This window comes from Lissotriton vulgaris, chromosome 6 (assembly GCF_964263255.1).
Source record: "Lissotriton vulgaris chromosome 6, aLisVul1.2, whole genome shotgun sequence".
Taxonomy (NCBI): domain Eukaryota; kingdom Metazoa; phylum Chordata; class Amphibia; order Caudata; family Salamandridae; genus Lissotriton; species Lissotriton vulgaris.
The window spans coordinates 314,813,829-314,885,917 of NC_141694.1; the positions used below are offsets into that span (position 1 = coordinate 314,813,829).

Sequence of the window (72,089 nt, forward strand, 5' to 3'; positions counted from 1 at the left end):
GGCCTATTGGGAAAATAGGAACTACACTACATGGCGCCCAACGTTTGGTAAGGCGATAAAACTAACGCAAGACGTTAGAGTAACTCAGTCGTGCATTTTTCACACAGATCCCTTTCTCCCGTAAATACTCCAATAGAAGTCTGGAGTGGGTGAAAGGTTAAAATCCGCCCGAACTCAGTAGGAAGAGATTCCTATGTAAAGCTCTGGTTTATTCAAAGTTGAAGGATACAGTGTTCCAAAATATTGTGCACCTAATCTTTCTCTCCTTGGAGACCTCCTCTGCAAACCTTGCATTTATACAATGCCAGGAGAGAACGGAACCGCTGCACCCTCAGTAAATGCGACTGAGCAGGGTCCCGACGGTACTAACGAACCGGGTGCGATAATCATCCAGGTCAACATAAGAAAATCTATAACGTCAAAACTTATAGAAAATGGACTGACCACACAAGGTGGCACAGTCGTCTTCGTGATAGAGGCACACGAATATCGGCAGACAGAGGTATTCTATTCATGGATAAAATTTCCAGCGGCAAACACTGCAACACACGAGTTCCACTATTTCAAAATAGGGGATCCACCGGGAGAGTACGCTCCTTTCGAGGAGATTGAAATCCCACTAAAATTCCAAGAGCATTTGCTCTGGTTTAAAGGCGCCTTACAACATAATGATCATATTACCAGGCTCGGTCCACTAGGTAGACCAGGAGCAACGTGGCCGGTTCTAGCCAGCTACACACCACATCCGGAAATTGCAAAAATGTCAAAAGAAGAGCTGTTAGTACAGCTAAAAACATTAATTAAAATACATAGACAATTAGTCTAATATGTAATGCGGACTGCAACAGTCCAAACAGCTGTTAATGTACCACAGTTGACCCCTCATCAGGGGAACACCAATAAAATTACACCACAGAACATACATTCATGTCTTGGTAAAACACCCATAAAACGGGAACAAATTCGTTTCTGGTTAGCGCAGAAAATTACTCAAATAGAGGCAGTATTTCCGAATACTACCCCTATTGAGAAACACAGAATTCTGACCATCTGCCTTCCAATGGGGGTCGCACCACACGTGGAGGACTGTGACACTTGGGGTACAGTCTTTGCTTCCATTTACACAAAAACACATGGTGTTCCGTCAATGGCGGTAATACCAGAGGTGCTAAAACAGATTCAGAATGAATACGGTCCAGAACATGCTTTAACTCTTGGTATGAAATTACTGAAAGACTTCAAACAGGTCTTGGCTATACTACTAGCCAATATAAAAGGAGAAGCAGCATCAGTGGTGATCCGCCAGATGTTGAATGAAACAGATATGACAGATCAACCAATTGAGCTTGCCAGAATTATAGAAAAATGTTATGAAGAATTAGGTAGAGACAGCTTGGGTGGAAAACCAGTAAAGCCCCAACTGCTCGAAAATCCTGAAAAATTATTTATTAAAAATAATTCAAATACTCCTAAAAAGAGCTGGGATGGAAATAAACAATCCACTCCCAAAGAAAAAGTTTTCCAGTCCAGAGGAAGGTCTCCTCTACGAGGGGAAGAACTCCGACTCGAGAACACCAGTCTCCCCAGAGGGAGCCCTCTGAGAAAAGATATAACCTTAGAAATAGGGATAATTTGAAGAAGCCTGATAGATATCTAAGTATTGATACACTTCCCTCTCGACTTTTTCGCAGAAATCAGAAAGAAGAGGACGGTCAGACCCAGGAGAGTACACCAAGTCCAAAGACAAGGAACCTGCTCAAAGTAAAAAATCTCAATTTCCAAGAAAGAAGGTAGCCAGAATTAGAGTAATCGAACATGCCGAGAATACTGAGGACACCGTTGAAAAACGGGGAGTGGGCACAGACAATGCTAGACAGTGCAGCAGAAATCACCATAGCTCGCAAGATCCTGATGAGTCATCTGGAGACAGTGGACACGAATGAATACATTCAAGTAGAAACTGCCGACACCAGAGTTAGCGAGCCACATAAGATATACGAATATGGCCGGGATGCCCGCCACCCCCTCCCAACACCAATTCCCAATGGAAGAAGACAGACACAGGTTTGAACTTTTGGAAGGCGGGGGGGAGTTACCCCCCGGCCGTATTTATTAAAATATGAAACAAAATTTAAAACATTAAATAAAAGTTTCATGAATTATGTACAATTTTACTTTTATTACATTTTGATGAAGACATGTTCTTTGGCTAACCTTAACAGATCTCTAATACAAAGGTTTCCTAGCCGAGTCTAGCATCCTGAAAATGCATACATTCTAAATTAAAATTGTACATCCTAGCATTAAGGGCCAACGGCAAGGTCTTAACCGGTGTCAGATCCCTACTACCAAAATCCCGCCCTCACGGTGTGAGTGGCGCATGCGCAGAGGACTTTACCCTCATTGCCAACTGTAACTTCCCTTGTCGTGGGGGCCCCCTTTCACTCGACGCCATCTTAAAGGTCGTCCGAGTTCCCGTGTGAGGTATCTGTTGGAAGGACAGCGTGGACTCCCCCCCATCCCCACACTCTCTTCCGTCGGAGCGGATATCCGGCCCCCGGGAAATTCGTAGGAGGGGCATCTAGCCACCTCCCCCCTGGGAGGGGCCTATGGCTGTCTCCCCCTAGGTGTTCCATCCTTAGTGGGTGCCGCCTCCCCATGGAAGGGGCCAATGGCCGCCTCCCCTCGGGCGCTCCCATCCATTCTGGGTGGCGCCCCCCTCTAGGGACCTTGAAATTACTGCTCATCGATCATGACCTTACCGCCACAGGCCGGATAGTTGACCGACTATCCGGACCCCCCACTCCTCCTAAAGGTCATGCTTACTCAAACCCCTTAACCATGCTATGAAGTCTCCTATGAGTAAATCATTCCCCTCCCTGGACAGGTGAACCCCATCATTCAGATACATGTGATCACCCCGAATACACCCGTGAGGAATGCTATGCAACTGCGCGGAGCGAAACAATTTCCCAATTTTATTGTTGACCCTCTTCACTGAGTGGTTCAACGCTGACACTGAAAGACCCCCCCGCCAAATCTTCCTGGGGATCATGTGGGACCAGGCAATCGTGCACCCCGGGAGTTTCTTAGCCAACCAGCTAACTGCCGACAGGATGTGTTCTAATAACACTCGTCTTCACAGCTTCACTAAGTCATTGCCCCCAGGTGTACTATGACTACAGATGGCGGTGACCTTTGCTGCCCTAAAAGACCCTCCAAAAACGATTGAAATTGGTCAAAACAGAGGCCGCCCTTCCCATGGAAGGTCACTCTGTACCCGTATTCCCCAGATGTGTGAGTCGCGTCACCTGACTTGAATACGTCCCCGGCGCGCCTCACATATGAGTGGCCCACGACCCATACCACTCTCTCTCCAGTCGGTGATCCTTGACCGCTGGTCTCCTGATGTTGGGTCGACTTCCAATTCCGCCCCACGTGACAGGCTTGTGAAACTGTAATTCAAACAAAAGACAAGAAGCGTGAGTGCATGTCAATTGATTTTTACAACATGTGCAATCGCACATACCTTTTGAAGCAATTCGAGGACCAACGGCCTAGCTGTTTCACTTCCTCCGCACTCTGACCCCGGGCCGTAGCCTCAGTAGCAGCCCCTATCCTAAATGAGTGGGTCCCAAAATCGCACGGGTCCATGCCCGCGGCAGCGATTGACAGTGCGAGCACCCTCTGAAACTGAAATCTCGTCAGTGGGGTGCCATCATTGTGCCTAAGCAGGCTCCCCCCCCCATGTAGCCGTCCTCTGTGCCAAGTATTCCTCTAAACACTTTATCGGACAAGTGGGGGACCCTCGTGCGCGCTGCACAACACTATCTCCCATAGCTTCCTGGTCTGTCTTGGACCTGGCTATCGAGATTACCATCGAATCACCCCTTATTTGTACGTGATCCCTGCACAAGCCTCCCTCCATATCCTTCTTGTTCCTTGCCACGAGTTTGCTTACCTGCATAGCCCCATGGAATGCCAAGGCGAAAGCTGCCCGGAACAGAACTGCTTTGAAAGGGGAGGAGCACGTCTCATCCAGCTTTGCTAAAAGCAGAGACAATCTGTCTAAGCCAATCGGGCGCCTCGTATCCTGCTTGCGACCCTCGAGGCGTTGCCAGCCGCGGAGTGCCTTCCTAACCAAAAAGGAACCCGTCGGGTCACTTATGCCGTGCAGCTGTGCCATGAACGAAATGGCTGCCCTATGTCTATTGGCCGTTGCCGCTGATTGGCCTCCTCTGTGCAGCGCTACCAGGAACCCCAGGAAGGATTCCTCCTGACCCCAGCTCTGTCTCCCTGTCGGACCCAAAAATGTGCAGTAGGAACGAAACGCTCCTTCGTAAGCCTTCCTTGTCCTGGGAGCTAAGCTGGCTGCCATGAGGTCCGGGGCACCGATTAGCCATAGCGCTTCGGGGAACGGTGCCGCCACTAGGTCCGCTGTGGGTAGATAGCCCCTGAAAGCCTGCATGTGTGAACGAGAGAGTGCATCAGCTGCATAATTTAGTACACCTGGCACATGTTTTGCCCTGAACTGTACATTCAATTTCATGCAACGTAAAACAATTTCTTTTAACAATCTCAAGATCCACTTGCAGCGGGCTGCCTGCTGATTAATGCACTCAACCATAGTCATATTGTCAGACCAAAACACCACCGAGCGGTCCCTAAAGTCGTCTGGCCATGCCATCAGAGCAACCCAAATGGGAAATAGCTCCAAGAACCCAATGTTACCTGTCAGACCGCTGGAGTGCCACCACGTCGGCCATACTTACGCCGACCATCGGTTACCAAAGATGGCGCCAAATCCCACGCTCCAGCTGAATCGGTCCACAAACCTAGTTCATCCGATGATGCTGGTGGTTTGTTCCACACAACTCGACCGTTGAAGTCCGCCAGAAATGCCAACCAAATGCGCATATCCTGGCGAACCTCTGCCGACAGTCTCGTACGGTGGTGTCCCTCCTTGAGGCCAACCATAGCTTGTGCAATAGAGCGTGAGAAGGGGCGGGCCATTGGTATCACCCTTAAGGCAAAGTTAGGCTGACCCACTGTTTGCTGTAACTGGTGCAGGGTCACTTTCTCCTTGCCCAGGCATTGCGTCAAGGAAGCCCTAAACTTGGCCACCTTTTCCATTGGTAAACAGAAACATCCTTCCACAGAATCGAGCTCAATTCCCAGAAACTCCAGTGAAGTAGATGGTCCAACCGTCTTACCTGGTGCCAATGGGACTCCGAACTCCCGCATGAGGATGCAGAAGTCCTGCAGCGCCTGCGCACATTTCGTATTGCCGGCCGCTCCCAAGAACAGGAAGTCATCTAGATAGTGCATAACGTGCCTATGCCCTGTGGTCTCGGTGAATGCCCACTCTAAAAAACAGCTGAACATTTCAAAATAGGCACAAGAAATGGAGCAACCCATAGGCATGCATTTATCCATGTAATAACTCCCTTGAAACGCAAAACCTAGCAAGCGCTGGTCCCGCGGGTGTACCGGGAGCAACCTGAATGCCGATTCGATGTCCGATTTCGCCATCAGCGCTCCGGGGCCCAGATGATTTAATATGGCAACGGCATCGTCGAACGATGCGTACCGAACCGAACAAATATCCGGGTTAATGGCTTCGTTCACCGAGGAACCCCTTGGGGCAGACATGTTGTGAATGAGTCTAAACTCCCCTGGGTCTTTCTTTGGAACCACTCCTAGCGGTGAACACACGAAATCCGCCACCGGCGGGCATTGAAAAGGCCCCGCCACCCGCCCCAAGCTGACTTCTTTGGAAATTTTCTTTGCTGCTACGCTTGGGTTATGTTGGACAGATAACTGATTTTTACAAAAGGAGTCCCCCCGAAAATCCCCCGCCGGGATGTTGAAGCCATATAGGAATCCATTCCTCAAAACCCCAGCGGATACATGATCAGGGTATTTGTTTAACCAAGGAGTCAGAGCCATGATATCGACAGGTGTGGGCAATCGGTTCCCAAGCATCACCTCACTCTTGCTTAGACCCCCCTTTTCCTCCCGTTCCGCTGTTCTTTGATCTACAGCTACTCTCCGGGTGTGAGGAGTTCCCACAGCCCGCACACGCATGCCTGAACCTACATGTTCCCTGGGGCCTGTTACAGTTGCCTCTATTGAAGCCCCAACAAACCCCCCGCTTTCCGCCATTTCCGCCGGTCTTGGGCTGAAATTCCCCACCGGCGCCTGCTCGAAAGGACACCGCAGGCTTTTGGCGAACTGACCCCGGCCCGCTCCCGCCCGGCGAGGACGTACCCGCCGCACCAGGCAAGAGCTGCTTGGGCCATGACACCGAGTCAAGGCAGTCCCAGGTCAAAGTTGCATCAAACTCTTTCGCTTTTCGGAATTTCATGTCATATCCTTTCCACTCGTCCCCCCCATACATGGTATAAAAATCCATAATCCTATTCTGGTAACAGGACAACTCGGTCATCACTTCCGGCTTTCGTTCACCTATGACTGCTGTAAATATCGAAAAGGCCTTTACCCAGTTTGCTACAGTCTCATCGACCCTAAATTCCGCCATCTTGGCCCGCCATACACTGGGGTGCCATAAATCTTTCTGGGATTTTGCATATTCCATCTCACGATGGTCAGTCAACAATGAAAACATATTCACATATTTTTCCCCCCATATCATTTCCTTTGTGGCCGCAGGGATGTGCTGGGCCACCCTTTCGCGCCTTGAAGGTAATGAACCTTCCCCTGCCATTGGCAATGGGTGCTTACCGGGTTCAACCGTTGTGTCTGCTGTCTTTTCCCGGCTAACCGTAGGTACTCCTGGCGCCACCTTGCCGTCCCGGCTTCTCTCGACTGCCGTAACTGCTCGATTATTAGTCTAGCCTCCTCGGCCGGGTCCCCCGCGGCCACTGCCCCCCCGCTTTCTTCTTGAGCCAGGGTAACACTGCCGCTAACTGGATGGCCAGTTCTGGGGGCATCTCATCATCATTAACAGGGGTAATTACAACCGGGATTGGTAGACCTATATCTGGACTTGGTACCGGGCTGTCCTCCGGTGTGATGGGGGCACCTCAGGAACCGGATCCTCCCCGGAAACCGCCCTCCTCCTAATACGCTTCCCCCTACCCTCAGGGACGACTCCCGGCAAGGCCGGGCCTATTACCTTCTTAGGACGGCCTGAGGGGTTGTTCTGGGCCGCTGACTGCTTTTTAACTTCGGCCAAACCTCCACCGATCGAATCAACTTTACTGAGTTTTCGGTCCATGATCGCCATTCAGTTCGAGAAGGTGCGCAGTACCTTCTCCAACTCGGAGCTCTTTCCCGCTTTTTTGCCGGCCATAGCTCGTTTACTCCGCTCTAGTCGATCAACGAGGTCCCAGATCCTTCGCACTCCAAATAACTGAAAGAGAAACAACAAGATTACAAGTTCTCAAAATTGCCGCTTGTTCCGTCGAGGGCTCACGAGCAACGAGTGGTGCAGCCTTCAGAGCACAGGAACAAGAGGACGCTTCTTTGGATTCCCGCTCTCTTTATCCGTCTGCGGGAGGGCGGGGACCCTCCTCAGGTACGCCTACTGGGCGCGGTCTTCCGTGCGGGTGTCTAGGACAACCCCTCCTGGGCGGGATAGGGCACTTTGGGCATACCAGCCGAGCCACGCCTCCCGCCCAAAATGGTTTCCCGGGGGGATCAGGGCACCCATCCATACGTTCGGGGGGACCGAGTGTTCGCCCCTTTCCAATAACACTGCGTTTAGAGAGTAATAAGACTAGGAAAATAAGGGGTCTATTTTGGGATAAACTCTCAAAAGGCCATGACATTCTGTTAGCTGAAAAGGATTGGCCCCCAGAGTTTGTCAGGGAGTGCCCTCGTGGCGAAGAAATGATTATGCCTGCCTTCTTGAATCACATTCCGATTCACACTAAATATGTATATGCGAGGAAATGGGCAGTAGCCCAGGCACCAGCACTATATAAAAATCATGTAGGATGGGATGAGGACTCTCCTCCTCACAAAATCCAATTAAAAAATCAACCGACTGCCCAAAGGCAGTATCCCATTAAGCAAGAAGCTAAAAAACAAGTCAGGGAGATTTTAGATCAACTTGAATACCAGGGGGTGATTGAAACATGCACCTCTCAAATGATCAATCCTTTGTTTCCTGTCTCCAAACCAGACAATTCATATGGTCTAGTTTTGGACTACAGACACCTTAACACATGTTGTAAAACATTAGCAGTACAGAATTCGCATAGTGCTGCACTAATGAATAACATAGTTAGGAAAAAATATAAAACGACATTAGACCTATCTAATGGTTTCTTTTGTCAAAACATTGCACCAGAAAGCAGATACTTGACCGCTTTCTCAGTAATGGGGTCTCAGACAAATTCAACTTTAAAAAGTCTCGAATTGCCCATCTGACAGTATTATTTTTAGGATACGAATTATCAAGTGAAGGAAATAGCCTAGCGGACAACTTCTTAGAGAAGTGCGCTGTGCTCCAAGCACCAAAAACGCTGAAGAACTTACAATCGATTCTAGGTTTTCTGAATTTCGGAAGAACTTACATATTAAATTATGCGGAAAGGGTTAAACCTCTCTATGAACTAATTAAACCTGAATTTAAACCAATCACTTGGACTCAAAAACACACAGAAATTTTGAGATCACTGCAAACAGATATGTTAGCAAAAACAAAATTAGATACACGTGACAACACACGCAATCTTGTAATCCGAGTCATCCCAGGAAGATGCGGATTCACGTACCTGACCTCTAATGAGGGAGAAAAGGTACCAATTGCTTACAAATCACACTTGTACCTACAAGCAGAAAAAACATTCAGTCACAGAAAATACTGTGAAAGCAGTACAAACTGCACTGGCTGACGAAAGGGAACTAGCACACGGCAAAAGGATTAATATCCTCACAGCGGAATCCGCCTTCGAGGCGCTATTCAGCCCAGTAAACCTGCCTACAGTGTCACTGGATCCGAAATGGATACAGTGTGTAGATTCTCTTGGAGTGGAAGATGTGAAATACTATTTCGCCCCGCAATTCGAAAAACTGAATGATTTGACTTATGAAGAAGAATATTCTCTGCCAATCGAACCTCTGCCTCTCCCACAGTACGCCTGTATAATCTATACAGACAGATTCGTACAGCATTTCAACATAGAGAACAAATCCTACGATGCAGCCTGCGCAATTGTTAAAGGTCGCTGGCTGTGCAGTAAATTCAGACCGAAAATAACAAAAACTGAATCAGTTAGAAACTGTTCGGCTCAGAGAGCTGAAATCAGATCTTTAAAGATGGCGCTTGAAAATGCAGAACGTGAATTCCCGACACTAATCGTGTGCGATTCGCATTTTTGCTTCAACTCTTACAATAATAAGTTGCAGAGCTGGATTCAAAATGATTACAAAGATGACACAGGTGCCACAATCAAGCATAAAATGCTTTGGAAACAGGTAGTTCTTTTACAGAAGGAACTACAAAAGACTCACGTGATACACACTCTAAGTCATCAGCGTGATGGCGTTCACGTTGCAGGGAATTCATTGGCTAATACAGCCACAGCGGAAGCAACTAAACCGGCTTCCTTAGCCACAAAAAAGCGTTCAGAAAAATACATAGACGGGGAAACCATGCTGGCAGTAAAAACGTCCGTAAAAGGCGACTGTGCAGCACTACCTGTGAACTATCCACTCAATTATGCATACGTAATTGAAGCAAACTCCGTTCCTTTTGCTCGAATCCCTGGAGTGGGGTATAGGGTAATTCTAAACAGGAACCGGAGAGGTTTCCTTACACAGGAAGCACATATGGGGTTGGGTCTGAGACACCAAACAATCAGGGACTCTCTGAAAGAATTACAGGAAGAGTACTGGTGGCCGGGAATGAGCATAGATATTCATGATTTTGCAAAAAAATTGTGAAGACTGCATCAGAGATCGCAGTGGAGAACCGGCCAGCGTAGTGTCAGGAACCCTAATAGAAAGCATAAGGCGTTCTATTCGCGCAATCAAAGAAGAGAAACGCGTCCCATTGTACATCATTAAGACTAAATCCACTTAAAAAATGTGGCCCCAGCGCTCGGCTGACGCCAGAACGGTTATAAAAGATCTGCGAGTCTTTATCGGCACATACGCAATTGCCATGTTCCATTCTGACCAGGGTCCTGCTTTCAGCTCTCGAGCTTATAAGGAGGCCATAGCCAGCATGGGCGTTGGCTTGCGGTATTCTTGTCCGTCACACCCCGAAGGGAACAGTGTGGTAGAAAGAAAAAACCGGGAAATAAAGCAATCTATAACAGCGAAGGTATTAGGTTCGGGTGATGGGTGGGTCAAACATTTAATAAGTGTCCAGATCAGTCTTAACAATTTGCCAAGAAATTATCTAAAAGGTCTCAGCCCATATGAACTATTGTTCGGAACTAGAATGTACATTCAGGACTTAGATAGTCAGGTATCAGTGGTAGAATATAAGAATAAAGACTTTGACATCAAAGACTGTGTGGCTGTTTTACAGGACTTGACTGAAACTAGAAAATCCTTAAGCAACATAAAGTTAAAGCAACAGCCAACTACCACTGATGAGGCACCACCAGCCCCAGCAAGGCCTGTCTGGATTCCAAAGATTGGGGATCTAGTCAGAGAAAAAATAGCAGTAAAGAAGGAATGTGGGCCTTCTTACAGAAAAGCAGTACCTGTCTTAGCAATCAACGGAACAAGATCAGTAGTACTACCGCCCCTTGCTGATAAAAAGGAGAACAGAGTTGTATCAATCGACCAGGTAAAACCATAAGCAGGTGGCCTATAATCAACAGTAGGCCCAGTGGACTCCCGAGAAACAACAGAATACCTAAACTTGCAACAATCCAAGAGGTTCAAACTGAAAGACTAATCACATTCGATAAGCCTGCAGTGCACAGAGAGGGACTATGCAATAATGCCATGGAACTTGTGCCACTTGAAACACAGATTGAAACAGTTCGTCAAGAAACACCAGTCTACAATGATGTGGCATCAGAATTAGCTACCGAAAGACAAATTGAGAGAACAATCCCAACAATTGACAGAACTGCCTCTGGCTTCTTCATCAATTTCGATAACTTTTCTGAAGATCAAAACGACGCCGAAGTGATGCTAGAAACAAAGACTTTTGAAGATAAAGCAACGGAACTCTTTCATCAACTCAAGGAAATTTACCTTATTTCTCCATGGTTAGAGTTCTGGTTTGGTCTAGGTGTATTTTTCCTCCTGCTTTGGCTCATCATGATACTTTGTTTGGGAAAATTCATTGAGGGAAAATGCAGTTCAATGGACACAGCAAGTCAGAACATCAACTTAGTCCTCAAACCACACAGATCATCCCACGTGAAGAAAAGAGAACTGTCAACAGTAAATGCCACAGCCATTCCAATACCCGGGGAGGGGTAGTATGGGACAAAACTGACTATGAAATCTATGGTCCGGTCGAAATCCTGAAATATCCTCATCAGTTCAAGGTTTCCTTAAGTGACTTTGTAAAACCAAGTACATTTTCTGATGATTGGAATTTTGAGAGTATTAATAATATGATGTCTGATTTAGTGTTGTCAGCAAGATTTACAGAACATGATTATTTACAAGGTTCGTCTAGTTATGAACAGATGTACTGCTTCTCACACTATGGTGACCATTACTTGCATAAATCTGCACAACCTAGAAATGTTTTTAAATATAACCAATGGGAACATTGTGCTACTCCACCTAAAAGCAGTTCAAAAACATTCTATGAGAAATTTCAGTACTTCTCAGGGTTTAACACCAGTGATGCAGAAAAGTTTTATTATAAGCTGTTAGATAAAACAGGGTTGAAAACAATGCTGACAAATACTAAATTGATATATTCAGAAGCATTTTATGAAAAAATTATGACATAAACCCCCACATGCATCATTGTTTCATTTTGCACTTCCTAATTTGCGATTTTTAGGGAATCGCAAATTAGGAAATGCAAAAGAGGATGCATGTACATTTTTGCAAAATATTTGAGAATCGGTAAAAATCACAATTTTTACCGATTCTCAAATATTATGCGAATTCCAAAGTGCGAATTCGCACTACCCATTGTTTCCTAAGGGCCAAAAGGCCCATAGGGATCAATGGGAAGGCTTTAACAAATTGCGATTTTCATTTTGAAAATCGCAATTTGTTAATGCATTTCATGGGTGCTGAAATGTATTTTTCGCATCATGTTACACACACACATGTCCTATGGACATGTGTGTCCGTAACATGACTGCCTAAAAAAAGCATTTTTAAGCATTTTAACACCTTTTTCCAAATTTACCGAGTGGTTCAACCACTCGGTAAATTTAACCCCCTAATTGCGAATTCGCAATTTGAAAAATATTCATGCATTGCTTTTAAGAAATCGCATATTTGCGATTTCTTAAAAGCAAATGCAATTTTAGAAATCGCAAAAATGATGCAAATTCTAAAATTGAATGATGCATTCCAAAAAGCTATTTTGAAATCGCAAACGGCCGATTTTAAGGAATCGCACCGTTTGCGATTCCAAAATACTTTGATGCATGTGGGGGTTGGTTTTGATTATTGGAGAAATAACATTGAAACAAAAACCATCTGGGGTACAAAAGAGTGGCAGGTACAAGGCCTAGAAGCATTATTTCGAGCCTGCATGATCCCAGAACAAATAATGTTTTTAAGTGACACAATTCACCAAACAACTTGTCTTGGCCTAGCTAAGATTAAAGACAAACCGTCTATTCCAAAGCCAATACCTGATAATGAAACAACAGATATTGAGATAGACGTATCTAAAATTTTACATCTAAACAGAACACATCCTATTTGGAAAAAGTGGTTAATCTGGCCTAATGACACAAACAACTGTCAAGATAGATTCCTGAATAAAACACAGGGGTTACCAATGACCAGACAAGACCCTAGATACTCCCAGAGACAACATCCAGTGATAGTAACAACATACAGTGTAGGGAAGCTGTGCCTTGAATGGCTAGAATCATCCACACTGGCAGAAATTAAGCAACACTTATCTTTACTTAATGATGGTGCTGATTTGCGCAATTTCATTCTGGGACCTCGCAAACAGCGTCAAAAACGTTTCATAGCCACCAGTATATATGCGGCTTACAACGAGGCTTGGAAAGTCACACAAATTGAAACAGCTGGAAAAATATGAGAAATTGATCGTATTAATTTGGAAAAATCACTTTCTGTTGTGGACAATGGGTTAATGACTCTGTCTTCCAGAATATATTCACTGGACAGTATTGTATCATCTGCCATAGATATAATAGACAAAGACTTGCTAATGTTACAGCATGGCCAGTCGCAATTGCGTTCTATTGTACAGTTAGGCTGGACGCTGCAAAATCTTCGTTCAGGCTATGTGCCATGGCGTTTAATCAACACAACGTCATTGTTTTCCATCTTTAACCTTACTGATAAACAAATCAGCTTGACACAGAAAGGAGCAGACTATACAATCCTGAGCATCGAAAAACTTGAGAGATTACCTTTGACAATGTCAGAAAGTCCTGTCATTGAATGGATAATACACGGGATTATCACAATTCCGATAACAACTTTCCGATTTAAAAATTGCCTTGAATACATACCTACTGGCCAGTATGAACGATTGGGTAAAGGATACATTAAGTCAGCGTGGAAATTACCATACACACACACATGCTATAGTGACAGCAACAAAAATGTATTTCTTAGTGGTGAAAACTGCAAACATTCACTAAGCGGTATACTTTAATTTACACGGAGCCTGTGAAGGAAATTCTAACAACCTTTCATGCCACCAACATGTCACACCTGCAACGCAGATAGAGCCTTTCTTTATGCAACTCTCGAATGGGAGTTACATTCTAATAACGGATCACAGCTGTTGTGGCCTTTTGCCAGGGAAAGCATATCTCGTAAGCGTAACTTCCATGGTCAAATGCTGTATGCAAGCATTGTTTCCAAACGGCCCAGGAGACACAGAGACTCCCATTTGGCCTCGTTTGAATTTCTCTTCTATACGAATTGATACTTTAAGCAGAATGAAGTCTGTGCTTTTGCAGACAACAGTGCCCATCACGTCATCAAAAGAGACGTATGATCTCCTAGTTGCAAGGACAACATCATAGATTCATGACCTTTTATCAACAAATTGCCCCGTGCATTTCACAGAAATGCTTAGCCAAATCCTTAACATGTCTAGTGCCATAGGCATCCCAGGCGTATTTAAGACCATTTTTATGGGACTGTTAACACCATTCAAAGCAATTCTAGGAATCATTCCTAATTTTGTCCATTCAGTCTTTGGCGGCATACCCCTGATTTTGGGACTTGTAGCAGGTATTTTATTTTTGACCCTCCTGCTCTGATATGGCAAGCCAAAACTCAGACATGACTCCGACAGGAATGGAAGAAACGATCCTAGCAGTACGCCACCGGGACCGCATAACTAGAGTCCTTGGATTGGTCAGGCTGAGAGATCTGAACATGACCTGGTTTCTTTCATTCAGACCCACATCTTACCTGTGCTTCGATGTATGCTATGCGGAGATGAGTGCGTGTTGGACATCTGTCTTGCACTTCCATCAGCAGTACCAATGGATATGGATACTTTGCTAAGTCCAGTAACGGCTCACGCATTGTGTTGTCCCCAGCGGCTACCAATCCTGATGACGGCATTCGTTGAGACTCCTGTGCGACGACCAGGTGGTGACAGTGGAGCAAGAAATAAAAGCAACATCACCCAGGTACGACCCTCTGTGAGCATTGCTGATCCAGACTTTGATGATAGCAATCATTCTCACACCTGCCAAGTTACAGCGTTATCGAACTTGGTCGAACTGTCACCTGATTTTGTAGACCAATTTTTTGAGAGCCTGTCTGATATGATGTTCTCCCCCGAACAGAAACAATAATTTTTGAAAAGCATTCCGACACACAGCGTTCCCATGAACTCTGAATTCGGCCTTCAGTTTTGATCAACAAAAACTGGTGGAAAGCGTTGGAACTCTATTCCCCCGTTCAACAAGAATTTTTTTTTGTTTGGATTGAACACTTTTTCAAAATATTTACTTTTTTGGCACAAAAATTCTTTGCTTAAAGTAGACCTATTCATAAAGAACAGAAGCTTCTATTTTTAGGTAAATCTAGAGACATAATAACTTTACATCAGCCTCTAGCACATATTACAGCTAATGCATTTCTATGTGATGAAATTATCTCGCCATTCTTTTCTGTATAAAGAGATATTTCATGTGTAATTTTTTCGCAAAATCGTTCACTGATTACATATGCTATAATTTTGAATGATTTCTATGCTTAAAGACGTACAGTACAAATAATTCCATGTATTTCAAATACGCCATTTCAAATGCAAATATGTATTTTAGGGTGGGTAGTGTTACACATGCATCTTATTGATATAGTTTTTAGTAATTTGATGGACATAAATTCGTGGAGTGGGTGTCGTGTTCTAATCTAGGACCCCGATCAATACTGTGACCTTATGCCCCTATACAGCTGTAATCCACTTGTACCCCTATAATGGCATAAACGATCAAGAGCAATATTTCAGAAACTCATCTCTGGCCTAACACGATCAGAGCCACATTTCAGAATCGCTTCCTCTGCAGCTCATTAGAGCAAATGACACAGCAGAAGCCACTATCTAAGATTCCTAGATTACACTCCGAGTTCTTCAACAAGATAAAAACTCAGCCACCTGGGAAAGCCCCGCTTGCTATGTTTTGATTAGTAATAGAACTCTAATGAGCACTGAGAGACGATCACTTCCTAGTGACATCTTTATTGACGTCTTATGTCCAAAAACTTACGTCAAACAAGGCACCTTTCAGGTATAAATATTACCAACGTTGCCTTAAGCAAACGCTGCCTCAACGACATCGATGATAGCGATGGTGTGGTGAACATAGGAGCAGATCAGCTGTCCCCTGCAGAGCCCAGCAGATGCAAGCTGCCCACAGACGCTGCCCCTCCTCCTCCTCGACGCGCTGAGAGAGACGCTGTCTTTTCTCCTGACGAGAAAATCCAGCTCCGGCGTTTCCAGCCTACTCTTGCGCGTAACTGGGATATCGAGTCCTGGAAGGAGATACAAGACCTCCAACATTCTATATTCAGAGGTATGGTGTTGACTAAACCCTTAAAGAGAATTCTTGAAGCAAACCTTGGCAAAACCAACTTAACTGAAACTGCTACTTACTTACTCCCTCCCAAGTATTAGGCTTAGGTCAGGTACACTGGGGTAGGCGTAGTTAGAAGCACCAGTTGAGTACGTTAGCTGAATGTATATATGAATGTATATATTTTATTCATTTTAAACCATTGTATGGCTAAGAAACCATATCAATGCTTTTACAGTATTATTTCGCAATCCTCATTTTACTGTACGCACTTTTTATAATAACAAGTCTTGCAATTGTGGCAATTGATTTCTCTTGCACAAGAAGAAAGACTGTTCAATAAATAATACCTTTTATTGAAAACGCCCGCCTCTCTATTTCTCTGCATCTTGGTGAAAGTAATCTGCACAACTGACTGAGTAAAATAACTGTCTATTGTTTCACACGACTCTAGAGATTGACTCTTATTCTAAGGAGCAAAGTTGTCATGTTTATGCGGTTGTTGGAAAACTGAATCCCTTCTTGTCTGTGCCAGGGAAGCTGATCACTTCCTATTCAGTCAAGAAAGTGTCCAGTGACCTGTGAGCTAGTTGGTAACAAACCCAATTAAGTTTAGCATAGTCAGTAGAGACCTGGAAGACCCGCACTTCTACGTCCATACTATTGTTTATGTTATTCCAATGCGCAGGGCCTATTGGGAAAATAGGAACTACACTACAAAAATAGGAACTACACTACAGAGGATTTTTTCTTCCATGATTTGCCAATGCTTATTCTTAAAAAGGATAACAATGCCATCATGTTTGTTCGCACCTCCGGACCAAGCTGAGGGTCCGTAAGGCCAATAGCGCTGAAAAGAAAAATATTTTAGCTGATGAGGGATATAACATTCTTGCAAACAAATATTATCATGAGTGGTATGACCAAAATAATCTAAAACCATCCGTCCACTTAAGTCCCTCCCCATACCCCGCACATTGCAAGAGGCAAGGGAAAGAGCCATGATATACAGAAGTAAGACCCTTGCCATAATGATCCACAGTTCAAGATGCCTCTCCTGAAACATCCTCTTCACTCAAGGGCTGAGCCTCAGAACCCTGTATAGTGGATGCCGAGAACAAAGCCTCCAAATCCGGTGTACCATCTAGGTCCAGAGCCGGACTATCAGTGATGTCCAGCACCTGGGCTACCGCCTGAAAAACCTCCTCTGAGTCAGAGAGGCAAAGTAGGGTGTCATACCGTCCCCTCTCTGAAAAACGATCCAAAGAGGAAAAACGCTTTTGCTTGGAGCGCGTGGAAGGAGAGGGATCTGTTGCTTGCGGTGAAGCACGGGATTTCCGCTTATTTGTGCTCCATCCACTATGCTCCATTGGTGTAGTCGTTTCCTTGGCCACAACCTGTGGGGTCACTTTCAACTCAGGGTGTGTAACTGTCTGCTTCACTAATTTCACCATCCGCTGCGGTTTAGGAGGCGGGGTACAGTGGGAGGAATAACGGAAGGAACAGTTTCAGGCACTTCTGTAAGGGAAGCCGTAGACATTGAAGGCTCCTGTACAACGTCACTTTGAACAACCACCACCACAGGCTCTGACTGGGACAAACCTGCACGCAGTGCCTTCCTATCTAAAGCGTGCCATTTAAGACGCAAGGTTTCTGTACGTTCATTCTCCGCATCCTCATCCTGCAGAGACTGGATGTCCAAATCTGTTGCGGAAGGATCAATACCATCAGTCTCCTCCTCCCCCTCCTTTTCTTCTCCTTCACCCTCCTGAGAGGGACCACATCTCCTAATTTCTATTCCGTCTATCACCCCTAAAATGGCGGAGTCAGTAATGTCCAAAACTGGAACTGCAATGGACGCCGCATCTGGCGTGGCAGGTTTGGCAGGAGGTGGATGACCCTGCGCACTAGCAGCAGAAGCATACAAAAATTTACTTTTAGGACAGGTTTTGAACAAATGATCCACACCACCACAGAGGTTGCATTTTTTTGGGACTTCACAGTTCTGTGCCCTGTGATCAAGTCCCCCACAATTTCGACATGCCATACCTTAACATTGCTCTTTGGCGTGACCAAATTGTTGACAAAGCCTGCAAAACATGGGCTGCCCGAAATAGACCAGAAACCCCTTATTTGCCCCTAGTGTGAAGGTCTGTGGTGGATGTGCCAGACCCCCAACACCCGCAGGATCCTCTTTGAAAGTCACAACATATTTCCTTTTCCCATTCCATATCCCACAGATATTGTGAACTTTTTGACCTCCCCTAATAGTATCACAATAACGATTTAAATATACCTCAATCAACCGGTGGCCAGCATAAGGGTTGTACATATGAACTACCAGGGTCACTTCCTTTGGGGCCAACATAGATGTAACAGTGAGACCCCGAAAGGGTTTGGTGTCCCGACGATGTGCCGCACACTGCAAAAAATCTTTACAAATACTCTCACTGGAAAAGGTCACATCAAAAATGCCCCGGTTAGAGAAATCCTGTATACAGTCTATAGCACGTTCCACAATTTTACATTCTTTCTTAATGATATCCTCAACTACAAACAGTAAATTTTTCTCTTTTCTGTAAGCCTCAGTAACCTCGACACGCAAAGTGTTAGGTATAAAATCAAAACCTCGTGCATTCCCCATGCGTGAATAAGCCATGCTTAGACCCGCACAGTCAGGGGGAGGAGCCCCCAACAATGAAAAAAGGAAAAAGCGCCAAGCTCAGTGGAGAGGGAAAGGAGCAAGGATTAAAATCTGATAGCAAGAAAAAGCACAAATGAAAGCAGAAAGAAAGGATATACGAGGTGGCAGCCGCCACTGCTTGCAATGTAAAATGTTACCAAAGTCCACACAAAATATCAATAGGCTCGTAAGGGGTTACTGTAGCAAGCTTTGCAACAAGATTGCAGCTCAAAGGGGCGGGGAAATCAAGGACAACATTCCAATGAAAAAGAAACTGACGAGCAGGCAGCCGCTACTGCTCGTGATACACTGTATTCTCATAGTAGTTCCATCGGTACGCCTCTGCCCACAACCTCCCAAAACCAAATGACACACAGACAAGCATGTTGGGATGAAGAAGTTGCAGGTTTATTTGTAGTAAACAGAACAGAATGGGTTAACTGACAGGCGACCCCCTACACCCCGCAACCCCTTGTTGCAGGGCGCCTGGAGTTGAGCCAAAGAAGCGGACACCAGCGGCCATAGCCCGGTGTGGTACCTGGGAGGAAATCCTCCCACCGGCAGACCTATTGTCCACCCACCCCAGCCTCCGGACAAGGGAGAGTTAACTCTAAGGCCCATAGATAAGGCTTGGCCGTTCGTGGCCGGGCGGGGCGGGTGGGCAGAGAAGGAAAAGGACTCTGGGGCATATTACCAAGCAATAGCGATAATTATTGCTATTGCTTGGTTAGAGACAAAAATTTACCGCTGAGCTGCGGCGATTTTTACCGCAAATAAACCTTGGTATTACCAAGGTTTATCGCAAATGCGATAAAAATCGCCGCAAAGCATGAATATCGCTGAAAAGTCAGCAATATTCATGTATTAACAAGCTAGTGCTCTTAGCCATGTTATCCACCTCCCATTGGATAACTTGGCTAAGAACTGCTCAGGGCAGGTGTTAGCTTTTGGAGATATTCGCGCTTAGCGCGAATATCTCCAAAAGTTGGTAATAGGAGATAGTGATGTTAGCGACTGTTTTCAGTCGCTAACATCTTGGCACGCCCACTTTGCATGTCATTAGTGATAAATATCACTGACATGCAAAGTGGGGCCCAATATGGTGGCTATCTCCTACTAGCTGTCGCTAACTGGTGTTAGCGACAGCTAGGTAATAGGGAGATAATTTTATCTCTGCTTTCTTGGCTTTTAAAGCCAAAAAAGCGGAGATAAACCCCCTTGATAATATGCCCCTCTGTATTCTTCTTCTTGCTCAGAGAAGCCAAGGGCAGTGTCCACTTTGCTGCTGCCTGCCTGCCTGCCTGCCTCCCTCCCTCCATCCATCCTACTGACTTGCTGGGAACCTTCCTCCATTCGTTCCCCAGTGAAATGGATCCACAAACCAATGAAACTCTGCTGCTGGAAAAACAGTCTTTTTCCCACGTGTGTCTCTTTTCAAAGTGCAGCGTCTGGGTGGAGAAGAGAAAAAAAGAGAAAAAAAGTTTTAAAAAACACGAAAATCAAATAAATAAATAACGCACTGCCCGGTGGCCTCAAAGTGGCAAATAAATAAAATAAGGCAAGACACGGTGGCTTTTATTCACACGCAAACACACTAGCGCCACTTTACAGGGTTTGGTAGTGAAGCACAGCTTTGGTTTTCTTGTCTATTTTTCAACAGCATTGTTTTCCCCGGGTGGGGAAGTGCACCATTGCTGGAGGTACTGCAATACAAGGTTGATGCGTGGAGTAGACTGAGGTAATATGAATTTTTATGGTCAATTGTGTCCCCTAACGTAGACCCCAACGGCTCCATGTATGTGCTTCAAGTACATGTATGTTCCCTCCACTTCCAGCTATGAAGACGCAAATACATTTGCGTCCAACGTTAACATGTCCTCTTTCAGATCCACCATGAATGGGTCGAATATTCGGTTCCTAAGTATGCCTTGCCACCGTCTTTACATGGTGCACTTTCACGTTTTCCTGGCTCTGGCGAGTTAGGCCCTGATTTCTGCCATCGAGCTTTTTCTGCCTTCTTCCTCTGGAAGCTGCAGCCTGGACCTGCATCCGTATCCCTGACCTTTGTCTTACTCCCTGCGCGGCTAGCGGTGCCCGGCTCGACCTGCTTGCCTGCCAAAACAGTATTCAGCCTTCAAGTTATCTGCTCCGCTCCTCGAAAATACATTCCTGTCTAGTAGTTTAGGTAAACATCCTTCCCAGCTGCAGAGCAAAGGGCCCGGCCTTTCTGTCTCCATGCAAGTAATTCATAGCTCCCGTTACCATGGTAGGCCCATGGCCCCTTCCTTTACACTTAGACACGTAGTCGCATATGCACGCACTAGCAGTCAGTATAGAATAGCCTCTGCCTGAGAGACCTTTCCTTCTAGATAATACAGTTCCTCAAACACAAGATACCAGATATGATTTGGGATTAGGTTGTTCTGACACGCCAGACTTCTGTCTCCCCGTATAGTGCAAATGTCAAGTCCCCTTCACCCTCCAGTTCCACGTCACTCACACGTCATGCTGTTGCGCGCGCATCTCTGCCATGTACTTCTGCTGACTCTGCAGGATTCTTCTATGGATCCACCCACCTGTGACACTTTCATATGACGTTGTCTAGCACACACCTCCGTGTACGCCCTCATGCACGCCTTCTGTTACGCACATGTGTTCTTATCTCTTTTCTCTCAGCTGTTACGCCTTCTGCATTCATCACCACTATCTGCATTGACTATATATATGATATTCTGTTAATAAAACATTGTACATGTTCATGTCTATCCCTTCCTGAACCCTCGTGGTGATGGAACATGATACCTGGTTCGAACCAATTCCTTTTTGAGGAATAAAACCCTTATAAACTCAGATGCCACGGACTCTGCCTCTCATTTTTGACTGAGTTATTCTTATTGAACTTTACCGCATAGAAATTAAGTATAGGTAATTTAAATTTACCACATAATTGGTGCCCGAACAGGACCCCTCCCCCACCTTACGTGCCGGCGGTGCGTTGCAGGCCTGGTCCCCTGCCACAGCCGTGACGGACAACCACGCGTACCCGCAGGATTTCCTGTATCTCCCTCAGGCCAACGGAGGTGACTGAGGCTGCGATCGACACCCAGACGAGGTGGTGAGGAGTGCGGAGGATCCCGACCAGAGCCCAGCTGAGAGAGCAAGGTCCGAGGTGTTCAGAGGCCCACCAGTTCCGAAGTTCCGAAGTACCTACGTCACGAGTCGAGTCCAGTCCGGTCCAGTCCAGTGTCGAGTTTCCGAGGCCTTCCGTTCCGTGCTTCCCGGTGAGTACCGTTGCTGGGGACGCATCTAGACGGGTGCATTAATTTGTGTCCGGTCAAGACGGGTTTGGGTACACAGATCCGGTCTGCACTGTTTAGCAGTGTATCTGTACTGTTTAGCAGTATATCCAGTATTCCGCTATCAAGTTATTGTTCGTTTCCCGAAATGTTTTAATGTGTTTTTAATGTCGTGGTATGAGTGATTGTTTGATTTTCATTACTGTGTTTATTGTATTAGTGGTGTCCAAATACGAGTAAGTATCAAGTACCAAGTATTACGGCTAAAAATGCCGCTGTTTTCGAAACTGAAACAGATAGGAACTAGAAAAGGGATACTCGAGGAAGCTGTTCCCATACCACCCAGGGACACTCCCGGATATTTTATGTACCACAAACACGGCTTAGATGCTGTATTATATCTCGACTTGTGGGTGGACTACACCAAAGATTTAGCAGAGAATCAGAGATGGCCCGTTACAGGGACATGGGATGCCGAGTGCATCTTGAGAGTAGAAGAAGCATTATGGAAAAAGAAAGCCAGACAGTCACAGAAAGATGCCATTGAATTATGGCGTAAAGAATCGCACAGACGGACAGAGAAAGCACTCAGAAAAGCAGAGAGAAGTAAAGAGGATTCCGAAAAAGCCAAAGAAAAAGAACTACTAGAAGAAGGAGAACGAGTTAGGATAGAACAACACGATAGACGTAGTAATGCTATTATGACAGGATTGTATCCAGTCCTGGCCGAGGGCCTGCCCAAGGCAACCCCGGAAGTACCGAAAGATCAGCCCCCTCCATTGGTTCTGACTAAATTACGTCACAAGACCGCAGCAGAGATTTTCCTTTCTTCTTATTTAGACGATGTAGCACCCGCATACACCAATGTTCCACCTATACCACACACTAATAACCTTCCCCAACGACAGGCCACTCCTCCACCACTTCCTGCACCCCCCATTAACCCTATTAATCCGCTTAATCCTTTCGGGCCTGTCACGACCCTACAGACAGATCATGCTCAAGCCTCCGTCTCAGGAGGTGCAACAGGGGGTTACCATACCCCGCCACCAGTACGCCGATTAACTGTTAGAGAACTAGCGATGGAACGCACCCCGAAACCAGCCACAATGGAAAAACTTAAAGAGCTTCTTACGGGCTGTAGATATGACCCATTTCCAGGCAAAGACGATTGCATGATATTAGCCTCAATACGTATAAGACGTGCTGCAAACTTTTTGGTTTTATTTCCAGGAATGCAAGATTACCTAGACAGGATATATCATTTTGTTCAGACAGGGGAGGGTCAGGAATAAATTCGCGAGGCTATGGCACATCAGAAAGTAGACCTTCAAGGTGTACTATTAAGATTCCTCATAAACTGTTTCATAAGAGAACGAGACCGGCCTGGTGTAAATAAAGAAGAGATGGAGGTACTAACTACGTGGGGTCAGAATATTTCAGAGGGAAAACATAATAGAAAGTCATGTATAGCGGCCATGTACAGGAAAATTCGTAAAGAAATAGTAGTATTTCATGCAAAAGAGAAAGCTGAAAGGGAAGCAGAATCAGACGAATCAGACACGAATAAATCCTCAGGGGAGGAAGAGCCAGAAGATAGAGGAATGATAGCATATGTAGGAAAGGGTAGATCCTTTAATCAACCGATACGCCCAGAAAGCAAGAGACTTTTTCACTCCGCTATGTCAAATCCGAAGACTCCTGAACATCTTTTTCAGGCTACCGATAAAATACTTCAAGAACGAATGGGGTACCATGTACTCGATTCCATGGATGAACAAGAATTAGCCAGGTCAGCAGTACAATGGGCTGACAATTCTGATAAATATAGTGATGACGCATTAGCACAGACCTTTTTGAATCTTTCCCCAGACGAACAGCGACTAGCTAGTATGTATATGATACAACACCTCCTTATATTGTATAAGAGTCAACATTCTGATCCAGGTCCCTTACCTGATGTATTACTAGAGTTACTCATGAATAAATGGAGGGGCCTGGGTACCGATTTAATTAAGGTAATTCTAGAACATCAACACAGATATAGTGCTTTCCTGAATCCACAGTTTGTTTCAGCTCCACCCCCAGAAAGAAAGATGTTTTACATAGACAGACAAAATCCCTTGCGAGAAGTGCATCCAGTCAGGAATGCTGATAATACCTTTAGACGTGTGTTTGTGTACACGCCCATAACTAAAATGGAATTATTGGAAATGAAGAAACTAGTGCCCAGTCACGATAAAGACCCTGCAGGTTTCCACCGTGAAATAAAAGACATGTTACTCATGGGTGATTATACCTATCCCGACATCATGAAAATACTGAAAGTATTATTGCCTGCCGGTATTTACGAGAAACTCAAAGAAAAAGAATGGGAGGTGGGAGAGCAAAAGATTGATTGGGCTGCATTAGAGAACGAAGAAAATACTCGTACCCCAGGCCTAGGGCTTGGGGATAAAACTAAAGCATTACCAGGATTGTAATGTTAGTACAAGTATTGCCACGTTTATTAGCAACGAAAAAGGAGGACTGGGATGCAATCTCAGCCTGCAAACAGAAACCCGATGAAGACACTAGTGATTTTTATTCCCGATTTGAGAAATGTTTTATTATTAATAGTGGCCTGAAAGCAAGTAGCGAGTCATATCCACACCTTTTTGTATCCAAATTGGTCGAGAATTCCCTGCCCCAAGTTAAGAATCGTGTACTGAAAGTCGAGAGCACCTGGCAAGCAAACACACCTTCCCAAATGTTACAAATGTTACAGTACCACCAGAACAGAATTAGAGAAGAACATGATCACGAACAAAGACGTATGAAGGACACGAAAATGAAAATGTTAGTTGCTCAGTCAGTTCCAGCTGACGGTCAGAAAAAGGGCATGACACAGTCCAATAATTCAGAAGCTCCTGTTAAAGGGACATGCAACTATTGTAAACAGCCAGGTCACTATATAAACGATTGTGCAGTTCTGAAACACAATATAGCTACAGGTAAAACTAAAGAAAGACCGCGTCAACCTAGACAGGACCAGGTCCAACAACAAGTACCACAGAATATCCAGCCTATGCAAGCTCCACAACAGACAGTACAGACCGTAGCGGTACCACAGCCACAACCGATTGCCGCAACACAACATGCAACGCAACAGATGTACCAGTATGCCCAAACTGATTATCCCGATTATCAGCGATACACATGAAACAGCCTAGAGAGGGAAGTTGGCTTGCCTCTTATTGAGGTTCCTGTAGATCAAGAGGGTCCTTACGTACATAGCCAAGTGTTAGGAAAAGATAGAAAGTTTTTGATTGATACAGGGGCAAGCAGGACGACAATAAGTCACGACGAGGTTCCAGGGGCACCCCTCTCAGGCTCCCAGAATGTTTCCCTTGGATTTTCAGGCAAACCTATTGTAAATGAAGTATCGAAACCAGTACCTCTTTTAGTTGGTCCATTGTCTCGCACTACAGATTTGTTATTAACGAAATCATGTCCAGAAAACTTGTTAGGTATCAAGACACTGAAAGCTCTAGGAGCTGTGATTTGCTGTTCTCCGGAAGGAGTAAGACTGTTTTTACGTGACTTCAAGGGTCACTATGTGTTGAGAGATATTGATCCCAGATTACAGAATGTTCCTGCACATTTATGGGCACAAGGCCCCACTGATGTAGGTTGTATGCACATTACTCCATACCGTGTCACACTCAAGCCAGGAGTAGTACTACCACGAATCCGACAATACAAGTTACCCCCAGATGCTGTAGTGGCTTTACTGAAAATCATTGACAAGCTCATTACACAAGGAGTGGTTGTAGAAACCGACTCGAATTTATGTAACTCCCCTATCATTCCAATTCTTAAACGTACTGACCCAAATGCACCCCCAGTTTATCGATTAGTGATCGATTTGCGAGAACTGAATAAATGCATTGTACCACAGTATCCCGTGGTCCCAGACATCTCGTCTCTATTGACTGCCATTGATTCCGAAGCAACGTTCTTTACTGTAATTGATCTGAAGAACGCTTTCTTTAGTGTCCCAATCGATCCGGAAAGCCAATATCTCTTCGGATTCTGTTTAAGTGGTCGAAGCTTCAAATTTGCACGCGCACCTCAAGGATTCACAGAAAGCCCTAGCATCTATAGCCAAGCACTGAAAAGACAACTTGACAGTATACACATGCCTGACAACACTGCCCTGCTACAGTATGTCGATGATCTATTGATCACCGCCCGCAGCGAACCTGAATGTGAGCAAGCATCACTGACGGTTTTGCATTTCTTGGCTGACAAGGGGCACAAGGTGTCCCCTTCAAAGCTGCAATTCTGTGTTCAGCAAGTGGTTTACCTTGGGCACTTGCTGTCCAAAGGGGGGAGACAGCTAACACCTGACCGTATCCAGTTAATTGTAAACATGTCACAACCCAAGACACAAAAGGAGGTACGAGCTTTTATAGGCCTCACTTCTTACTGTAGACAATGGATCCCTCAGTATGCATTTCTAGCGAAACCACTCATACAGTTGACAACCCAGGAGGCAGCGACATCGACTGTCCTCCCTTGGACTCAGGAACATACACAAGCTTTTGACGAATTAAAGAAAGCCTTATGTCAAGCACCTGTTTTAGCGACACCATGTTACAGCAAGCCTTTTACACTTTTTGTCACAGAACGAGAAGGTACTGCATTGTCAGTACTCACTCAGGATCAAGCAGGTTCACACAAACCATGTGCCTATTTTTCTAGTACATTGGATCCAGTAGCCCAGGCTCTGCCTGCGTGCTTGAAATCAGTAGCAGCAACAGCTCTAGCAATCAGACAAAGCGATTCCATAGTGTTAGGACATCAATTGACAGTACAAGTTCCACACTCCGTGGAAGTTCTTTTAAACCGAACACAGACTCAACACTTGACTATAGCACGACTGACAGGCTATGAATTGACATTGTTTCAGCCACACATAGAAATCAGACGTTGTAATACATTGAATCCTGCTACACTTCTGCCATTAAGTGAGACAGATCCATTGGCACATGATTGTATTGAAGTCATTACCATCACGACGAAACCCAGACAAGACTTGACAAATACCGCATTACCAGATCCAGACCTGACACTTTATGTGGATGGTTCATGCATGAGAACAAGCACAGGAGAATTAGTGGCCGCCTACGCAGTCACGACAGAAACTGAAGTCATAGAAACGAATTGTATTGACACCCTGTCAGCTCAAGCAGCAGAGCTCATCGATCTGATTCAAGCCTGTATTCGAGCAAAGAACAAGAGAGTTAACATATACACAGATTCACGTTATGCTTTCGGAGTCGTACACGACTTCGGAGTACTCTGGCGAGAGAGAGGTTTTTTGACTTCTCACGGTGCCAAGATCCAGCACGGTCCCCTCATTCAAGCTCTGTTAGACGCAATACATCTGCCTACAGCGATATCCATCATGAAGTGCAAGGCACATACGAAAGTCACAGATACAATTTCCCAGGGTAACGACCTGGCAGACCGAACAGCCAAGCATACAGCTCAGACTCAGACTCACCCAACTGATCTGACAAAGACAATAGTCCCGACACCGACACATTGTATGACAGTTAAGGATCCCGCCCTAGATGTAATTGACATACAGATACATGCTACACCAGACGAAATAAAGAAATGGACTGAACTAGGAGGGATCCAGACAGAACAGGGATGGATGACGAAGGGAAAATCTACATGGTTTCTCCCCGACTCTATGGTTCAAGTTATCATTAACACAGTACACAGTCCTGCACATTTAGGAGAAAAAGCCATGTTAGACAGTATTCAAAACCTCTGGTTCAATAAACATTTACGAGCAGCAGCCAAACAGAAAGTGCGTACTTGCATGATCTGTTGCCAGTTCAACCCAGGTAAAAGCATTCCCGTAGAGCAAGGTGGATTTCATCCTCCTGATCACCCTTTTGAAGTTCTCCAGATGGATTATATCCAGATGGAACGTTGTTGAGGATTCAAATATGTCCTCGTAGTTGTACGTGCACTCTCCCGTTGGACAGAAGCATATCCAGTCCCAGATTACACTGCTCCGACCACTGCCAAGCAGCTGGTTCGTGAATTCTTCCCAAGGTATGGCTTGCCCCGTATCGTATACTCAGATAACGGTCAGCCATTCTCGTCCGAGCTTATGAAGCAGGTATCACTCCTGCTCGGCTATCAATGGAAATTCCACTGTGTCCGACATCCCGAGGCAGCAGGTCTCGTGGAACGTCATAATCAGACTCTGAAAATCCGTCTTGCCAAGATCTGTAGAGAAAAAGGCGTCGACTGGATAGTAGCTTTACCAGTTGCACTCTTTTATATGAGAATGGTCGCACACTCTAGAACAGGGCTATCCCCGTACGAGGTGGTCTTTGGTAGGCCACCGAATATGTGGGGGACGCCTCTACCGAGAAAAATTACAGATGTTGACTGTAACATGCTGACAGATTACCTTGCTTCCTTGATGTCTGCACTACAATCATGTCGTTCACAGGTTGCTGCAGCCTTTCCCGACAACACCGAGGTGAAGCCACATGAGGTTGTTCCGGGGGACCTGGTGTTCGTGAGGAACTTCGACAGGAGAAGTCCGCTGGAGCCCCGTTGGCAGGCGCCGAAGCTCGTGTTATTGACTACAAGGACTGCGATTAAGGTGGAGGGCCGTAAGGGCTGGCTTCACTCGAGTCATGTTAAAAAATGCCATGGACTGCCGCCAGACTTAGATTCCCAGCCCTGCCCTCCTCCAGAGACTGACTCAAAACTCCCCCTGGTAGAGAAAACTTCTTCTCAGGAGTATAAATTAAAGTTGAGGTCTAGCAAGTCAGACAGTTTAATTGTTTAAGTCCTCCCCTAGGTGAATCGGTTAGACAAGTTTCTGACATGTATCCCCTAGACCCCAATAGAGAGAGAGATAGACAGAAACAGCTCAAGAAACGTGAATATTGTAAATCACTTCGTAGTCACTGTATTGTGACATTATTGATTATGTTTTTCTGAGTCTTTTGATTATTGCTGCAAGTATACTGTTGCACATATATTATCCTATTTTCAAGCGTGCACATTCTTCCTTAAATGTCACTGCCGAGCACACTTTCAGTGAACTGCCCCACCATGAGTTATCTTACCGTCTTGCGCTGCGCAACAATACATTCATTAGTATGTTACATCATTCCCATCAGACCAGCAATGCTACTAATTGTTGGATATGTGGCCGACTCCCTCCCTATCAGAAATACAAGGGAGTTCTGCCCCTCTTTCCGTACCCGTTCACACACAATGGTTCCTGTGGTGCATGGTTTAGTTTGATTAATTCTTTAGACTCCAATTCCGTAGTTTACCAGGGCAATTGGGTATGGGGAAATTTGAACACCGTTCTGCATAAAGTATGTTTCCCTGACAAGGAGGGTCTTCCCAAAAGGACAGGGACTGATCTAGAAAACGAAGTATATGGATTAGGTAACTTTACACTTAACCTCATGATTCTGAATGTTGAATCCGAAACCGAACCAGTCTTGCCCGCTATGTCCGTATTACCAGTCAAAGGTGAATTATGTGTCAGAAAGAATGGTTCCGTACACCTGGGTCATAGTAGATGTACTACTGTGATCGAATTCAGTGATAAAGGCAAGTCTACATTTAAAGCTTCCCGTCATTCCTATTTCGTTTGTGGTCATACAGCATATATACGCTTACCTCTAGATTGGGTTGGTACCTATTACATTGCATTCCTTCTGCCACCTGTTTTCCTAGCCCCTCCTGATTATCATAGGGACTCCCATCTAGTACACGTTAGACCCAAGAGAGATCTCCCGATTGTCGACTACACTGAAACGGCATGGGAGCAGTATACAGATTTCAATAAAGGTTTCTTTCCTTACTTAGGTGCTGTCTTTAATAGTAAACTGATACGTAAATTAACTAGAACCCTCGAAGCAGTAGTGAATGAAACTACTTCCGCCCTGGGCAACTTAACGGAGGAGCAGTCTGCTATGCGGATTGTTGTTCTTCAAAATGGTCTCGTCCTTGACGTCATCCTGGCCGATAGGGGCGGAGCCTGTAGAGTCATCGGATCGAGCTGCTGTGTTTTCATTCCAGAAAACGCGCCATCAGTATATAGAGCCATAACCCGTCTTCACAAGATTGCAAGTCAGATACACCAGAATCCAGGCACCTGGACTTGGTCCGGTTGGTTCTGGAGCGTGTTATCAGCCTGGGGATGGAAAGTCCTATCCTTCCTAGGAATAGCCCTTCTCATAGTATTCAGTTGTTGCCTATGTCTGCAATGTGGGCCAGCGATTTGCGGCTTGTGCGCCACGACATGTATTCCTAATTCAAGTCCACGTTCAAAACACCGTAAGAAGAAAGAAGAGCAAATGATGTTACATGAACAGATTGATAGATTAATGAGGATTGATACCTCATGAAGGGTCCGTAGGGGACAAGGAGGGAATGAGGTAATATGAATTTTTATGGTCAATTGTGTCCCCTAACATAGACCCCAACGGCTCCATGTATGTGCTTCAAGTACATGTATGTTCCCTCCACTTCCAGCTATGAAGACGCAAATACATTTGCGTCCAACGTTAACATGTCCTCTTTCAGATCCACCATGAATGGGTCGAATATTCAGTTCCTAAGTATGCCTTGCCACTGTCTTTACATGGTGCACTTTCACGTTTTCCTGGCTCTGGCGAGTTAGGCCCTGATTTCTGCCATCGAGCTTTTTCTGCCTTCTTCCTCTGGAAGCTGCAGCCTGGACCTGCATCCGTATCCCTGACCTTTGTCTTACTCCCTGCGCGTCTAGCGGTGCCCGGCTCGGCCTGATTGCCTGCCAAAACAGTATTCAGCCTTCAAGTTATCTGCTCCGCTCCTCGAAAATACATTCCTGTCTAGTAGTTTAGGTAAACATCCTTCCCAGCTGCAGAGCAAAGGGCCCGGCCTTTCTGTCTCCATGCAAGTAATTCATAGCTCCCGTTACCATGGTAGGCCCATGGCCCCTTCCTTTACACTTAGACACGTAGTCGCATATGCACGCACTAGCAGTCAGTATAGAATAGCCTCTGCCCGAGAGACCTTTCCTTCTAGATAATACAGTTCCTCAAACACAAGATACCAGATATGATTTGGGATTAGGTTGTTCTGACACGCCAGACTTCTGTCTCCCCGTATAGTGCAAATGTCAAGTCCCCTTCACCCTCCAGTTCCACGTCACTCACACGTCATGCTGCTGCGCGCGCATCTCTGCCATGTACTTCTGCTGACTCTGCAGGATTCTTCTATGGATCCACCCACCTGTTACACTTTCATATGACGTTGTCTAGCACACACCTCCGTGTACGCCTTCATGCACGCCTTCTGTTACGCACATGTGTTCTTATCTCTTTTCTCTCAGCTGTTACGCCTTCTGCATTCATCACCACTATCTGCATTGACTATATATATGATATTCTGTTAATAAAACATTGTACATGTTCATGTCTATCCCTTCCTGAACCCTCGTGGTGATGGAACATGATACCTGGTTCGAACCAATTCCTTTTTGAGGAATAAAACCCTTATAAACTCAGATGCCACGGACTCTGCCTCTCATTTTTGACTGAGTTATTCTTATTGAACTTTACCGCATAGAAATTAAGTATAGGTAATTTAAATTTACCACAAGACAGAGCAAGCTCCTATTCCATCTCCCTGTTCCAAAAATCAATTTAATATATGGTCCCAGATAGAGGACGTATCAGATATTAAACTGATAAGAACAGATTTTTTTATATTTTAATTTTTTTCCTACGTGTCAGGGCGTCATTTCCGGTTCAGATACATCAATCGTCACCTTCCACAACACCCTATTTATTCGTAAGTCGTTGGTAACAAACTTGGCAACAAGTGCGCAAGCTATCCAATTGACCTTTTAACTGTGAAGGAAAAAGGTCACGTTAATAAAATACATACAGTAAATTATTAGTACATTTACTCCACCTGTCTTCATCCTTTTTCTCCTCTCTCCGGTCGCCTAACAGGTTCCTGGATTGAAGGAAAAAAAATAAGAAGAAGTAGGTTAGTGGTCCCTCCGGGCCCCCTTGCGTGTACAAGCTGGCCTCCATTGGGATTGCCTTCGTTCCCTGAGTCTTTCTGGGGCCCCCGCCTGAACAGGCCGCCCCTTGGGTACTCAGGTTTTGTCTTTGCTGTCTCCATCTGATCCGTCCAGTGCTGCGTAGTCGCACAGGAGGCTGTGGATCATCTTACGGCATCCCAGGGTTGATGTCTCCTTTTCCCCTACTACCAGGCGGTTTCTGGAGAACAGAAGAACATCTTTGAAGCAGCACAGGAGCCTCCAGCATCCCTGGCGGTCTTCTAGTGCGTGTGTCCCTGGGAACAGTCCATACATCACCGAGGCAGCAGTGATGCAGGTCGTAGGTATCTAGGCCCTAAGCTCTGTGCCTATGGCCTTCAGCAGGTCCTGTGCGTACGTGCACTCCCAGAAGAGGTGGTATGTTGTCTCGTCCGCGGTGTACCCGCTTGGGCAGGACTTGTATCGGTAGAGTCTTCTTGCTTGCATGAAGGCTCTCACAGGGATTCCTCCTTGGATGGCCATCCAGGCGGTGTCCTTGTGCTGGTTTGTCAGGCGTTTGGAAGCGACGTTTTCCCACACGTGGTCTGCTTTGGCTGAAGGGAGAGCGCCAATCGGCTCGCTGATGTCTCTGGCACGTATCTGTCGTTGGACAAGTCGGGGGGTCCATCCGGCGGGGCTACATGCCTTCTAGCCGAACTCCTTTACGAACTTTTCCACTTTTTGTAGTACCATGGGGTCTCCCAGTTGTACGGGACGGTCATCAGCCACTCTGCCCATCCCAGGCGTCTCCACGTTGGCAGCAGGAAGAAGCGTGCCATCAGAAAGCCGGCATGGCTCTCGTCTTCGGCCCTCAGGGTGGTCCTCATGCAGTTGCACACAAAGGTTCCCCTCAGGATGGTGGCGATGTCCGGCACTCCCTTGCCTCCTTTGTCATGGGTTTTGAACATCACCGCCCTCTTCACTCTGTCCATCTTCAAGCTCCAGATGAAGTGGAAGATCATTCTCGTGATGGCCTTGGCCGTACTTGTCTGCACCGGCCATACTTGAGCGACGTACTGGAGCACTGGCAGGGTCTCGTTTCGCAGGACCAAAGACGTCCCTTCGATCGTCAGCTTCCGGAGGCTCCAGAGTCCCAGCGAGATGTTCAGGGTGCTCAGGATGCAACTCGTGACCTCCAGAACCATTCTTATGGGTGGTGATTTCAACTGCATAGTAGAGTTGGATGGACGCAGTGGGCCAGGCTCTGCAGGAATGGATGTGACGTCCAGGCTGTTGGTGGAGATGATAAAGGAGGCGTCCCTCCAGGACGTCATCGGGAGCATAGGGCCGAACGCCAGGAATTACTCCTGGAGCAAGTCGGACGGATCCGTGCGTTCACGGATCGACCTCCTACTCACCTCCCCGACAGTAAAGCCTGGGCGAAGGTCCATGGTCGCCGTCCACTTCTCTGACCACAGAGCAGTCAGTTTTGAGGGGGAACTTACAGGGAAGTTCCCCGCTGGCCCAGGTTCGTGGAAGCTGAACTGCTCTTTGCTGGACAATGAGGAGTTAGTGGCGAACCTCAGAGACGTGTACATAGAGTGGAAGGACATGAAGGGCCTCTTTCAATCCGCCAGCGAGTGGTGGGAATGGGTGAAGGTCAGGTTCCGGAGCTTCTTCCAGGATGCAAGCAGAGCTGCTGCACGGGAAAAGAAGAGGACGTTCAGGGAGCTGCAGAGCAAACTGCAGCAACTGTACGAACCCAAGCTCAGGGGATGGGACGTGGATGAAGACCTGGAAGACACCCGAAAAGGGCTCACGGACCACTTTAGGGAAGAATCCAAGAAAATCATCTTCAGGACCAGAACCGAGAACCTTGAGAAGGGCGAGATAGAAAAAGCTCCCAAAAACTCCTCACCAGGGCAGGATGGTCTCCCATGGGAATTCTAGAAGACCTTTTGGAGGGAAATAGCAATGGACTACATCACCATGATTGAGGAAGGGATCAAAAATAACAGCTTTCTACCCTCTTTCAACCAAGGAGCAGTAACACTAATACACAAAAAAGGTGCGGCAAATGACATTAAAAACTGGAGACCCATCACCCTCTTAAATGTCGACAACAAAATTTTAAGTACATGTATTACCAACAGAATGAAGAAAATCCTAAAGTCTGTCATCCACCCAGACTAAACATGTGCGGTGCCTGGGAGAAAGATCTGGGACAGCCTCATCACCATCAGAGACGCCATATCTAGAGCACTAGAGGAAAAAAAACCCTAGGGGTACTCTCCTTAGACCTACAGAAAGCTTTTGACAGTGTATCGCACGACTACATGTTCCAAGTCTTAAATACAATGGGGTTCCCCCCCTCTTTCTGTAAAATCATCAAAATGTTGTACTTCAATGCAACAAGTAGGATTATTGTGAACAGCAACTTCTCACCAAAAGTAAACATCAAATCAGGAGTCCGCCAAGGCTGCCCTTTGTCACCAGCACTTTTCATCTGCGCCCTGGAACCCCTGCTTTCCACACTAAGAAAAGACAAAGTCATCAAAGGGATCTTCGTCCCTGGAGCCAAGGGAGAGGTAGCAAAATGTGTGGCATACATGGATGATGTCACAGTCCTGTGCCCAGACCCCTCCTCAGCCAAAAGAGTACTGCTTCACTCAAAAATATTCGCACAAGCATCCGGGCTGGCCCTCAACGTAGAAAAAAGTACATGTCTCACCATAGGGAACTGGAATCATCTGGCCAAACTAGACGTCAAAACAACTCAAAGGCCAACCAAAATACTCGGCATCCTCTTTTCAAAGGACACAGAAGGACAAGCGAACTGGCCCCCAATACAAAGCAAAATAAACCAAAAATGTGGGTTGTGGAAGAAGAGATCCCTATCCATGACAGGGAAGGTCATGGTAATCAAAGCAGTAATGCTACCACTAGTACTGTACCTTGCTATGATTTTTCCCCCAGACAAATCTACACTGAGACACTTGCAAAAATGTTTGTTTACCTTCCTATGGAACTCAAAAATGGAAAAAGTTAAAAGAACAATCATGTTTAAACATACACCAAACGGTGGTAAGAATGTGCCCAACATTTACCTATACATTTTCACAACGTACTTCTGCCTATGCCTGAATGCGGTGAAGAAAAAAAAAATTGGGCTGCACACTTCGTCAGGTATGGAGCAGGAAACATCCTGCACAAATACAAACTTTTGCCAAGAGACAACACCGTACCTGTGGCCTTTTTCCAGCACAAACTCTACGCATGTCTACAACCATTTCTGCAGATGCTGAGAACACTTGAAATAGACACTGACCACATGGGAAACAGAACAATCCTAAAGAAAGAACTTGAAAATCTGGAGAAAATGGAAATGGTCAACAACTGATCAGGAAACCTTTCCCAAAAAGTCTGGGAGAAAGTAAACCACCAGGACTTCACCAACACCCAGAAGGACATCTCTTGGCTGGCGGTCAACAATGCCCTTCCAGTAAAAACTTTCCAACACAAAAGAGATCTGGCCAAGAATACGAAATGCCCAAGATCAGACTGCCCAGGAGAAGAAACTGTCATGCATTGTTTGTGGTTGTGTGTATTTGCAAATGCTTTTTGGGAAAAAATGAAGAAACTTATTAAGGGGATCACAAACCTTGACACTGTGACATATGAACAGATTCTTTATGGCCTAGGAACCCCCCTGTCAAATAATAAAGACATAAAACTGTGGAGGATACTATGCGCTGGGAAAGAAAGCCTTTGGATAACAAGGAACCTAGTCATGTTTAAACACAAAGACTTAAATGTTAAAGATGCCATTCATATATGTCTAGATAAACTGATGACTTACTACTACTCAGACATAAAACCTATGGGTAAAGAGAAAGCAGAAAAAGACTGGAAGCAAAAACAATGGGCAGACTGGGTAACTTGAATGTATTAAGGAAACACTTTAGCATAAAAGTGTTCTCCAATTTGAAAAATATCTTGGTGGAAAACCGCTAAGTAAATGCATGCGTGCATTACCTAGACAGGTTAAAATGTCTACCACCCTATGGGATTGGTTAAAATGTAAATTGCACACTCCAAATTTTTAAATAAAGTATATTTTTACAACAAAAAAAAATCTGTTCTTATCAGTTTAATATCTGATACATCCTCTATCTGGGGACCATATATTAAATTGATTTTTAGAACAGGGAGATGGAATAGGAGCTTGCTCTGTCCACTCCACGCCCGGGAAAAACAATGCTGTTGAAAAATAGACTAGAAAACGAAAGTAGCGCTTCACTACCAAACCCTGTAAAGTGGTGCTATTGTGTTTGCGTGTGAATAAAAGCAAACTGGTCACTGTGTCTTGCCTTAATTATGTATGTATTTTACTTAATTGCCACTTTGCGGCCACCCGGCCGTGCGTTATTTATTTCTTTAACTTTTTTTTTTCTTCCATTTTTTCCCTTCTCCATCCGGACGCTGCACTTTGAAAAGAGACAAACGTGGGAAAAAGACTGTTTTTGCAGCAGCAGAGTTTCATTGGTTTTTGGATCCATTTCACTGGGGAACGAATGGAAGAAGGTTCTCAGCAAGTCAGTAGGAGGGAGAGAGGGAGGGAGGGAGGCAGGGAGGCAGGCAGGCAGGCAGGCATGCAGAGAAGTGGGCACTGACCTTGGCTTCTCTGAGCAAGAAGAAAAATACAGAGATCTTTTCCTTCTATGCCCGCCCCGCCCGTCCCCGAATGGCCACGCCGAATCTATTGGCCTCAGGCTGCAGGGGAGCAGTGTCCCGGGTAAGCGAGGGTGAGGGTCCGGCCACTTCCGGTCAGGGAGCTGTCCAGGGCTTCCTGGCCTGATTCCCAGCATCCCCTGGCTGCCAGGCTTTCCGGCCAGCCGGCCGGAAGCAGTGGGCACGAAGGGGCGGGGCATGCAAATACTAGAAAGAGAACAACGTGGGTATGCAAAGTGACGCCTAATGAGGCGACAGCTGAGGAGGACTCTGGGAGCCGGGGGAAGGCCTGAGGCCGGGGCAAGGCCTGAGGCCGGGGCCTCCTTTCCACCGGCACATGCTGAGCTTCTGCCGGGAGTCAGAAAAAGAGGTGAAAGGGCGGCCAGCGACGGTGCGAGGGAAGACCCCGGTCCTGGTCACCAAGGTAGATTGCTTCGGGAGGCGTTAATTCTGCCACCATTCAATGTACAGATCAAGTCAGAAGTTCGAAAGGGATGCCCCCCTGTCACCAGCACTGTTCATATGCGCCCTAGAACCCCTACTAGCCACCCTTAGGAAGGACAAAATCATCAAGGGGATCTTTGTCCCAGGAGCTAGCGGGGAAGTAGCAAAGTGCATAGCCTATATGGATGATGTGACAGTACTATGCCCAGACCCCGCTTCTGCCAGGAGGGTCCTCCTACACTCCAAACTCTTTGCACAAGCTTCAGGGCTGTCCCTGAACATAGAAAAAAGCATGTGCCTCATCATAGGCAAATGGGACAACATGGCCAAGCTAGATGTAAAGACGACCAGGAAACCAACAAAAATTCTGGGAATCCTTTTCTCAGAAGACACGGAAGGTCAAGCTAATTGGCCGCCAGTACAACAAAAAATTGCACAAAAAGTAAGCTTGTGGAAAACTAGAACACTATCCATGACCGGGAAGGTCATGATCATCAAAGCTGTTATTCTTCCACTGATTTTGTACTCTGCCATGATCTACCCTCCTGACAAATCTACGCTGAGACAACTGCAAAAAAGTATCTTCAACTTCCTCTGGAACTCCAAAATGGAGAAAGTCAAAACGACCATCATGTTCAAACATACACAAAACGGGGGCAAGAATGTCCCGAATTTATACCTGTACCTTTTTACAACGTACTTTTGCCTGTGCCTAAACTCAATAAAACAAAAAAGAAATACCGCCGCCCATTTTATCAGGTATGTGGCAGGAGACATTTTCCACAGATTCCAGCTGATCCCCAGGAACAATTTACTACCTGTTGCCTTTTTTCCTCACAAACTATATGCTGTACTTCTACCATTCCTGCAGATGTTGAAACTGTTGGAAGTAGACCCAGACTGCATGGAAAACAGATCGCTACTGAAAAAGGAAATCGCAGGTCTAGAGAAAATGGAGATGGCAAACAACCTGACAGAAAGCCTCTCCAAAAAAGTATGGGAAAAAACTAACCACCAGGATATTACCAATTCCCAAAAGGACATGTCATGGCTGGCCATTAACAACCCCCTCCCAGTCAAAGCCTTCCAGCACAGAAGAGGACTCCCCAATACAGCCAAATGCCCAAGACAAGACTGCCCTGGAGAAGAAACCATCACCCACTTCCTATGGAACTGTACCTTTGCCAAGACCTTTTGGGGGAAAATGGGCGGAGTCATTGAAGGGGTAACAAGCCAAAAGCATATCACATATGAACTCATGTTGTATGGCCTAGGGTCCTCCTTGTCAAAAAATAAAGACAGGACCCTATGGAGAATCCTATGTGCAGCTAAAGAAAGCCTATGGGCAACACGAAACCTAATGATGTTTAAGCAAAAAAATCTAGACGTAAAAGATGCAATCCATATATGTCTTGATAAACTGATGACTTTCCTTTACTCTGACATTAAACTATTTGGAAAAACTACTGCTGAGGGGAAATGGAAACAGGAGAAATGGGCAGAGTGGGTAAGCTAAAAAATACACTTCAGCATAAAAGTGTACTGATAAGAAATATCTTGATGGAAAACCGGTAGGTTGGTGCCTGCGTGCACCCCCTACTCAGGTTCAAATGTACACCACCCTATGGGATTGGTTAAAATGTATCTCTGAAATTGTTTTATAAATAAAGTATATTTTTACCAAAAAAAAAAAATCTATTCTTATCAGTTTAATATTTGATACGTCCTCTATTAGGGGACCATATATTAAATTGATTTTTGGAACAGGTAGATGGAATAGGAGTTTGCTCCGCCCACTCCACGCATCAACCTTGTATTGCAGTACCTCCAGGAATGGTGCACTTCCCCACCCGGGGAAAACAATGCTGTTGAAAAATAGACGAGAAAACGAAAGTAGCGCTTCACTACCAAACCCTGTAAAGTGGCGCTATTGTGTTTGCGTGTGAATAAAAGCAAACTGGTCACTGTGTCTTGCCTTAATTATGTATGTATTTTACTTAATTGCCACTTTGCGGACACCTGGCCGTGCGTTATTTATTTATTTTTTTAACTTTTTTTTCTCTTCCATTTCTTCTCTTCTCCATCCAGACGCTGCACTTTGAAAAGAGACAAACGTGGGAAAAAGACTGTTTTTGCAGCAGCAGAGTTTCTTTGGTTTTTGGATCCATTTCACTAGGGAACGAATGGAGGAAGGTTCTCAGCAAGTCAGTAGGATGGATGGAAGGAGGGAGGGAGGGAGGAAGGGAGGCATGCAGAGAAGTGGGCACTGCCCTAGGCTTCTCTGAGCAAGAAGAAAAATACCGAGTCCTTTTACTTCTCTGCCCGCCCCGCCCCGCCCCGCCCGTCCCCGCACGGCCACGAACGGCCAAGCCTTATCTATAGGCCTCAGGCTGCAGGGGAGCAGTGTCCCGGGCAAGCGAGGGCGAGGGTCCGGCCACTTCCGGTCAGGGAGCTGTCCAGGGCTTCCTGGCCTAATTCCCAGCATCCCCTTGGCTGCCAGGCTTTCCGGCCAGCCTGCCGGAAGCAGTGGGCAGGAAGGGGCGGGGCATGCAAATACTAGAAAGAGGACAACGTGGGTATGCAAAGTGACGCCTAATGAGGCGACAGCCGAGGAGGACTCTGGGAGCCGGGGGAAGGCCTGAGGCCGGGGCCTCCTTTCCACCGGCACATGCTGAGCTCTTGCCGGGAGTCAGAAAAAGAGGCGAAAGGGCGGCCAGCAACGGTGCAAGGGAAGACCCCGGTCCGGGTCACCAAGGTAGATTGCTTCGGGAGGCGTTAATTCTGCCACCATTCAATGTACAGATCAAGTCAGGAGTTCGACAGGGATGTCCCCTGTCACCAGCACTGGTCATATGCGCCCTAGAACCCCTACTAGCCACCCTTAGGAAGGACAAAATCATCAAGGGGATCTTGGTCCCAGGAGCTAGCGGGGAAGTAGCAAAGTGCATAGCCTATATGGATGATGTGACAGTACTATGCCCAGAACCCGCTTCTGCCAGGAGGGTCCTCCTACACTCCAAACTCTTTGCACAAGCTTCAAATGTAAATGTAAATGTACAGGAATTTATATAGCGCAAATCACCGAGCGGTTTCTAAGCGCTTGCTTAGGGAACCCGTACTGGTATTCCCTTGTGAGATAACCCCGGCAGGGTATCCGCAAGGTGAAAGCCAGGCATCCCGCCGCGAGGGGCCGTTGTGGAGATTAAGCAAGCTATTGCCCAGAGTCGCAGAGTGTGAACCCGTGAATTGAGTAGGCACCGGAGCGAGAATTGTCGAGTCCATGGACATTTTTGGACTCAAGACCCCGCCGAGCCGGGAATTGAACCCTGGTCCCGGGCTGACCTCTGCTTCCAGGTCTGCCTCCTCTAACCAGTGAGCCACACTTCTCCACAGGGCTGTCCCTGAACATAGAAAAAAGCACGTGCCTCATCCTAGGCAAATGGGACAACATGGCCAAGCTAGATGTAAAGACGACCAGGAAACCAACAAAAAATCTGGGAATCCTTTTCTCAGAAGACACGGAAGGTCAAGCTAATTGGCCGCCAGTGCAACAAAAAACTTGCACAAAAAGTAAGCTTGTGGAAAACTAGAACACTATCCATGACCGGGAAGGTCATGATCATCAAAGCTGTTATTCTTCCACTGATTTAGTACTCTGCCATGATCTACCCTCCTGACAAATCTACGCTGAGACAACTGCAAAAAAGTATCTTCAACTTCCTCTGGAACTCCAAAATAGAGAAAGTCAAAAGGACCATCATGTTCAAACACACACAAAATGGGGGCAAGAATGTCCCGAATTTATACCTGTACCTTTTTACAACGTACTTTTGCCTGTGCCTGAACGCAATAAAACAAAAAAGAAACACCGCCGCCCATTTTATCAGGTATGGGGCAGGAGACATTTTCCACAGATTCCAGCTGATCCCCAGGAACAATTTACTACCTGTTGCCTTTTTTCCTCACAAACTATATGCTGTACTTCTACCATTCCTGCAGATGTTGAAACTGCTGGAGGTAGACCCAGACTGCATGGAAAACAGACGCGCTACTGAAAAAGGAAATCGCAGGTCTAGAGAAAATGGAGATGGCAAACAACCTGGCAGAAAGCCTCTCCAAAAAAGTATGGGACAAAACTAACCACCAGGACATTACCAATTCCCAAAAGGACATCTCATGGCTGGCCATCAACAACGCCTTCCCAGTCAAAGCCTTCCAGCACAGAAGAGGACTCGCAAATACAGCCAAATGCCCAAGACAAGACTGCCCTGGAGAACAAACCATCACCCACTTCCTATGAAACTGTACCTTTGCCAACACCTTTTGGGGGAAAATGGGCAGACTCATTGAAGGGGTAACAAGCCAAAAGCATATCACATATGAACTCATGTTGTATGGCCTAGGGTCCTCCTTGTCAAAAAATAAAGACAGGACCCTATGGAGAATCCTATGTGCAGCTAAAGAAAGCCTATGGGCAACACGAAACCTAATGATTTTAAGCAAAAAAATCTAGACGTAAAAGATGCAATCCATATATGTCTTGATAAACTGATGACTTTCCTTTACTCTGACATTAAACTATTTGGAAAAACTACTGCTGAGGGGAAATGGAAACAGGTGAAATGGGCAGAGTGGGTAAGCTAAAAAATACATTTCAGCATAAAAGTGTACTGATAAGAAATATCTTGATGGAAAACCGGTAGGTTGGTGCCTGCGTGCACCCCCTACTCAGGTTCAAATGTACACCACCCTATGGGATTGGTTAAAATGCATCTCTGAAGTTTTTTTTATAAATAAAGTATATTAAAAAAAAAAAAAAAATCTGTTCTTATCAGTTTAATATCTGATACGTCCTCTATCTGGGGACCATATATTAAATTGATTTTTGGAACAGGGAGATGGAATAGGAGCTTGCTCTGTCCACTCCACGCATCAACCTGGTATTGCAGTACCTCCAGGAATGGTGCACTTCCCCACCCGGGGAAAACAATGCTGTTGAAAAATAGACGAGAAAACGAAAGTAGCGCTTCACTACCAAACCCTGTAAAGTGGCGCTATTGTGTTTGCGTGTGAATAAAAGCCAACTGGTCACTGTGTCTTGCCTTAATTATGTATGTATTTTACTTAATTGCCACTTTGCGGACACCTGGCCGTGCGTTATTTATTTATTTTTTTAACTTTTTTTTTTCTTCCATTTTTTCCCTTCTCCATCCAGACGCTGCACTTGTAAATGTATTGGCATTTATATAGCGCACTACTTACCCGTAGGGTCCCAAGGCGCTTCGACCGCTGCGAAACCCTTCCTGGCTTCCCTGAGAGATGGTCCCTTAATGGGTATCTCCAGGGTGAGACCAGGCATCCCCCGCGGTCTGGTGGGGCCGTTAGTGAAGATGAGGCAAGCTAATGCCCAGAGTTGCCGAGTGTGATCGCTGATCAGAGTGGGCACCGAGGCGAGAGAATTATCGAGTCCGCTGACCCTGGTCCAGAAACCTGCCGCGCCGGGAATCGAACCCTGGTCCCGGGCCGTCCTCTGCTCTCGGGTCTGCCGCCTCTAACCAGTGAGCCACACTACTTCACTCTTTTCTCTTTGAAAAGAGACAAACGAGGGAAAAAGACTGTTTTTGCAGCAGCAGAGTTTCTTTGGTTTTTGGATCCATTTCACTGGGGAACGAATGGAGGAAGGTTCTCAGCAAGTCAGCAGGGTGGAGGGAAGGAGGGAGGGAGGGAGGAAGGGAGGCATGCAGAGAAGTGGGCACTGCCCTAGGCTTCTCTGAGCAAGAAGAAAAATACAGAGTCCTTTTACTTCTCTGCCCGCCCCGTCCGTCCCCGCACGGCCACGAACGGCCAAGCCTTATCTATAGGCCTCAGGCTGCAGGGGGGCAGTGTCCCGGGCAAGCGAGGGCGAGGGTCCGGCCACTTCCGGTCAGGGAGCTGTCCAGGGCTTCCTGGGCTGATTCCCAGCATCCCCTTGGCTGCCAGGCTTTCCGGCCAGCCGGCCGGAAGCAGTGGGCAGGAAGGGGCGGGGCATGCAAATACTAGAAAGAGGACAACGTGGGTATGCAAAGTGACGCCTAATGAGGCGACAGCCGAGGAGGACTCTGGGAGCCGGGGGAAGGCCTGAGGCCGGGGCCTCCTTTCCACCGGCACATGCTGAGCTCTTGCCGGGAGTCAGAAAAAGAGGGTAAAGGGCGGCCAGCGACGGTGCGAGGGAAGACCCGGTCCGGGTCACCAAGGTAGATTGCTTCGGGAGGCGTTAATTCTGCCACCATTCAATGTACAGATCAAGTCAGGAGTTCGACAGGGATGCCCCCTGTCACCAGCACTGTTCATATGCACCCTAGAACCCCTACTAGCCACCCTTAGGAAGGACAAAATCATCAAGGGGATCTTTGTCCCAGGAGCTAGCGGGGAAGTAGCAAAGAGCATAGCCTATATGGATGATGTGACAGTACTATGCCCAGACCCCGCTTTTGCCCGGAGGGTCCTCCTACACTCCAATTTCTTTGCACAAGCTTCAGGGCTGTCCCTGAACATAGAAAAAAGCACGTGCCTCATCATAGGCAAATGGGACAACATGGCCAAGCTAGATGTAAAGACGACCAGGAAACCAACCAAAATTCTGGGAATCCTTTTCTCAGAAGACACGGAAGGTCAAGCTAATTGGTCGCCAGTACAACAAAAAATTGCACAAAAAGTAAGCTTGTGAAAAACTAGAACACTATCCATGACCGGGAAGGTCATGATCATCAAAGCTGTTATTCTTCCACTGATTTTGTACTCTGCCATGATCTACCCTCCTGACAAATCTACGCTGAGACAACTGCAAAAAAGTATCTTCAACTTCCTCTGGAACTCCAAAATGGAGAAAGTCAAAAGGACCATCATGTTCAAACACACACAAAACGGGGGCAAGAATGTCCCGAATTTATACCTGTACCTTTTTACAACGTACTTTTGCCTGTGCCTGAACGCAATAAAACAAAAAAGAAACACTGCTGCCCATTATATCAGGTATGGGGCAGGAGACATTTTCCACAGATTCCAGCTGATCCCCAGGAACAATTTACTACCTGTTGCCTTTTTTCCTCACAAACTATATGCTGTACCTTTACCATTCCTGCAGATGTTGAAACTGCTGGAGGTAGACCCAGACTGCATGGAAAACAGATTGCTACTGAAAAAGGAAATCGCAGGTCTAGAGAAAATGGAGATGGCAAACAACCTGACAGAAAGCCTCTCAAAAAAAGTATGGGAAAAAACTAACTACCAGGACATTACCAATTCCCAAAAGGACATCTCATGGCTGGCCATTAACAACGCCCTCCCAGTCAAAGCCTTCCAGCACAGAAGAGGACTCACCAATACAGCCAAATGCCCAAGACTAGACTGCCCTGGAGAAGAAACCATCATCCACTTCCTATGGAACTGTACCTTTGCCAACACCTTTTGGGGGATAATGGGCACACTCATTGAAGGGGTAACAAGCCAAAAGCATATCACATATGAACTCATGTTGTATGGCCTAGGGTCCTCCTTGTCAAAAAATAAAGACAGGACCCTATGGAGAATCCTATGTGCAGCTAAAGAAAGCATTTGGGCAACACGAAACCTAATGATGTTTAAGCAAAAAAATCTAGACGTAAAAGATGCAATCCATATATGTCTTGATAAACTGATGACTTTCCTTTACTCTGACATTAAACTATTTGGAAAAACTACTGCTGAGGGGAAATGGAAACAGGAGAAATGGGCAGAGTGGGTAAGCTAAAAAATACACTTCAGCATAAAAGTGTACTGATAAGAAATATCTTGATGGAAAACTGGTAGGTTGGTGCCTGCGTGCACCCCCTATTCAGGTTCAAATGTACACCACCCTATGGGATTAGTTAAAATGTAGCTCTGAATTTTTTTTATAAATAAAGTATATTTTTACAAAAAAAAAAAAAATCTGTTCTTATCAGTTTAATATCTGATACGTCCTCTATCTGGGGACCATATATTAAATTGATTTTTGGAACAGGGAGATGGAATAGGAGCTTGCTCTGTCCACTCCACGCATCAACCTGGTATTGCAGTAACTCCAGGAATGGTGCACTTCCCCACCCGGGGAAAACAATGCTGTTGAAAAATAGACGAGAAAACGAAAGTAGCGCTTCACTACCAAACCCTGTAAAGTGGCGCTATTGTGTTTGCGCGTGAATAAAAGCAAACTGGTCACTGTGTCTTGCCTTAATTATGTATGTATTTTACTTAATTGCCACTTTGCGGCCGCCCGGGCGTGCGTTATTTATTTATTTTTTTAACTTTTTTTTTTCTTCCATTTTTTCCCTTCTCCATCCAGACGCTGCACTTTGAAAAGAGACAAACGTGGGAACAAGACTGTTTTTGCAGCAGCAGAGTTTCATTGGTTTTTGGATCCATTTCACTGGGGAACGAATGGAGGAAGGTTCTCAGCAAGTCAGTAGGATGGATGGAGGGATTGAGGGAGGGAGGGAGGCAGGCAGGCAGGCAGGCAGGCAGAGAAGTGGGCACTGCCCTTGGCTTCTCTGAGCAAGAAGAAAAATACAGAGTCCTTTTCCTTCTCTGCCCGCCCCGCCCGTCCCCGCGCGGCCCCGAACGGCCACGCCTTATCTATAGGCCTCAGGCTGCAGGGGAGCAGTGTTCTGGGCTAGCGAGGGCGAGGGTCCGGCCTCTTCCAGTCAGGGAGCTGTCCGGGCTTCCTGGCCTGATTCCCAGCATCCCCTGGCTGCGAGGCTTTCCGGCCAGCCGGCCGGAAGCAGTGGGCAGAAAGGGGCGGGGCATGCAAATGCTAGAAAGAGGACAACGTGGGTATGCAAAGTGACGCCTAATGAGGCGACAGCCGAGGAGGACTCTGGGAGCCGGGGGAAGGCCTGAGGCCGGGGCCTCCTTTCCACCGGCACATGCTGAGCTCTTGCCGGGAGTCAGAAAAAGAGGCGAAAGGGCGGCCAGCGACGGTGCGAGGGAAGACCCCGGTCCGGGTGACCAAGGTAGATTGCTTCGGGAGGCGTTAATTCTGCCACCATTCAATGTACAGATGAAGTCAGGAGTTTGACAGGGATCCCCCCTGTCACCAGCACTGTTTATCTGCGCCCTAGAACCCCTACTAGCCACCCTTAGGAAGGACAAAATCATCAAGGGGATCTTTGTCCCAGGAGCTAGCGGGGAAGTAGCAAAGTGCATAGCCTATATGGATGATGTGACAGTACTATGCCCAGACCCTGCTTCTGCCAGAAGGGTCCTCCTACACTCCAAACTCTTTGCACAAGCTTCAGGGCTGTCCCTGAACATAGAAAAAAGCATGTGCCTCATCATAGGCAAATGGGACAACATGGCCAAGCTAGATGTAAAGACGACCAGGAAACCAACACAAATTCTGGGAATCCTTTTCTCAGAAGACACGGAAGGTCAAGCTAATTGGCCGCCAGTACAACAAAAAATTGCACAAAAAGTAAGCTTGTGAAAAACTAGAACACTATCCATGACCGGGAAGGTCATGATCATCAAAGCTGTTATTCTTCCACTGATTTTGTACTCTGCCATGATCTACCCTCCTGACAAATCTACGCTGAGACAACTGCAAAAAAGTATCTTCAACTTCCTCTGGAACTCCAAAATAGAGAAAGTCAAAAGGACCATCATGTTCAACCACACACAAAACGGGGGCAAGAAGGTCCCGAATTTATACCTGTACCTTTTTACAACGTACTTTTGCCTGTGCCTGAACGCAATAAAACAAAAAAGAAACACCGCCGCCCATATTATCAGGTATGGGGCAAAAGACCTTTTCCACAGATTCCAGCTGATCCCCAGGAACAATTTACTACCTGTTGCCTTTTTTCCTCACAAACTATATGCTGTACTTCTACCATTCCTGCAGATGTTGAAACTGCTGGAGGTAGACCCAGGCTGCAAGGAAAACAGATCGCTACTGAAAAAGGAAATCGCAGGTCTAGAGAAAATGGAGATGGCAAACAACCTGACAGAAAGCCTCTCCAAAAAAGTATGGGAAAAAACTAACCACCAGGACATTACCAATTCCCAAAAGGACATCTCATGGCTGGCCATTAACAACCCCCTCCCAGTCAAAGCCTTCCAGCACAGAAGAGGACTCGCCAACACAGCCAAATGCCCAAGACAAGACTGCCCTGGAGAAGAAACCATCACTCACTTCCTATGGAACTGTACCTTTGCCAACACCTTTTGGGGGAAAATGGGCAGACTCATTGAAGGGGTAACAAGCCAAAAGCATATCACATATGAACTCATGTTGTATGGCCTAGGGTCCTCCTTGTCAAAAAATAAAGACAGGACCCTATGGAGAATCCTATGTGCAGCTAAAGAAAGCCTATGGGCAACACGAAAACTAATGATGTTTAAGCAATAAAATCTAGACGTAAAAGATGCAATCCATATATGTCTTGATAAACTGATGACTTTCCTTTACTCTGACATTAAACTATTTGGAAAAACACACTGCTGAGGAGAAATGGAAACAGGAGAAATGGGCAGAGTGGGTAAGCTAAAAAATACACTTCAGCATAAAAGTGTACTGATAAGAAATATCTTGATGGAAAACCGGTAGGTTGGTGCCTGCGTGCACCCCCTACTCAGGTTCAAATGTACACCACCCTATGGGATTGGTTAAAATGTATCTCTAAAATTGTTTTATAAATAAAGTATATTTTTACACAAAAAAAAAATCTGTTCTTATCAGTTTAATATCTGATACGTCCTCTATCTGGGGACCATATATTAAATTGATTTTTGGAACAGGGAAATGGAATAGGAGCTTGCTCTGTCCACTCCACGCATCAACCTGGTATTGCAGTACCTCCAGGAATGGTGCACTTCCCCACCCGGGGAAAACAATGCTGTTGAAAAATAGACGAGAAAACGAAAGTAGCGCTTCACTACCAAACCCTGTAAAGTGGCTCTATTGTGTTTACCTGTGAATAAAAGCAAACTGGTCACTGTGTCTTGCCTTAATTATGTATGTATTTTACTTAATTGTCACTTTGCGGCCACCCGGCCGTGCTTTATTCATTTATGTTTTTTAACTTTTTTTTTCTTCCATTTTCTCCCTTCTCCATCCAGACGCTGCACTTTGAAAAGAGACAAACATGGGAAAAAGACTGTTTTTGCAGTAGCAGAGTTTCATTGGTTTTTGGATCCATTTCACTGGGGAACGAATGGAGGAAGGTTCTCAGCAAGTCAGTAGGATGGATGGATGGAGGGAGGGAGGGAGGGAGGGAGGGAGGGAGGCAGGCAGGCATGCCGAGAAGTGGGCACTGCCCTTGGCTTCTCTGAGCAAGAAGAAAAATACAGAGTACTTTTCCTTCTCTGCCCGTCCCGCCCGTCCCCGAACGGCCACGAACGGCCACGCCTTATCTATAGGCCTCAGGCTGCAGGGGAGCAGTGTCCCGGGCAAGCGAGGGCGAGGGTCCGGCCACTTCCAGTCAGGGAGCAGTCCAGGGCTTCCTGGCCTGATTCCCAGCATCCCCTGGCTGCCAGGCTTTCCAGCCAGCCGGCCGAAAGCAGTGGCCAGGAAGGGGCGGGCATGCAAATACTAGAAAGAGTACAACGTGGGTATGCAAAGTGACGCCTAATGAGGCGACAGCCGAGGAGGACTCTGGGAGCCGGGGGAAGGCCTGAGGCCGGGACCTCCTTTCCACCGGCACATGCTGAGCTCTTGCCGGGAGTCAGAAAAAGAGGCGAAAGGGCGGCCAGCGACGGTGCGAGGGAAGACCCCGGTTCGGGTCACCAAGGTAGATTGCTTCGGGAGGCGTTAATTCTGCCACCATTCAATGTACAGATCAAGTCAGGAGTTTGACAGGGATGCCCCCCTGTCCCCAGCACTGTTCATATGCGCCCTAGAACCCCTACTAGCCACCCTTAGGAAGGACAAAATCATCAAGGGGATCTTTGTCCCAGGAGCTAGCGGGGAAGTAGCAAAGTGCATAGCCTACATGGATGATGTGACAGTACTATGCCCAGACCCCGCTTCTGCCAGGAGGGTCCTCCTACACTCCAAACTCTTTGCACAAGCTTCAGGGCTGTCCCTGAACATAGAAAAAAGCATGTGCCTCATCACAGGCAAATGGGACAACATGGCCAAGCTAGATGTAAAGACGACCAGGAAACCAACAAAAATTCTGGGAATCCTTTTCTCACAAGACACGGAAGGTCAAGCTAATTGTCCGCCAGTTCAACAAAAAATTGCACAAAAAGTGAGCTTGTGGAAAACTAGAACACTATCCATGACCGGGAAGGTCATGATCATCAAAGCTGTTATTCTTCCACTGATTTTGTACTCTGCCATGATCTACCCTCCTGACAAATCTACGCTGAGGCAACTGCAAAAAAGTATCTTCAACTTCCTCTGGAACTCCAAAATGGAGAAAGTCAAAAGGACCATCATGTTCAAACACACACAAAACGGGGGCAAGAAGGTCCCGAATTTATACCTGTATTTTTTTACAACGTACTTTTGCCTGTGCCTGAACGCAATAAAACAAAAAAGAAACACCGCCGCCCATTTTATCAGGTATGGGGCAGGAGACATTTTCCACAGATTCCAGCTGATCCCCAGGAACAATTTACTACCTGTTGCCTTTTTTCCCCACAAACTATATGCTGTACTTCTACCATTCCTGCAGATGTTGAAACTGCTGGAGGTAGACCCAGACTGCATGGAAAACAGATCGCTACTGAAAAAGGAAATCGCAGGTCTAGAGAAAATGGAGATGGCAAACAACCTGACAGAAAGCCTCTCCAAAAAAGTATGGGAAAAAACTAACCACCAGGACATTATCAATTCCCAAAAGGACATCTCATGGCTGGCCATCAACAACGCCCTCCCAGTCAAAGCCTTCCAGCACAGAAGAGGACTCGCCAATACAGCCAAATGCCCAAGACAAGACTGCCCTGGAGAAGAAACCATCACCCACTTCCTATGGAACTGTACCTTTGCCAACACCTTTTGGGGGAAAATGGTCAGACTCATTGAAGGGGTAACAAGCCAAAAGCATATCACATATGAACTCATGTTGTATGGCCTAGGGTCCTCCATGTCAAAAAATAAAGACAGGACCCTATGGAGAATCCTATGTGCAGCTAAAGAAAGCCTATGGGCAACACGAAACCTAATGATGTTTAAGCAAAAAAATCTAGACGTAAAAGATGCAATCCATATATGTCTTGATAAACTGATGACTTTCCTTTACTCTGACATTAAACTATTTGGAAAAACTACTGCTGAGGGGAAATGGAAACAGGAGAAATGGGCAGAGTGGGTAAGCTAAAAAATACACTTCAGCATAAAAGTGTACTGATAAGAAATATCTCGATGGAAAACCGGTAGGTTGGTGCCTGCGTGCACCCCCTACTCAGGTTCAAATGTACACCACCCTATGGGATTGGTTAAAACTTATCTCTGAATTTTTTTTATAAATAAAGTATATTTTTACAACAAAAAAAAAATCTGTTCTTATCAGTTTAATATTTGATACGTCCTCTATCTGGGGACCATATATTAAATTGATTTTTGGAACAGGGAGATGGAATAGGAGCTTGCTCTGTCCACTCCACGCATCAACCTGGTATTGCAGTACCTCCAGGAATGGTGCACTTCCCCACTCGGGGAAAACAATGCTGTTGAAAAATAGACGAGAAAACGAAAGTAGCGCTTCACTACCAAACCCTGTAAAATGGCGCAAACTGGTCACTGTGTCTTGCCTTAATTATGTATGTATTTTACTTAATTGCCACTTTGTGGCCACCCGCCGTGCGTTATTTATTTATTTAAAAAAAAAAGTCTTCTATTTTTTCCCTTCTCCATCCAGACGCTGCACTTTGAAAAGAGACAAACGTGGGAAAAAGACTGTTTTTGCAGCAGCAGAGTTTCATTGATTTTTGGATCCATTTCACTGGGGAACGAATGGAGGAAGGTTCTCAGTAAGTCAGTGGGATGGAGGGAGGGAGGGAGGCAGGATGCAGGGAAGTGGGCACTGCCCTTGGCCTCTCTGAGCAAGAAGAAAAATAAAGAGTCCTTTTCCTTCTCTGCCCGCCCCGCCCGTCCCCGAACGGCCACGACGGCCAAGCCTTATCTGTAGGCCTCAGGCTGCAGGAGAGCAGTGTCCCGGGCAAGCGAGGGCGAGGGTCCGACCACTTCCGGTCAGGGAGCTGTCCAGGGCTTCCTGGCCTGATTCCCAGCATCCCCTGGCTGCCAGGCTTTCCGGCCAGCCGGCTGGAAGCAGTGCGCAGGAAGGGGCGGGTGTAAAGAAGTAGTTGGTTATTCAGAAAGAATGAATAACAGGCGTAGGTATCAATCCAAAAGGAGTTTAATCCAAATTGATCAGCATTACACCGGAGCGCCACCGGCAAGTAGCAAGCATAACAGTTGAATGAATCGTTACAAACACAGGGAAGCAAAGCAATAGTTAAACAGTCATTGCATCCTCGAGAGATGCACCTTCAAACATAAACATGTTTGAAGGAACACTGTCTGCGAGAATGTGGAGCATAGAACATAGAAGGTTAAGAAAACATGACCTAACAAGAGCAGTGAGCATTGATGGAAGTAGAAGAAAGACAATACCTTACATCATCTCCCTTCTTTTAATAACGAATAAATTAAAACACAAAAAAGAACTAAGACATATAAAAATCCTTAAACCTAGAAGGAATGGAACAATTACGATTTGGCCTAACAGGTTTATACATTTCAATTGAAATAGAAGGCGTTTGTGAGGACATTGGTGAAGTTTGCAAAACCATACCTGCAGAAGAAGTGGAAGGAATAACAGAAGAACAAGCATTGTTCTGAAGATAATCAGAGGGAGTACCTAAAGGAAAATGTGAACATTCAACATCATTGGAATCAGTTTTATATACACGAATTCTTTTGGCTTGATCATTAGAAACTTTAACAAGAGCTCTTTTACTCCACCACCCCTCTTTTTTCAAGAAAAACTGACCCTTTTGAAGTCTTGACAATCTGAAAAGGAGAGGAAAATGTTGACATGTCTTTTGCACATTTCTTAGGGTTCCTAAACAAAACCCAATCACCCACTTGAAAATCTTTCACAACAAAATGAGAAGAAGCATCAAAATACTTCTTTTGCAGAGCTTGCTTCTTCATAACGTTCTCCTTAAAAATACTCTTATCATGACAAGAAATACAAGAAGAAGTGTCCTTCCGTAACTCCTTCAACCAGTTTGGACAAATAACACCATTCGGATTTCTTTTCTTCAAAAGTCTGAACGGGGAAATACCAGTTGTTGTATGTGGTGTGATTAAATAGGACCAAATTTTCTTCTTCAAAAAGTCTTTAACTGGGAAATTACTAGCAAGAGCTGTTTGCACACCCTCTTTTAAAAATCTATTAAATCTTTCAATTAGACCATTAGCAGCAGGGGAATAGAGTGCTACTTTCAAATGTTTAATGTCATGTGCTTTACAGTAATCTTGCATGGCCAAGGAACAAAAATGTGAACCATTGTCTGTCACAATTTCTTTTGGATAGCCCTCTACGTGAAAAACTCTTTCCAAAAATTTGATAACAGAAGAAGAAGACGGAGAGTCACAAAAATCTACGTCCGCCCACTTAGAGTGGTAATCAATTAAAGCGATTATGAAGCGATCACTAGCAGGTAATAAAATAAAAGGACCAGAAAAATCCAAAGCAACTTTAGACCATGCCTCATCTGGAATAGAAACAGGATAAAGAGGCAATTTATTGACTCTCCAATGTTTATCCGATAAGAGACAAGAATCACATTTAACTATAAATAAGGTAACATCCTTTTCTAATGCAGGCCACCAGAAAAACTCTTTAAGTTTTCTTGAAGTGCTTCCACAATGCCTAAATGACCCTCATGAGCACATTCCACCAATTTCATGCGTAAAGACGAAGGTGGAATGCATTGATCACCACGCATCAAAATTCCACTTACAATAGAAAGATCTTCAGAAAACTGAGCAAAAGATTTAAGGGAAGCAGGTAAAGAACGTTCCTTTTGCCAACCACTAATAACCATGGGGCATATTACCAACAACTAGCGATAATTTTTGTCTCTAACTTGTTTAGAGACAAAAATTATCGCCGCACATCGGCGATTTTTATCGCAGATAAACCTTGCTATTAACAAGGTTTATCGCAAATGCGATAAAAAACGGCCGAAATGCATGAATATCGCTGAAAAGTCAGCGATATTCATGCATTATCGAGCAAATGCTCTTAGCCATGTTATCCACCTCCCATTGGATAACATGGCTAAGAACTGCTCAGGGCAGGTGTTAGCTTTTGGAGATATTCCCGCTTAGCGCGAATATCTCCAAAAGTTGGTAATAGGAGATAGCGATGTTAGCGACTGTTTTCAGTCTCTAACATCTTGGCACGCCCACTTTGCATCTCATTAGTGATAAATATCACTGACATGCAAAGTGGGGCCCAAGATGGTCGCTATCTCCTACTAGCTGTCTCTAACTGGTGTTAGCGACAGCTTGGTAATAGGGAGATAATTTTATCTCCGCTTTCTTGGCTTTTAAAGCCAAAAAAGCGGAGATAAACCCCCTTGATAATATGCCCCCATGTTACTACCAGCCTGTAAAACTTCATCATCACTATAGGCCTTGAACCATAAATCTTGAGTCAAAATGGAAAAACCTCTCTTGAGTCAGAAATTGAAGCTACTACACATTCGACATCAGTAAACTTTGTCTCTACATAATCCTCCTGGAGCGGAAGTCTCGAGAGACAGTCTGCTCTGACATTGAGACCACCAGACACATGACGAATTGTAAAGTTAAACTCATGTAATCTGGATAGTAAATGCACCAAACGTGCTGAAGCCTTCCCAGTGCCATTTCCATTCAACAAATTAAGCAACGGTTTATGGTCACTTAGTGATACGAAATGCGTGCCCCAAATATAACTCTTAAACTTTTCCACAACCCAGGAACAAGCCAATGCTTCCCTCTCAATGGTGGAATAATTTCTTTCTGCAGTGGACAGAGACCTAGAAGCAAAACCTACTGTGCGTTCAAGAGAACCTGTGTGTTGAGACAAAACTGCGCCTAGACCTAACTGGCTGGCATCAACTGAAATAGTACACTCAATTCCTGGGGTAAAAGAAGACAAAGCTTTCAGCAGATTGCTTCCTTAATTGACATAAATGACTGATTTACAACTTCAGGCCATTCAAACTTAATATTTTTCTTAAGTAAATCCTGTAAAGGTTGAACAATCTGAGAGTAACTTGAAACAAATATAGAGTAATACTCCGTCATGCCAAGAAATGACCTCAAAGAATCTTTGTTACCAGGAGCTGGGACATCTGAAATGGCTTTTGTGAGTGAGAATTTCGGTCTTATGCCTGATGAGCTAATGCAATGACCTAAGTAATCAACCTCTAATTTTAAAAATTTACATTTATCCCTTCCTAAAGTAATACCAACATTCTTGAAACATAACAGCAACTCCTTCAAAGTGTTAACATGGTCCTCAACACTTTTAGAAAAAATAAGAATGCCTGAACATTTTTGATTTTACCTAGTAAAGAATCCATAAACTTTTGAAAGACTCTTGCAGCCGAAGCTAGGCCAAAGGGCAACCTCAAATACTTATAAGCACCAAATGGTGTAATAAATGTAGTCAAATCAGCTGACTTTGAGGATAAAGGAATTTGGTGATAAGCACTACGCAGGTCTTATAGCGTGAAAAACTTACATCCATCAATACCAGTAAGGAGATCCTGAATTCTAGGAATGAGATGACAATCAATCAATATATTTTTGTTTAAAGACCGAAGGTCTGCACACAAATGGATACTAGAATCCTTTTTACGAACAATAACAATTGGACTGACCCATTGCGAAGAATTTGTGGGTTCAATAATTTTGTCAGTAACCATGTTATCCAATAACTTTTTTAAATCATCCCTAACACTGAGGGGAGTTGACCTGAGTTTGTGTACAATTGGAATTGCACCAGGTTTTAACTTAATAAGGTGTTCACATTTTTCAACTTTACCCACATTTGAATTAAACACCTCAGAAAATTGTTTTATAAGATCATTAACACAGGATTCATTGACTCCTTCTACCATATAAAGAACAACATCATTCAATTGAACTGGATTCTTAGATCCAGGGACCAGTTTTAAATTCATTTTGGCTAAATCTTGCCAACCAACTATACTTTTTCCCTTGATGGCTACATAAACTTTAGTGTAAGTTTTCCTGCCCAAACATGTTACGTCAGACATGAAGAAACCAAGCATCTCAATATCCTTGTCACCATATGCATTAGGAATAATGTCAACTTTACATAAAACAGTTGAAGGGGCCCATAACTTGTTAAAAATTACATCAGAAACAATTGTGACAGGAGCGCCAGAATCAGCCATCATGTCGAGTGAGTGTTTACCAATAAGAACCTGACAGGTGGGATCAGGAACATGAACACAATCAATTAAATTTCCACATGAATCAAAAGCTAAAATTTCTTTAACTTCATTGGATATTGTCGGTAATTCTATAGTATTGATGTTTAAATGTTGCATATCAGATTCTAATGGAACAACATCAAAACCTGATAAGCTATCACTTTGATAAGGTTCATGTGTATCAACAGTTCTAACATGCACAGTATGTTTAGCTTTGCAAACACTGTTTAAATGACCAAACTTATGGCAGTTTGTACATTTCTTACCAAGGGCATTACAGATTGGGCTATTACTAAGATGAGTTCTTGATCCGCACCTGAAACAAAATGTATTAGTTCGAGGCTGTTGACATTTGCTAAACTTATTTCTAACTGCTAAAGCATTAATTGATAAGTCATTTTGAACAAAATTAACGGGACAGAGTTTTCAGCAAGAATACTTTTTGAAGAAACTATACTTCTTTCAATGCTTTTAGCCATGTCAATGACCTCAGCCAATGTGGGATCCCTGCAACCCTTTCTTGAATTTTTTTATGGCAACAACCATAAACAAACTTATCTCTGATGTAAATGTGTAAATCAGCTCCAAAGTTGCACTCAGCTGACATGTTCCTTAATACAGAAATGAAGTCTTCAACACTTTCCTCCATGTTTTGTTTTCTCTTCCTAAAATTATAGCGTTCCAAAATAACATTTGGCTGTACCAAAAATGTTATATTCAGTCTATGAACTGCATACCTGTTCTCTCATCTCACACTAGTTTGACTATACACAGCGCTACGAGGCCGCCGGGTTGTTTGCGCTCAACAAAACACAATTAATAATAATTATAATAATTCCATCCATCACCTCTGCCCGGAGGTGGAATAGCAGGGGGTAAGTTATCAAAAATTTCTCTTCCAGCTCTCCCCAAATGGCTGTAAAGAATGGCTAATTTTCTTTTAGCTGTGTATTCTTCGGCATCAATTGCTATTAAATCATTCTCGAAGCTTTTAAACCATATTTTCCAAGATTCAACTGATTTGCCATTAACTGGTAAAAATGTATTTAATATAATCACTTGTTGATTATTTTCCATGTTTAAGTAAGTCTTTGTAAAATTAAGTTCAAATAACTTGAAGGTATATGAATTAAACTTGAACTCTTGGGATTTTAAACCAATAAAAATATCAGTAAGCAACAAAGTGAAATTTCCAATGTGCTAATGAAATCTAACAATCTTGAAAAATGTCAATAAAAAGCACACACCATTTTTATGAAGGTTTCTTTAAAATTCAACACTTGTGCAAGGGTTTTACAAGGAAAAGGAATCAAACCCGTAGTGTTTCCTTTAATGAGTCAGCCTCCGAGATGAAATACTTCAGTTGAGCGCAGACGGAGACATTCATTTCATATGTGAAAGTGCTTCCGTTGCGCGATGACGTCACTGGAGACTCTTCTCGCGCGGTTTGGACCCAGAGAGCTCCGTGTGAAAACAGAGACACAGAGAAAAATCACTAAAATGACGAAGAAACCTCGTTGAAGATCCGTTCAAAAATGTAGGTGAGAAACGCGCGTTTCTTTTAAAATTAGGCACAGTGGAGCAAATACATTCCTGGGGTTATCGTTAATAAGATGAGATAACAGACCAAGAAATTAGTGAAAATGACGAAAATGGTTGGATTTGCCCAAATCCCGTCGCCAAATGTAAAGAAGTAGTTGGTTATTCAGAAAGAATGAATAACAGGCGTAGGTATCAATCCAAAAGGAGTTTAATCCAAATTGATCAGCATTACACGGGAGCGCCACCGGCAAGTAGCAAGCATAACAGTTGAATGAATCGTTACAAACACAGGGAAGCGAAGCAATAGTTAAACAGTCATTGCATCCTCGAGAGATGCACCTTCAAACATAAACATGTTTGAAGGAACACTCTCCGCGAGGATGTGGAGCATAGAACATAGAAGGTTAAGAAAAAATGACCTAACAAGAGCAGTGAGCTTTGATGGAAGTAGAAGAAAGACAATACCTTACAGCGGGGCATGCAAATACTAGAAAGAGGACAACGTGGGTATGCAAAGTGACGCCTAATGAGGCGACAGCCGAGGAGGACTCTGGGAGCCGGGGGAAGGCCTGAGGCCGGGGCCTCCTTTCCACCGGCACATGCTGAGCTCTTGCCGGGAGTCAGAAAAAGAGGCGAAAGGGCGCCCAGCGACGATGCGAGGGAAGACCCGGGTCCGGGTCAGCCAGGTAGATTGCTTTGGGAGGCGTTAATTCTGGCACAATTCTGGTTATCGCTTCTCGGCCTTTTGGCTAAGATCAGGTATAACTTGGTCTGCTGGAAATAGAGGGATGACACCTGAAACCCTAAGGGCTGGGCCTGTGTTTCTCTGGCTTGTCCGGAGCCAGGCTGCGTCCAGGGGGGTGAAAGGTCACTGCTCTGATTTACCCATTCCTGTGGGGCTAGGCCTTCGCTCCCTGGCTTGTCCGGATCGAGCAGAGGGCCTATTTCCGAGACTATTTACAAGGACACTACTTGGATTTCGTATATGAGCGGATTTCCAAGCCCATGTTTACAAGGAGGACGTCTTTTTCCATCTGCAGGGCTGGCCCTTGGCACCTGGGCTGATTGGGTCCCGGCCGCGCCCCCTGGGGGTTGACCGGCGCGTCGCTGCCCAGGAGGGTCCTGTGTTCAGGTGTGAGTTTTCTTGTGACCGCCGCACTGCCCAGTAGGGTCCTGTACTTAAGGTGTGCTTTTATTTCGTGACATTGTCCGGCTGTGACGTGGATTGTGTTGGGGGGGGTGTACCCACATACCATCGAGGGGTGCTCCCTCTGGTGTTTACTTCCTTTGGCTGGACTCCCGCGCCCCCTCTTCACAGAGGGAGGAGGAGCGGGGTGCAAAGGTTTCCGTCATGACTTGGAAACAGGCAGATTCCCGATTGCCTGTGACACTATTCCCTGAGACACTTGGAGTGAGTACTTTGCAAAAGAAAGCCTGCACCAGTAGGAGGCTTCCACTGTTCTTTTTTTGGGTCCTAACTATTCATTCACAGGATTGCCTACAGAGCAAGAAGCCAGGGGCTGTTTTTTTTATCACTCCCAGAATGCTTTGCGGCCTCGTTTGCATGCGCTTTTGAGAATACAGTGTATAACGAGCAGTAGCGGCTGCCTGCTCGTCAGTTTCTTTTTCATTGGAATTTTGTCCTTGATTTCCCCGCCCCTTTGGGCTGCACTCTTGTTGCAAAGCTTGCTACAGTAACCCCTTACGAGCCTATTGATATTTTGTGTGGTCTTTGGTAACATTTTACATTGCAAGCAGTGGCGGCTGCCACCTCGTATATCCTTTCTTTCTGCTTTCTTTTGTGCTTTTTCTTGCTATCAGATTTTAATCCTTGCTACTTTCCCTCTCCACTGAGCTTGGCGCTTTTTCCTTTTTTCATTGTTGGGGGCTCCTCCCCCTGACTGTGCGGATCTAAGCATGGCTTATTCACGCATGGGGAATGCACAAGGTTTTGATTTTATACCTAACACTGTACGTGTAGAGGTTACTGAGGCTTACAGAAAAGAGAAAAGTTTACTGTTTGTAGTTGAGGATATCATTAAGAAAGAATGTAAAATTGTGGAACGTGCTATAGACTGTATACAGGATTTCTCTAACCGGGGCGTTTTTGATGTGACCTTTTCCAGTGAGAGTATTTTTAAAGATTTTTTGCAGTGTGCAACACATCGTCGGGACACCAAACCCTTTCGGGGTCTCACTGTTACATCTATGTCGGCCCCAAAGGAAGTGACCCTGGTAGTTCATATGTACAACCCTTATGCTGACCACCGGTTGATTGAGGTATATTTAAATCGTTATTGTGATACTATTAGGGGAGGTCAAAAAGTTCACAATATCTGTGGGATATGGAATGGGAAAAGGAAATATGTTGTGACTTTCAAAGAGGATCCTGCGGGTGTTGGGGGTCTGGCACATTCACCACAGACCTACACACTAGGGGCAAATAAGGGGTTTCTGGTCTATTCCGGGCAGCCCATGTTTTGCAGGCTTTGTTAACAATTTGGTCACGCCAAAGAGCAATGTTCAGGTATGGCATGTCGAAATTGTGAACGACTTGATCACAGGATACAGAACTGTGAAGTCCCAAAAAAATGCAACCTCTGTGGTGGTGTGGATCATTTGTTCAAAGCCTGTCCTAAAAGTAAATTTTCGTATGCTTCTGCTGCTAGTGCGCAGGGTCATCCACCTCCTGCCAAACCTGCCACGCCAGATGCGGCGTCCATTGCAGTTCCAGTTTTGGACATTACTGACTCCGCCATTTTAGGGGTGATAGACGGAATAGAAATTAGGAGATGTGGTCCCACTCAGGAGGGTGAAGGGGAAGAAAAGGAGGGGGAGGAGGAGACTGATGCTGCCTATGGTATTGATCCTTCCGCAACAGATTTGGACATCCAGTCTCTGCAGGATGAGGATGCGGAGAAAGAACGTACAGAAACCTTGCGTCTTAAATGGCACGCTTTAGATAGGAAGGCACTGTGTGCAGGTTTGTCCCAGTCAGAGCCTGTGGTGGTGGTTGTTCAAAGTGACGTTGTTCAGGAGCCTTCCATGTCTACGGCTTCCCTTACAGAAGTGCCTGAAACTGCTCCTTCTGTTATTCCTCCCACTGTACCCCGCCTCCTAAACCGCAGCAGATGGTGAAATTAGTGAAGTAGACAGTTACAACCCCTGAGTTGAAAGTGACCCCACAGGTTGTGGCCAAGGAAACGACTGCACCCATGGAGCATAGTGGATGGAGCACAAATAAGCGGAAATCCCGTGCTTCGCCGCAAGCAACAGATCCCTCTCCTTCCACGCGCTCCAAGCAAAAGCGTGTTTCCTCTCTGGATTGTTTTTCAGAGAGGGGACGGTATGACTTCCTACTTTGCCTCTCTGACTCAGAGGAGGTTTTTCAGGAGGTAGCCCAGGTGCTGGACATCACTGATAGTCCGGCTCTGGACCTAGATGGTACACCGGATTTGGAGGCTTTGGCCTCGGCATCCACTATACAGGGTACTGAGGCTCAGCCCATTAGTGAAGAGGATGTTTCAGGAGAGGCATCTTGAACTGTGGATCATTATGGCAAGTGTCTTACTTCTGTATATCATGGCTCTTTCCCTTGCCTCCTGCAATGTGCTGGGTATGGGGACGGACTTAAGTAGACGTATACTTTTAGATTATTTTGGTCATACCACTCATGATATTATTTGTTTGCAAGAATGTTATATCCCTCATCAGCTAAAATATTTTCTTTTCAGCGCTATTGGCCTTACGGACCCTCAGCTTGGTCCGGAGGTGCGAACAAAAATGATGGCATTGTTATCCTTTTTAAGAATAAGCATTGGCAAATCACGGAAGAAAAAATCCTCTGGCCTGGACGTGCTATGCTGTTATCAGTGCTAATGGATGACCTTCCTTTTAGGATATGTGTGGTTTGCGCTCCCGCTACTAAACCGGAGAGGGAGCAAGTGTTTCATGTGTTAAAACCTTTTCTTGCAGGTGCTGCACGGACGCTCCTTGTGGGCGATTTCAACTGCATATTACATAGGAAGGATAGGCAGGGTGGACAAGTCTCCTACACTTTAGATGTCACCTCCAAACTTTTGTTGTCCCTTCTTCATGATTTGGATTTTTATGACACCTACCGGAAGTTTCATCCGCCCGGGGTAGGTTTCACTTGGGAGGGGGCTCATGGGAATGCCCGCTCTCGCCTAGATTTTGTGTTTGCCTCCAAGTCTTTGCAAGCCACTAGCTGTGGTCTTACTGGGGTGCCTTTTTCAGATCATAAGGTGTTGGCTATCAGTATCACAGTTCCAGGTACACCTCAACGAGGTTCTGGATGTTGGAAACTAAATAATGACCTCTTATTGGATGATGATATTTGTAAATCTTATGCTCAACGTTATGGTGCATCGGCTGTCCAAAAACAGAGGTTTCCGGATATTTACAAATGGTGGTGTTGGGTTAAACACAAAAGTAGGCTTTTCTTTCAGGAACAAGGGCGACTCCGACGTAGGGCTGCCTGGGCTGCTTTCCAAAAATTGTATCGCCGCCTCATTCTTCTACTTCAGTTGGGGGATGCTGGCAAGGATGTCAAAAATGAGGTCCGATTGCTTACACTTGCGATGAATAATTGGTTGGTACGTAGGAACAGAGACACCATCTTTCATTCTAGGGTCAAACTTTACCAGGAAAATGAGAAGTGTACCTCCTTTTTCTTTAAAAAGGCTAAATCTACTCAAAAACTGCTGACGCATTCGCGTGATGTAAACGGGACTGTTGTACAAGGTGTTGACCAATGCCAGCAAATTGCTTTTGATTTTATTCACAATTGTATGCTTTGCCACAGCACTTGTCTTCCAATGCAGACCTTGAAGATTACTGTTCAAGCCTGGAGGGAGGTCTCGATGAGGCCCAAATTGGTCACCTGGAACAAACATTTGATGGTGAGGATTTTTTGGTTGCGCTTCAGTCCGCCCCTACGAGGTCTAGCCCCGGCCTCGATGGGCTCACTTGGGAGTTCTATAAGAAGTTTTGGGCTCTGATCTGTAGTGATTATATGGCTATGATAAATGCTGGGTTTGCCAATGACCTTTTTTCCGCAGATTTCTCTGTTGGGGTGATTTCGCTGATTTTCAAGAAAGGAGATGAAACATCGCTGGGAAATTGGAGGCCCTTTATCCTCCTGAAAGTGGATTATAAATTAATGGCTAAAGTGTTGGCACGTCGCTTATGATCTGTCATGCATGCATGTATACGTCCAGGTCAAGCTTGTGCTATTCGTGGGCGTACAATTGTGGATAGTTTGATTACCTTGCTAGATACCCTCTGGTACCATCAGGAACGCACTCTCCATTTGGAGGTTCTCAGCCTAGATTTTCACAAGGCATTTGATAAAGTGTCCCATGATTTTCTTTTTTTGGTTTTGAAAAACATGAATGTTCCTCCTGCGTTTCTGAAAAAAATACAGGCTCTTTACAAGGATGCTTCTAGCAAAGTTAATATTAATCGTTTTTTTAATGCTCCTTTTTCTATTTTTCAGGGGTCCGTCAGGGGTGTCCTATGTCACCTATCCTTTTTGTTTGTGCATTAGAGCCTTTTTTGTGTAAATTGCGGCAAGACAAAATCATTAAAGGTGTTTTTGTTCTTGGGGGTTCGGGGATTCAGCACAAAATAGTGGCGTACATGGATGACGTCACAGTCTTATATACCAATGCTGCCTCTGTACGCAGGACACTGTTGCAGGCCTCTCTTTTTCAGTCACATTCTGGTTTAAGTCTTAACATGGGTAAAAGTGTTTGTTTCACTTCAGGGCCATGGGATCGCCTGGCGAATTTACAAATCCATATTACTTCGGAACCTGTTAAAATCCTAGGAGTCTACTTTTGGGTTAGTGGGTTTGAGGACAAGAATTGGTCTGACCTGCAGGCAAAATTATTGAAAAAACGTTCAATTTGGTCCTTGCGCAAACTGACGCTTGAAGGCAAAATTTTGGTTATTAAAGCTGTTTTATTTCCGTTATTATTGTACCTTGCTATGGTTTTTCCTCCCAAATACTGCACTTTTCAGAAAATTCAGAAAATACTTTTTACTTTTTTATGGAACTCTCGGATGGAGAAACTTAGCAGAGATAACATTTGTCGTCAGTGGAGGAATGGGGGTAAAAGTTTACCTGACCTTAAAACCTTTTTGTTGTCAAAATTATTATGTTATGTTGTCTCACGCACTGCTGATGATCTACACTCTGTTTCTGCCCTTTTCACCAAGTATATTTTAGGAGCACGGCTACGGCGTTTTGGACTTTTTTCCCCTTCCAATTGTTTTCCTTTGGCCCACGAAGCACCACCCTTTTATAAAGACCTTTGTTCCTTTTTACAGACTTTGGACACTGAAACTTTTGATAGAGATGTCTGTATTCACCCCACCAGGTTGAAGAACGAACTTCAGAAACTTGAGCAACCGATCCTGGTGGGTGTTCTGACTGAGGCTCAGTCAGTGCGAGTCTGGAAAATGGTGGGTCACAGGGACATTGTCCACAGTCAACGTGACCTGGCTTGGATGGCTGCGCATGGATGTCTTCCTGTAAAAGTTTTCCAACATCGGAGAGGTTTGGTCCCCACAGCATGTTGTCCACGCCCCAGATGCGGCCACGACAAAACAATTTTCCATCTCCTGTGGGGCTGTTGTTATGCAAAAAACTTTTGGGGTTTGTTGCAGCCTTTTCTTTCAAACATTGCCGGCATTACTGCCTTAACTTACAACGCCCTTTTGTATGGACAGGACATTTCTGCACGGCGACCTCCCTCTGCCTGGAGACTCTTGAACTGTGCCAAAGAGACTTTATGGGATGCCAGGAACCTGGGGGCATATTACCAATAACAGGTGAAAAATATCGCTAACGATATTTATCGCGACAAATTTTATCGCCAAGCATCGCCTGGAAATATCGCCGCCGTAGCGAGGTATTACCAATACCCCGCAAGGCGGCGATATTTCCCCAGAAATGCGATAAAAGCGTGCGGTAAAACTAGCGTGACCACGCTAAGCCTTCGCACGCTAACGTGAAAAAATTCACCTTGGGCCTATCAGCGCTGATTATCGCTAAACCAATAGGCCCAAGGCTACCATATAACGCGTTAGCGGGACGAAAAAATGACCGCTAAACCGAAAATTGTTGCTAAACATGGAGAATATTCAAAATGATGGTGAGCAGCCAGGAACTAGTGCAGAGGGCACAAATAAAACCCAGGAGGGCCAGGCTGAGACCCAGGGAAGGGGCAAGAGGAAGAGGAACCCAAAGTTCACTCCAGATGAGTACTAGTTGAGGAGGTGACGCGACACCAGCAGGAACTCTTCGTGAGTTCCACCATCACCATGGCGAGGAAAAGGGACATATGGCAGGACATAATGACCAAGGCCAATGCCGTGGGGGAGCACAAGAGGACAGTGGAAGAGTGTAAGAAGCGGTGGCACGATACAAAAAGCAAAACAAAAAAGAAACTGGGAGCAAACCTAAGGGCAGCAAGTGCGGCGGGTGGCGGTGGACCAGCTCCACAGGAGGAGCTGAATGAGTTGGAGGAGCTGGTAGCGAACGTCATCATTGAGGAGACTGTCATCGGAGCCACAGGCCAGGAATCTGCTGTACTGGAAGTCACACAACAACACCAGGGTGAATGTCAAACAGGAACAGGTGGAAGTCGGTGGATGGGCACAGTCGCATTCATGTACCATGCAAGTCTTTACAGTGCATACCCTCATGTACTGTAGAGCAAGTCCTGGAGAGCCCGGGTCATGCTGGCATAGGGACACATCACCAGGAGGATGAGGGCAGATGTTTTGCTGTTGCACAGTTGGCACATAATGTCGTCAGTGGCAGACATGAGTACTGGCAGGGTGCTGTGGACTTGAATGATGCAGGCCTGGGATGGGTACTGGATGTTGTTGTCTACCAGGTGGTGGGCCAGTTGCATGTTGAACAAATCCCAGTGATCGGCCCTGGAAACAGGAGCAGGGAGAAATGCTGGAAGCACTTCAGGTCCATGTGGCCTGGCTTCGGCTAGTTGAGGAGGGTGTAGAATAAGTTGTGTTCCAAGCTCCATGGAAATATTGCTGTAATGTAGTCAGCTCAGATAGCAGCATCTGCCATGTTACATACGTGGTGTGGGAATAGGTGTGACAGGGAGCGTGAGTGGATGGAGTACATAACCTTGTGTATCTTGTAGCCGTTGACATTGGACCGGGAGGTCAGGTGGCATGCGCTGCTGGTTTACACAGAGGAGGTGGGCCCTGGCATAGTTTGGGTGGGTGTCGTGTTGAAGCTGTCATGGATATCAGCGAGCTAGCAGTAGAAGAAGATGGCTAGTGAGTTGCACAGTTCTACTCAGGGAGTCATGTTGTTGGTGTTGGAGCTGGAGCCCGAGAGTTCCCTTATGATGAAGAAGAGACCCTTGCTCCCGTGTGTGTTGTCATCCAGTTAGGTTTAGAAGGAGCAACCCTTGGCCAATCACAAGAGGTGGAGCCCTACGTACGAGGTCCATGGCCACATCGAATGAGCAGTACGAGACGTAGCACACCCCTTCCTCTAAGTGTGATGCCTCGCGTCCGTCGGGGGATAGGAGGGGGCTGGGAGGCCTAAGGATCCTACGGCTGGCGAGGAGCAGCCTAAGGAGCGACCGACTAGTGAGGGGGGCAGCAGCAAAGAGGGCGCGAGGTGGGAGGGGCTACCATTATATACTGTCCCAAGGGGGACGCCCTTTACCTTAGTTGTTGACGCCCCTACCACCTCCACCCACCGGAATGGGCGGTCGGCTCCCCACTACGGGGTCTGCCCTCCTATGGGGTCCCCCGCGGGCATCCTGCAAAAGCGCATGCAAATGAGGCCGCAAAGCATTCTGGGAGTGATGAAAAAAACAGCCCCTGGCTTCTTGCGCTGTAGGCAATCCTGTGAATGAATAGTTAGGACCCAAAAAAAGAACAGTGGAAGCCTCCTACTGGTGCAGGCTTGCTTTTGTAAAGTACTCACTCCAAGTGTCTCAGGGAATAGTTTCACAGGCAATCGGGAATCTGCCGGTTTGCAAGTCAGAGTGGAACTCTTTGCACCCCGCTCCTCCTCCCTCTGTGAAGAGGGGGCCAGCACAGCCACCAGGAGGAGGGGGCGCGGGAGTCCAGTCAAAGGATGTAAATACCAGAGGGAGCACCCCTCAATGGTATGCGGGTACACCCTCCCCCAACACAATCCACGTCACAGCACCAGGTGACCTTGTCGTTCCTTTGGGTAGGTACCGAAGACGGACAATGTCACAAAATAAAACCACACCTTAAGCACAGGACCCTCCTGGGCAGTGCGCCGGTCACAAGAAAACTCACACCTGAGCACAGGACCCTCCTGGGCAGCGTCGCTCCGGTCAGCCCCCAGGGGGCGCGGCCGGGACCCGATCAGCCCAGGTGCCAAGGGCATGTAATGTAAATTGATATATGAATAGCGCACTTCTCACCCGCAAGGGTCTCAAGGCGCTTGTACGAATACTCAGACACACAGAGTCCTAGTTCCCACTGCAATACGTCCTAGTGATACATAGATATCAATGGTTGCTCATAAATCACACCAGGGGAGTTCCATCCTCTAAGGATACTCGCGACATCTCAATCTATTGCTTATTTAAAAGGCAACCTTACTCTGATCTCGACAATACAAGACAACACAGAACTCACGAACACTTTGGATGGACAAAAAATGTGTGAAGAGCGAGATGGCACCTCACGGGCGCACCACCAATGGGACCCCTGGCTGGTACTCACCAGGATGGCCCTGTTATCATCATTGATGCCATCAAGCTTTAACGGAAACGTGTCTCAAACCCAAAATGACAGTGCGTGATGCAGTGAACACAACTTATATGTAACAAAACTAACAAACATTTAAACAATTACACATATAAGATACTGAGCAACCAGGGCATTAAACTTTACTTATGCTCCCTTCTTAGTTGCAAACAGTAGAACAATTAAATATAAAACAGAAGAGTGTGAAGACTACCTATCGCTTCACACCCCACTTACAGCCGACATGTTTCATTGCAGTGGTATTGATCAGGCAATTTCCTCAGGGCCACTCAATTTGAATGCCACTGCTAGAGGCACTGTGCTGCCAGCGCTGTAATAAAAACAGACACAGATATAAAGGGTTACATTCCTGGCCACCTTACTGGAGTGTGAACATTAACACTCATGCAGTCTAACAATCATGCTATTCCAAATACGGGATGTTATAATTACCCATTGCGTAATTCAACCTCTCATACCAGCCGAGAGGAAACAACTAGGAAGAATGCCCCCTTTGGTAAGCAAAATCCTATCTCCCTTCCATGTGGTTACTGCAATGAAATAAAAAAGGCATGAGGGATTCGCCTCCTACATAGCGCGATCTTACTTCTGTTTTGGCAAAGCTTCACCCTTTAGTTTCTTGTCCTTCTGATCTCACCCTTGGAGAATAGTCGTCCGGCTTCTTCTCATTACTCGAACACCGAACGACTGACACAGCCGGTCTATTTGTTTACATGAGTGCCGATTGTCGAGGTTTCTCATTGGTCGAAAATCGGCTTCCCTGATTGGTTCATCACGTCACATTGTTTTGCTTGTCAAGCCGATTTCCCTGCTCTCTCATTGGTTGTTGTCTTAGTCATTGGACTAGGTCATCTCTTTACATGGCAACAGCGGCCATGTTAGAACGGACCCTGTGCCAAAGTAAACCCTTGTGTACCAAAGGTTCTTGTAGTTATTTTTAGTCCTGATATTTCTAGAAGGGCGGCGCCACCTCCTTCTGCGTGGTGACTCCACATTTTGAGTATTTACGCATTTTCAACAGAGGTCTTTTCATCCTTAAAAATTACAGAGCTCCAACAGTCTCATAGTACTTTTCATTTTTAATCGCTCCCTGTATTGTTTATGCGCTGCTATTTTCATTAAAGTTATCCCAGAGGAAATGTATATCGTGATGCACATTAACCTGCTATAACAATGCGCGTGAATATGGGGGCCATCTTAGAATGGTAAGCATGGGTGCAACTTGAAATCTGCTGGGGCGCTAGTGTTTCATGCGGTACACTATACCTGCCTTAAGTGTGCAAAAGGACACTCATATGTTCGATACCCAGTATATTGGGTTCAGCCTATGTAGGTCTCGGTGGCAGATCTTTTAAAGTACTTCAGGTTATCACATTTAAAGACACCAATGTATCCAAATATTCCGATGTTGGGTGCCCAATGCATACAGAGAGTAGTGTTATTGACACAGTATACCGCATAATGATAAAGTTAAAGGCCACAATCGGTGCTTAGTCATCTGTGAATGTATACCGGGGTGTCTCATTACCGTCTCATGCGGGACCCGATATAGTGAGGGTTAGTATGGCGTACCCTCTAGGCTGATCCCAACCCTTTCAGATACCATACATAACTTCAGTTCCATTATCTGCTCGGACAGAGACATAGTGCCTGAATATTTGTCTGTGGCTCAGGTTTTAACAACTCACTGGACCAAGGAGCATTCACGTGATTTACCTCAGCGTAGCTTGTTCCACTCTAAAAGTTCATTTAAGCCCCTCTGCTCACTTTGTTCTTGGTATATCCAGCGTGCCTCCTTGGTGATCAGACGTCTCTCCATAGTCTGGGTGTCACCCATCACTCTTTCTAGTACTACCCACGTAAAGGTGTGTTTATTGCGGTGGCAGTGCTGCACTAACTTGGTAGTCAATTTTCCGATCCTGATAGTACTGATGTGTTCCTGGATCCGGAGTTTGATTTTACGTGTCGTGAGCCCTATATACTCCAACCGCATTCACATCTCAGTCTATATACAACATTGGAGGTGTTGCAATTACTGAACTGGTTCAATGTCCAAGTCTTGCCGGATTGTAGTGTCACTGCGGTGGTTTTTTTTGTCATTGGGCATACGGAGCAATTTCCACAAGGGAAATGTCCATTCGGAATGGTTTTCATTTCAGTTTCTGTTCTTGGATTAGTCCTGGTATGGACTAGCTTGTCCTTCAAGTTACTAGCTCTCCGGAAGGCAAAGCGCGGGGGGCATCTTAAAGTCTCCCGTAGAGAGTAAAGACCAGTGTTTCCTGATGGATTGACGAATCTTGGTGGCCATGGGATCAAAAGTCATGACCACCGGTAGGCAGTCCCTTCTTTCTTTTATTTGGGTTTCCAGCAGAGCAGCCCTTGGTGTATTTAAAGCTCTTTTTTGTGCCTGTTTGATGACTCTTCGTGGGTAATTTCTGACTTCCAATTTTTCACTTAGTTCTCCCGCTTGTTCTTTATATCTTTGCGCAGATGAGCAATTTCGCCTGTATCTTAAAAATTGACCCACAGGGAGATTGTCTCTGAGTACTCTTGGGTGGTATGACTGATATGAAAGTAATGAATTCCTGTCAGTCGGTTTTTGGTGAACGCTCGTGCTAAATCCTCCGTCAACTGCTTCAATGTCTAGATCGAGATACACTGCACTGGTATGATGGCAATTCCAGGTGAAGCGAAGGCTCATATCTTGTGTGTTTAACCAATTAAGAAACCGGAGGAGAGAGGATTCATCCCCGGTCCACAGGAGGAGCACATCATCTATATATCGCCTCCACAGGCGAATATGATCTTTGAAGGGATTATTCTCAGCCTCGATGATGTGCTCCTCAAATTGGCCGACATATATACAGGCCAAGCTGGGAGCCATTGTGGCTTCCATTGATGTTCCGGTCACTTGAAGGAACAAATCATTCTTGTAGCTGAAGAAGTTGCGCGTCAGCGCCAATTCAACGCATTGCATGACAAAACTCTGGGAGGGAATCATAGAACCACTCCTGTTTGGCTAGTGCCCTCGCGGTTGCCACCAATGCAGCGTCTTGAGGGATACACGAGTAAAGCGACTCGATATCGATGGTTACGATATATTCTGTGCCGGGATCAAAGGTCATCTCTGCCAGAACATTTAGAATGGCCGTTGTGTCCTTGACATAGGAATTTTTGAGTTATCACAGATTCGCGTAGGAAATAATCGTCGAACTGTGAAAGGTTCCAGTATGGATTGAATTCCGGATACAATGGGCCGGCCCGGCGCAGGCCGGCCCGGCGCGTGTATCTTCGGAAGGATGTAGAAGGCGGGGGTCCTAGGGTTAGTGTTTATGAGGAACTCCACCTCCTTCACATTTATCCACTGCTTTTCTTTGGCTCCTCCAACAAGCTCTTTTATTGTTTTCATTAGATCCGGCGTGGGGTCTTTCTTTAAAGGTTGATAGTTAGCCCTCATGTTGGATAGGCGCCGTACTTCGGGGTCATAGTCACTGGTGTTTAGTATGACGATGGCTCCGCCTTTATCCGCACTTTTTATTGTTATTGTATTGTTGTTCTGCAGCGATCTCATAGCTTCCCAGTCTGCTTTTGTCATGTTCTTGAATCCATTGGTTTTTGCATCTCCTTCAATCCTACCAATTTCCTCTAGGACCTTAATCTCGAAGACGGCCATCTCAGGTCCAACAGTGCCACTTGAAGGGCAGAAAGTGGAAGGCTTTCTTAAGTTGGTATTATATCCGGTATTTTCCTCACATGGTTGTTTCGCGAAAAACTTTCTGAGCTTTATTTTTCGCATTGTCTCATAAAATTCAGTGCGGCATTTAAAGGCATCATGGATGGGCATAGGAACAAATCCTAGCCCTTTGTTGAGCACTTTTTCTTCGTCGTCAGTTAGCTGATGATCAGATAAATTGACTACGATGTTATTTATACTGGTCGTTTTCCTCTGTTCCGTGTTTGGCGTGGGGAGAATGTTTGCCATTGTTGTGGTGGTCGATTGCCTCAGTTCCCTCCTCTGCCTAGTTGTTGCTACACCTTAAGCACAGGACCCTCCTCGGCAGTGCGCCGGTCACAAAAAAACTCACACCTGAGCACAGGACCCTCCTGGGCAGCGTCGCTCCGGTCAGCCCCCAGGGGCGCGGCCGGGACCCGATCAGCCCAGGTGCCAAGGGCATGTAATGTAAATTGATATTTGTATAGCGCACTACTCACCCGCAAGGGTCTCAAGGCGCTTGTACGAATACCCCTGTGGAACCCGTCCTGGCTTTCCCTGTGAGGCATCCACTCCTGGGCACCCGCAGGGTGGAGACCAGGCATCCTTAGCGTTGTGGGAGCCGTTGTGGAGATTAAGCAAGCTATTGCCCAGAGTTGCAGAGTGGGACTCTGTGATTAGAATAGGCACCGGGTCCGTGGAATTTTAGAGCACAAGACCTGCCGAGGCGGGGAATTGAACCCTGATCCCGGGCTAGACCTCTGCATCAAGGTCTGCCGCTCTAACAATTGAGCCACACTTCTCCAGCCCTGCAGATGGAAAAAGACATCCTCCTTGTAAATATGGGCTTGGAAATCCACTCAAATACGAAATCCAAGTAGTGTCCTTGTAAATAGGCTTATTCTCTGAAATACGCCCTCTGCTCGACTACCCCACCTGGTGAAGGCCTAGCCCCACAGGAACAGGCAAATCAGAGCAGTGACCTTTCACCCCTCTGGACGCAGCCTGGCTCTGGACAAGCCAGAGAAACGCAGGCCCAGCCCTAAGAGTTTCTGGTGTCGTCCCTCTACTTCCAGCAGAGCAAGTTATACCTGATCTTAGCCAAAAGGCCGAGGAGCGATAACCAGAATGGTGCCAGAATTAACGCCTCCCGAAGCAA

At 45.7% G+C, this 72,089-nt stretch overlaps 1 non-coding gene and 6 pseudogenes across 1 annotated transcript; 6 read left to right on the forward strand and 1 right to left on the reverse strand.

Moving 5' to 3' along the window:
- Positions 1-31,797: 31,797 nt before the first annotated feature.
- On the reverse strand, positions 31,798-31,965 carry LOC147707189 (U2 spliceosomal RNA; annotated as a pseudogene).
- A 4,362-nt stretch (positions 31,966-36,327) lies between these two features.
- Positions 36,328-36,472, forward strand: LOC147707190 (U2 spliceosomal RNA; annotated as a pseudogene).
- A 2,588-nt stretch (positions 36,473-39,060) lies between these two features.
- Positions 39,061-39,236, forward strand: LOC147707191 (U2 spliceosomal RNA; annotated as a pseudogene).
- Positions 39,237-42,167: 2,931 nt separating this feature from the next.
- On the forward strand, positions 42,168-42,363 carry LOC147707192 (U2 spliceosomal RNA). Its single transcript, XR_015297069.1, has one exon. It is a non-coding gene; the product is annotated as a U2 spliceosomal RNA (small nuclear RNA).
- A 2,949-nt stretch (positions 42,364-45,312) lies between these two features.
- LOC147707193 (U2 spliceosomal RNA) lies at positions 45,313-45,489 on the forward strand (annotated as a pseudogene).
- Positions 45,490-48,088: 2,599 nt separating this feature from the next.
- LOC147707194 (U2 spliceosomal RNA) lies at positions 48,089-48,263 on the forward strand (annotated as a pseudogene).
- Positions 48,264-50,866: 2,603 nt separating this feature from the next.
- Positions 50,867-51,042, forward strand: LOC147707195 (U2 spliceosomal RNA; annotated as a pseudogene).
- Positions 51,043-72,089: the final 21,047 nt, after the last annotated feature.